At 41.9% G+C, this 72,089-nt stretch overlaps 1 protein-coding gene across 1 annotated transcript; it reads right to left on the bottom strand.

Moving 5' to 3' along the window:
- Nucleotides 1–26,568: 26,568 nt before the first annotated feature.
- LOC135702213 (uncharacterized) lies at nucleotides 26,569–42,715 on the bottom strand. Its single transcript, XM_065223234.1, has 6 exons — nucleotides 42,698–42,715; nucleotides 33,194–33,429; nucleotides 31,852–31,876; nucleotides 28,051–28,059; nucleotides 26,784–27,129; nucleotides 26,569–26,714 (listed from the first exon to the last, which is right to left on the bottom strand). The coding sequence occupies exons 1-6, from the start codon at nucleotides 42,713–42,715 to the stop codon at nucleotides 26,569–26,571; spliced, it is 780 nt and encodes a 259-aa protein (XP_065079306.1).
- Nucleotides 42,716–72,089: the final 29,374 nt, after the last annotated feature.

Below are 72,089 nucleotides of genomic sequence, written 5' to 3'. Positions count from 1 at the left end.
GATCCCCACCATATAAACATGACTGTTATTCGATTGTTCTGATCACACTCCGTTCAATTTTTGATTTGTGGCTACTTGCAGTCTGTTGATATTTATGTACTTCAAATGTGTGTGAATGTTAAGGAATATATTAAAGATATTCGTGAAACTTTTGTGGTATATCTAAGGAACATTGATGAAATTCTACATAATTTCAGAAGACAGTAGGTAGTATGTACAGTATGTGCTCGGGTAGCAATCAGGGTCTATTCTAGAGGTTTGTAGAAGCTTGTCGAAGATGATAGGGGGATCTTCCAGAAATTTGAAAGGTTTCGTTGTCTTCAATTTCTACTTCGGAAACTGGTACGGCAGTGTTTGAACATCTTTATTCAACTGTTGTCAACAAAACATGTTTCATACCTCTAAAGTTCTTCGCATGTCATATATGAATACAGCGTATCAGAATTCCAATTACTGATATCATTTTATTCAAACAATAGCTACCAACCTTTCTCTGTCTCCGTGTAGTAGTACCACGCTCTCATGCAGTCGAACTCCCCTTGAAATGAATATATGTCACGATCTAAATTAATATGTGTGCCTTTGTATTTTGTCATGCAAATGTGATTTAGACTGCTATTGCGGAGGTTTGGTTCCGTTCCATCTCATCTCTTCTTGCTGCTTGGAGCAACTTCGAATGCAAGAACTTTCGTAATTGGACCATACGGGAAACTACATACTGCACATGGAACCGATAGTTGCATTCGAGTCAGCTACAAACACGACGAAAGCAAACATCATAGCAGAGGTACCCGATGGGGGATCTTGACGACGACACCATCGGAGGAAATGCTATTCTGTGCTGACAGAGCCACCTAAGCCCAATAGCAATTTAGAGGGGGAATTTCAAGAAATGATGTCAACAGTAATGAATCTTATGCAACGATTTCGTGTAGAAATGTGTCACGTAATATATCATAAGTGTACGAATGTTCTCCATAGAATTGCATAACAGTAATGTTGCGATTTGTCAATTTAAAAGCTCGGCACGTTTAATCTTCTTCAAACAAATCATCATCGATTGGCAATCGGTTTGATGCCTGCGTTGTTCTCGCTAATGGGTTCTCATTTTTTCCCCCCAAAAACCACATAACCAAATCCAATTAATCAGTATAATTAGCTCAATTTTCCGGCCTCGGTTCCGTTAAATCATCGTCATCGTCAAATTGATCCATTTCATCGTCACCATTAGCACGGACTTCTGCTGTCTCAAAAGCAACAGCACTGAGAGCGAAGCGACGCCAAGTGAGGCATTTCAAAGCTGGATGAGTAGCCAAAAACTGTTGTTCGAAGATGATTGGCAATAAAGTGAGATTACTGTCCCTGGAGGCAGTAATTAGATGGAAAATCGATGCGATGCTAGAAAGTTGATATTGTTGATATTAATCCAGCCCGGAAGCTTCAATCTCGCGGGGCATCCCGCGAGAAAGCCTTGTAGTAATCTTTTGAATTAGTAATCAAATTAAACTCTACCAAACTGGCAGGACTAGTTCGGGTGATTTCAGCGGAACACAACGACAAAGTCGACGACCTGTGGTTGAAACTTTCCAAGCGACTAAAATTCGCATTCAGCCACTGACGACGACGACGGAAGATATGCGTTTCCTTTCCCGCAGTAAAATAAATTTTTATTATTAAATATGTATGCTAATATCTGAAGCATGAAAGCACGCCATCGCTGAGAAGATGAAGGAGGAGAAAGCGGGCAGGAGAACGATTTCGTTTCGTCCTTTTGTAACAAGATCGGCTTGGAGCTGGAGTGAAAAAACAAATTTTTGGTTCATTTCCGGCAGCACTTTTTCGGATACGTGTAGGTTGGTATGTGGTTAGGGATTGGTTTTAGTTGGAAAGGTGGATTAAGTGTAGAAAATTGAAATTGAAGTATATTTACGAAGTTTATAACGAATTGTTACATTATAATGTATACAATTAATATAAAGGGTGATACGGTCAAAATTTGGTCAATATCAACTTGACGTATTTCTTTCAATTTTGCATTTAAAAAACCTGAACACCCCTCATTTTGAAGGTGTGTGTGTGTAGAATGTTGCTCCTATTTTGATTTTGGAATTCCCTCTTCAGTTGTCAAAATGCCGTCCAAGCAAGAAGAGCAGCGTATCAAAATTTTGCTCGCGCATCGCGAAAATCCAAGCTACTCGCACGCAAAGTTGGCAAAATCGCTAAAAGTTGCCAAATCAACCGTTACAAATGTAATTAAAGTGTTTGGGGAACGTTTGTCGACAGCCAGGAAGTCTGGATCGGGGGGAAATCGAAAACCGGAAGCCGCTGAGACGACAAAGAGAGTTGCCGGTAGTTTCAAGCGAAACCCTAACCTCTCTCTCCGAGATGCCGCAAATAAGCTGGGTGTATCGTCTACAACCGTGCATCGAGCCAAAAAACGAGCCGGACTATCGACTTACAAGAAGGTAGTGACTCCAAATCGCGATGATAAACAAAATACGACGGCCAAAGCGCGATCCCGGAGGCTGTACACGACGATGCTGACGAAGTTTGACTGCGTGGTAATGGACGACGAAACCTACGTCAAAGCCGACTACAAGTAGCTTCCGGGACAGGAGTTTTATACGGCAAAAGGAAGGGGAAAGGTAGCAGATGTTTTCAAGCACATGAAACTGTCAAAGTTCGCAAAGAAATATCTGGTTTGGCAAGCCATCTGTACCTGTGGCTTGAAAAGCAGCATTTTCATAGCTTCCGGGACTGTCAATCAAGAAATTTACGTGAAAGAGTGTTTGAATAAACGTCTGCTGCCTTTCCTGAAGAAACACGGTTGTTCCGTACTGTTTTGGCCGGATTTGGCATCTTGCCATTACGGTAAAAAGGCCATGGAGTGGTACGCCGCCAACAACGTGCAGGTGGTTCCCAAGGACAAGAACCCTCCCAACACGCCAGAGCTCCGCCCAATTGAGAAATACTGGGCTATTGTCAAGCGGAACCTAAAGAAGACCAAAAAAACTGCTAAGGGCGAGCAGCAGTTCAAGGCAAACTGGCTTTCTGCGGCGAAGAAGGTGGACAAGGTGGCTGTACAAAATCTGATGGCAGGGGTCAAGCGTAAGGCCCGGCAATTCGGATTTGGAAAAGCGGAAGCCTAACTGAATATTTTTCCTGAATTTTATACTAATTGAACTTGAAAAAGAAATTTAATTTGATTTACGATATAACGATTTCACCGATTTACACGCGTTTTCCCTTGACCAAATTTTGACCGTATCACCCTTTAAGCTCGGAAGTCGTAAGAATTAATTTTATAACACCAATCCAGCTACTTTAGCGGAATGAATTAACCATGTAGTCAAGGTTCTGTAATCTACCGTCGCTAAAACCATCATTAATCGATTTGCCGAGATTTTTTACACAAGACTGCTAATTTTAAAAAACCTCGAAAAGCGGAAAACATATGTATCGTTTTAAGGAAGATTTTGCTCATTGTGCCTCGGAATTTGGAAATTTGGAATTGTAGACCATACGAAGAAGCAGCAAAATGCATACGAAGAGAAAGCCAAAAAACTGACGCTCTGGAAGAAACAAACGTTTGGAACAGGAAAGGGAGTTGTGTCGACGTTAGAAAGCAGAAGCAAAACTCAAGCATCTTCCCTGGAAAAATAAGGAGAACTCATGAATATTATTTTTATTATGTCATAATGTTGCTCCGTTCCGTGGAGTATTGTTTTTTGTGTATGAGCCTTATTAAATAATTTAATTGATGAAAACTGTAACAAACCCTTTTGTTATGCCCGCTTAGCCCACAATTGACTCTAACCACACCATGGGTTGGTTTCTTTTCGCCAAGGTTTGCGTTGCAAGAGGAAAAACCATACGACAATTTATTTGCCTACTAACGGCGATTTATTGAATTTTTGGCCCTAACGTTCCTTAACAGCCTTATCTCTTTCTCACGATTTCTGTTTGTGTGTGGTGTCAGTGTCAGGCCCGTCGATGAACGCTCGCTGGCTGGTTCCGCAGTGGATTGCACGATGTCTCCGTGCTTAGTTGAATCCTTTGTCTCCTTCCTAGCCGTTCGCGCCAATCGTGCCGATTGCCCCGATTGGGCCGATCTGGCCTCCCCAATATCTGGTGATGATCGTTCGCGCCAATTAATCTATCGACTAAAGACTCTAAACTTTGTAGACCTACTGCGGATTCGGTACAAGCTGTTGAGAGTTTGCGTTCCCCAGATTTTCAAGGTCCAAGAAGAGAATATCGACACAGAAATTTAATACCATGCTCTACCAGCCTGTACAACCATATCGCTCTATGAAAGAAGGATTCATGAAAACGCCAATGCAAATGTATACTCAACAGGCTCAAGAATTGTAACCGGATTCCCTTTCGCTTATTCAATATATAGGGGAAATGGATGTAATGTCAACCTAAATGCTAGTAATTTGGACCTCCATTCATAAATTCATAAATCCATTAAATAGTACCGTCCCAATGACGCGTTCATCTTGATAAAATTTATAAACAACAGATTTTGAGCGATGGGCCCAATCTTAGATCCATAGGCCAACATTAGAGCCATCTCCCCTACGAGGATGTTGCATCAGCAGCACACACATATGGTATTTGTTATATTTGGTTAAATGCTTAATATATATCGCATAGAGTTAAGGATTGGCTTACTCGTGCTCAACTGCTGTTGACACGAAATCCTCCTCCATTTCGGTCATCCAAGATTTCATTCGAATATTTGCTACTACCACCCAGATCTGTGCTAGTGGAGGCTCCATGTCGGCTTACGCCAGGCACTTCAACGCATACCACCAGACCCTCCTACTCGTTAGCGTCTCAAAGGGCAGTCGTGCAAACGCGCTGCCCCACTTGTACGCCAGCGGTAATAGGTAGGCAAACGACTTAAGCGGGATAATTGCTTCGGCAGGTGAGTTGTTACACACTCCTTAGCGGATGACGACTTCCATGGCCACCGTCCTGCTGTCTGTAGCAATCAACACCTTTCATGGTATCTATGATGCGTCGTTTATTTAGGCGCCATAACGTTACGTTTGGTTCATCCCTTAGCACCAGTTCTGCTTACCAAAACTTCCCACTAAGCACACATATATGTTCTACGCCGCTTCTGGAGGCACGACCGACATCATGCAAGAATATTATAGTACGTACCCATTTATAGTTTGAGAATAGGTTAAGATCATTGCGAACCTATGGTCTCTAATCATTCGCTCTACCAGATAAGAATAAAGTTCGAAACGTTGCGTGCTCCAGTTATCCTGAGGGAAACTTCGGAGGGAACCAGCTACTAGATGGTTCGATTGGTATTTCGCCCCTATGCCCAATTCTGACAATCGATTTACACGTCAGAACTGCTTCGGTCCTCCATCAGGGTTTCCCCTGACTTCAACCAGAACAGGCATTTTTTTAATCCTTGTCGGGTGTTTTCATCACTGCGACCATTTTTCTGGTGATATATTCCCCTTTTTTTTTAGCTATATCAAGATGCCGTATCACTATTATTAGGAGCGATTGCCATTGTTTGACTAATAGCACTATCCCAGCAAGGCATTACACTTCAAATAAAGTGCACTACCGTACTGGGAGTTGTCAAAGGGTTCTATCAGCCCCTTGTCGAAGAATTTACGCCATACATCATCTTGAAGTTTTTCAATCAGCTTCAAGTAATAACGGCTCGGACAATGACTTGTTATAAGACCTGTGTATATGCTAAGATCTTTCTTAGAAAGTTCTAGGATTTTGTGGGTCACAGAAATGTTTGAATTAATGAATCGCTTCGACTGCCTAGCAATGGAAGTGTTCTTCCAGTTTTCCTCCACTTTTGAAGATTCCCACGCTTTTAGCTTCATTATAAACCACAAAAGGCCCTATGAACTTATGAGAAGATCCGAGTCTTGCTAGTGCATCAGCTTTTTCCTTTTTGTCAATCCCGCAATGACCAAGAACCCAATATAAGTTGACTAAATTGTGACAAGGCACTTTTTAAGTGATTGAGCACACTCCTAAGGCTTGTACTCGAAAAAATGCACCATTTTTATCCGTGTGTAACGTTTTTATCCGTGGGTAAAAATTGATAAAAATCTGGATATAACTAGTTTGGAGTGAATTGTTTACATGTGCAAAATTTCATAACAATTGGTTTAGTAGTTATTGAGATGTCATCGAAACAAGAAGAAAATCGCCGGAGAATTTTGCGCGCCGTCATGGAAAATCCGACTGCGACCATGAGATGGATCGGAAGATAACTGGGAATCATACCACATACAACTGTGTCTCGGGTGGTAAAATCGTTTAAGAAGTCCCAGACGACCAAGTGGCGGGCTGAAAGTGGAAGAACACCGAAGACAGCTGACCCTGTGAAGGCCCGGAAGATGTTGGATTATTTCAAGCGTAATCCGAACCTTTCGATTCGCGACGCGGCTCTGAAGGCAAAGTGTTCCACCTGGTTCGTTCAGCAAACCATGAAACGAGCTGGGCTTCGTGTATTCAAGGTCCGGAAGGCACCGAACCAGCGTGATCAACAAAACACGACGGTCAAATCCCGCGCAAGGAAGCTGTATCGATAGTGGTTAACGAAACCGATGTGTGTGGTTATGGATGACGAAACCTACATCAAGGCAGACGCAAAGCAGATACCGGGGCTGGAGTTCTACGTTACTAAATCACGGTTTGATGTTCCGGAAGACATAAGGAAGAAGAAAGTGGACAAATTCGCCAAAAAATACTTGCTCTGGCAGACCATATGCCAATGCAGTAAACAGCGAAATTTACCGCACCGAGTGCCTCCAGATGCGTCTGTTGCCCTTCCTGCGGTCCCACGGAGGCTCAACATTATTTTGGCTGGACCTGGCATCATGCCATTACGCGCGATCGACGTTGGATTGGTACAGAGACAATAACGTTGTTTTTGTACCAAAAACCGCCAACCCCCCAAATTCACCATAGATTCATCCGGTGGAAAGATTTTGGGCCATAATGAAGGTCAAAGTTCGAAAATCGTCCAAGGTGTTTAAGAACGAGCTGGAATTGAAGAAAGAATGGATGAAAGTGACCAAAAAGGTCGGTTCCACCATTGCACAAAATGTAATGAGGGGTCTTAAGGGAAAGGTTCGGGCTTTCAGCGATGGAAAGGAAATGGAATAAAGTAATTATGCCGAAACATAATCCATATGTAAAGGGTGTCCACGATGAAATTGCCACACACAAAATTGATTCGCAAAATTCGAGTTTTCATCCGATTGCCATCAAATTTTCAGGGATTGAGAAATAACTATTAAACTTCATTTTACCATTTTACTCGTATTTTATTTACAGTCCATACGCAAATGCCCGCACCTTGGCCTTAACCCCGGCCATAAGATTCTGCACAACCTGTGAATCAACCGTTTTTTGCATGTAAACCCATACTTTCTTCAGTTCCTCGACTGTCTTCACTACCTTAGGTCCTTTAAGAAGGTGCTGCTTCATAATCGCCCAGTACTTCTCGATGGGGCGGAGCTCCGGAGTGTTGGGAGGGTTGAACATTTTCGATACGAAATTGACCTTATTGTCCGCATACCACTTCAGCACGTCCTTGGAGTAGTGGCATGAGGCCAAATCCGGCCAGAAGATTGTTGCGACGTTGTGGGCCTTCAGGAGAGGAAGCAGCCGCTTCTGGAGGCACTCTTTTATGTACACCTGTCCGTTCATCGTGTCCTGGGTCACGAAAGGTGCACTCCGCTTCCCGCACGTGCAGATGGCTTGCCTAACCAGGAATTTCTTCGCAAATTTGGACATCTTCTGAGTGCGGACATGCTCCGGAACGCTGAACTTATCCTTGGCCGGGAAAAACAGGTTGCCGGGGATCTGTTTGAAGTCGGCCTTCGTCGTCCATGATGCAGCATTCAACTTTCGTCAGCATGTTGAGGTACAACTTCCTGGCACGGGTTTTGGCGGACTTGTTCTGCTTCTCGTCGCGATTAGGGGCCTTTTGTACCTTGAACGTTCGAAGCCCAGCCTTAGTTTTGGCCTTCTGGACAAAACTTCGGCTTAGGTGCAGCTTCTTAGCCACATCCCTAACGGAGGCGTTTGGATTTCGGTTGAAGGCCCCAACTACGCGGTTGTGATTTTTGGTGTTGTACGGAATACTTTTTGCTTCACTTCTGGGCTTCCGATCGGTGGTCAACCGTTCCTCGAACCGCTTAATCACTCGCGACACCGTGGAATTCGCGATTCCCAACGTTTTAGCGATGGAACGATGCGAGAGATCCTTGTTCTCGTGATGAATGCGCAAGATTTTATCACGCACGAGCTGTTCTTTCGACTCCATTTCCGCGAGTTTTGATCACAGGACTTTAAAACTTGCAGGATGTAAATAATGCACTATGAACTAAATCCACCCAAATTTTCATTAAATTCTACCCAACGGTTAAAAAGTTAGAGCAATTTCATAGTGTGGCAATTTCATCGTGGACACCCTTTATTAGTTCATTCCCTGAAAGTTTCAAGAAAATCCGACTTAAAATAAATTTTTGGCGAACACTTTTGTCTGGTGCATTTTCGAGTACAGGCCTTAGACAAGACAAGACATGTCACCGATTTTCAAGCATTTAGAGCAGCTTGACTGTCGGTTACTATGCATATATTTGAGCTCTTATAGTTTCTACGCAAACATATAATAGAACACTCTAAAACTGCTTGGATTTCAGCTTGGAACACAGTTGGCCATCTACCGTATGCGTGATAATGTTTGCACCATTGAGCAATGTCAAAATTAAAACCCGAATTTATCCACCTATGGTGTGATCAGACCCTTCTTACTTATTCAAGTTTATTTATTTTATTGTCATTATTAGTGACCAAGCCCCCCCCCCCCGTGTCATCCAGTGACGCTACGCCACTGCCTGGGGGTACCCGGAATATATCCGGGTGTAGTCTATTTGGTGAGGCTACCAATCACCTTATCATCGTATTTTAATGTGATTTAATGGGTTTTTATTCAATTCATATTCAAGCAACTTCCCCGGGGTACCCGGAACATGTCCAAGTGTGTCCAATGTGGTCTGGAACACTTAACACGACTTGCATTGATCTTATTTTTGAATTCTGTAGTAATTTGATGTGTCGCATGATGGTTTTGATACGTTTTCCGTTAAATCCAGCGTGAAGGCCCATATTCACCGGATCTTATTCCGGCCATATCTCCGGAACCGGTTCACCGATTCCAAAACCGTTCAATAGCATTCAATGGGACCCCAAGACCTATCACTTGGCACCAAGTTTGTCCAAATCGGTACACACACACACATACATGTTCCGATCTCGTCGAGCTGAGTCGAATGGTATATGACACTCGGCCCTCCGGGCCTCGGATCGATAGTCGGTTTTTCAAGTGATATCTATACCCTTCTTTGTAAGAAGGGTAAAACATTCTCAAAAATTTCGTTTTCGATTTTTTTTATTTATTCATACGGGGGATGTTTCTCAGAGTCTTAAACTATGTTAATCATCGATCGAGTTTCCACTTGCTGCAGTTACGGTCTCCAAACGCTTTCGGAATGCACGGCAGGTTCTAATAATGTAGTCTGGATCCATTTCTCTCCAGGTACGGGTGAATGTTTGTCTGAGGCTTGCTGTATTCGGGTGGCGTTTAGAACAGGCCTTTGACTTCATGACGCGCCATATTGAGTAATCCAGCGGATTAAGATCGGAACTGGATGGCAGCCACATATCCTTCGCCCAGAACGGAAGATGTTCCTGCAACCAAATCTGAGTGCGGTTCGAGGTGTGGCACGGAGCCCCATCTTGTTGAAATACAACATTTGGATTCGGACCGTACTTTTCTTTGATCCACGGAAGAACATACTTACTTAAAATCCCGATGTAGACCTCCGTGTTGACCTTGTCGCCTTCTGGAATGAACACCGGGTCCATTTTTTGCCATCGGAAGCCACCCATAGGAACCGATATGTCTATCCCTGGGCCACTTACTCCTGCTCCCACTTGATTGTTCAATCTTGAACCATCTGTATAAGAAACAATCGATGCTGTACGAAGAATCGGACCACCAAATTGCCATGAATTACGCCCAGGGTCAAATACTTGATAAAGTTGATTGAAATTGTATCTTTTCTCCATCCAGTCTTCGTTGTTGCTTAGAGTTGATACTAACAGCTTTTAGAATCCTAAGATGTCCTCTATGATCTCCTTCAAAGAGTTTCACTTACCTTGGAATCCTTAGCGAACACTTTTTGGCTTCTAATTGTATAAATTGGTGCAATGGCAGCATATAAAGCAAAGCATCCAATGCCTTCGATAATGTACTTCTCCTTGCACCTGTTATTGAGAGAGTTGCTAACCATTGGAGTTTTTCTAACTTTCTCTGAGCAACACTCTCTTTTGTTTTTGGACACCTGACCAATGCCCTATAAGTAACCCTGGGTTTCACAATTTCCAAGTAAATCCAATGGGTCATTTTCGATTTCAGTTCCCAGTTTTTACCAATTTTTATTGCTTACCCATGGAGCATTAGTAGCTTTGTTTATTGCCTGCTCTAGATGCATGTTCCAATTAAATTTACTATCAAGGATTACTCCAAGATATTTGACAGCATTAGAAAGTTCTAAGAGTGTGCCTTGAAATTTTATGTTGTCTAATGAAAATTTATTCCTTCGCGGAAAATGGCACAATATTAATTTAAGAAGGATTTATGTTCAATCCGGGCATCATTTGGTTGCTCTAACACTGATGAGTGAGCTTCCAAGGTTTGCTGATGTTTCTCTTTTTGATTACATCTCATTGATCCAATTTGCAATGCTTTGATCGAAACCATGTTTCATCATAACTGTAGTCATTGACTCGTGAGATGAATTATCGAATGCAGCTTCAATGTCAAGGAATGCAGCAAGTGAAATTTCTAGTTTTGTAACAACCGTATGGAGTGATGTTTCTAATAACCACTTTTCCCCTCTGTAGTAGTACAGTAAAAATTCCATCCCATCGTCAATCGCCCATTCAACTTTTCTTTCAGTATATATTTTATTGGACAAAATGCCAGCATCAGCTATTGTTCTGTCTAACCCAGTCGTTTCATGCAATATTTCATGAATATTCGTCCTGGTTTCATCGATAACAATTGCTGTTGTCGTTGCGTTTTGGTCTTCGTTTGAATCGATAATAGAACAAGGGGAATGCGTTCTCATCATCAACTCTAACTTTTTATTTTTTTTCCGTCGATCTTGTTTTCCGTGCTGAGCACCAATGCTACCGACGTCAGGAAGGCAGCTCCCACACCTGGACCCTACCTATCGACCCATCAACTCATGAACCGGGGACCAACGGCTTTACTTCCCTTCCGAAGGAAGGCGTGATCAGTGAAGTTATGCCTCAGAACATCCCGGCGGCGCCGACTGGGATTGAACTCAGGCCTACTGGGGTGAGAGGTAATCACGCTTACCACTACACCACGGGCGCCGCTAACTTTTTATTTGTAGAAGTAGTAGAAGTACTATCCTCCTATTTTCTGCAACCTAGCAGTTGCTGGAGTATTTCCAATGTTCTCACACGTATGCCTCCAGTGTATCCCCTTTGATCTCCGTATTTCCTGATTATAAGCGGTGAGGGATTTTTTATATTTTTCCCACTGTTGTGTTCGTTTAGCTCTGTTGAAAAGCTTACGGATCTTTTTACGAAGTTTCTGTAGCCTGTTGTTCCACCAAGGTACATCCCTCTTAGTAAAGCATTCCTTTTCGATGCAACTCTCATAAAAGGCATCTTGGATCAATCTCGAAAGTTGATCAGGCATAGTTCACCATCTTTCGGGTCACATCCTGCACACTCACTGTATGTTGTGGCACGGTAGGGCCCCGCCAGGGGGCTTCCGGAGATGGAGGGACACTGCAGAGAGCCGCGCCTGTAATCCCGCACAACTCAAGTTATGTTTTTTGCGCCTTTGGTGTTCCGGAGCACGACCATTCCCAAGTAACCAAAAGTTCCGCATTCAACGATTAAAATCACTTTCAAGTTCCGTAAAGTTCAAATAAAGTTCCGACCGAACCTTCAAGTTCCATAAAGTTCAAATAAAGTTCCGACAGAACTTTCAAGTTCCATAAAGTTCAAATAAAGTTCCGACAGAACCTTCAAGTTCCATAAAGTTCAAATTAAGTTCCGACAGAACTTTCAAGTTACATAAAGTTCAAATAAAGTTCCGACAGAACTTTCAAGTTCCGTAAAGTTCAAATAAAGTTCCAACAGAATTTTCAAGTTCCATAAAGTTCAAATAAAGTTCCGACAGAACTTTCAAGTTCCGTAAAGTTCAAATAAAGTTCCGAACGAACCTTCAAGTTCCATAAAGTTCAAATAAAGTTCCAACAGATTTTTCAAGTTCCATAAAGTTCAAATAAAGTTCCGACAGAACTTTCAAGTTCCGTAAAGTTCAAATAAAGTTTCGAACGAACCTTCAAGTTCCATAAAGTTCAAATTAAGTTCCGACAGAACTTTCAAGTTCCATAAAGTTCAAATAAAGTTCCAACCAAACCTTCAAGTTCCATAAAGTTCAAATAAAGTTCCGACAGAACTTTCAAGCCACATGAAGCAATCCGCACAAGTCTTTATTAGTAACAAAATTGTACGTAAATATTAAATGATCAGTGGCCCGAAGAAATCATAATTCTTATACATAAACATAACATAAAAAACATAATTAAAAAGTAATTTCCTGGATTCGAACCCGTGTATTCGGCATGCGATCTACTAACGCTAACCACTGCGCCACAAATGTGTTGGAATACCATGCGGGCAAATACCAATCTAAAATTCATCAAGGTGTTGTGTTTCGTATGCAAGTCAGTCAGCTGGCACTGAAAACTCCAACAGTAGGCGGGACAACAGCTCACTTTAATATATTTCAGATGACGCAGCGGTTCGTGCTGGGGCTCTCACGCAGAAGGACTGGGTTTAATTCTTCAAACAGCTCCAATTCTACTACTAATGCTGATAAATCAATACACATTAATACCTGCCTTTAGAAATAACTTTCATAAAAGTGCGAACTAAACATAGAATTGGTGTAGAGGACAAACACCTTTTTTAATTTATTTACTAAAAGTTCCGTTCAAGTTCCGCCAGAAGCTGCTTAGAATGCTCTTCAATTATGATACCGGAACTTTCAAGTTCTAATAACGACTTAAAAATGAGGCTGCTTAGAATTCTAAAGACCATCACCAACTAAGCTGCTTAAGCCACAAATGGCCTTTTATCAGAACTTTTGGTTACTTGGGTTGGCTCGCGCGCAAGATAGACTTCTTGGTCCGTGTTTCAAGACGGGTCCCAAAGGTACCTCGATTTTATCATTGCCGATTGACAGTCCGCCGGTCCATTGCGGGAAGACCTTGCGGCACAGTCCTTCAGAACTGAGCGTCGCTACTGTGGGGCAAGCAACCAGCACCAAGGGGTAACTGTCGGGCGACCTTGCGTCCTTGCGGACGCCAAAGCTGTTTCGTAATGGATCGCAATGTCCTCTTGTGCCGCGGGAGACAAGTGCCCTGCGGTGAGTCGGCGGACCCGGCCAAATCACAGGTGAATGTTTCCGCTCGGATCATCTAGTTCAACGGGCTTGAGTCCAAGGCAGTTTCACGTACTTTTTGACTCTCTATTCAGAGTGCTTTTCAACTTTCCCTCACGGTACTTGTTCCCTATCGGTCTCGTGGTGATATTTAACTTTAGAAGGAGTTTACCTCGCACTTTGTGCTGCACTATCAAGCAACACGACTCCATGGAAAAATCTTCTACCATCAGCGCCGTTCTACGGGCCTATCACCCTCTCTGGGAGTAAAAGGCACATTCTAGTTGAACTTGAACTGGTAACCGCTGGTTACGGCAGGTGACGAAATCTCCAGTACACTGATCCAGGTAGATGCGCAAGTGCATCACCTCTGCGTGCTGAGTTCTTCCCGTTTCGCTCGCAGTTACTTAGGGAATCCTTGTTAGTTTGTTTTCCTCCGCTTATTAATATGCTTAAATTTAGGGGTAGTCAAACATTATTTGAGGCCTACTGGTTGGTTGGTTGGTGTGTGATGGAATACAACATAGCCTACATGGGTGAATCTTGTTGATTGTGCGGATCGCTTTGGTCTGGTTCACTGGGATTGTTCCACACCGACACCTGCTACAACGGAACGTTTTTTATGGCAGCGACGACTCTCGTGGTTTTGTAGAACATTTGCACGTTTTATGGAAAATTAAGTCCTTCGCTGAAACTTTTTTCGTGAGCTAAGGTGCGGGTCTTTCCTGGTGCTCAAGCAAGTGACCGAGCCTCCTTACTTTGCAATCCTTAAGAACCGGCGAATAAGCATTTTTTCGTGGTTGATGTAGGTAGCATTCACCCAGCAAGCAGTACTGCTACCAAAAGGACCAGCGTTTAGGGGGTTTATTGTTGGTGTGTCGTGTTGTTGAGGCTGCGTACAATACCTTCACAGTGTGTTGTGTGCTTTTTTTAATATAGTCGTTAGCCGTTTTTTGCCTTCTAGATTGATTTTGCATGATACTTAGTTTAAGAATTTATTTATTTGCATGAATTGTATTGTTTATATAGCTTTTATATTTATTATTTTAGTTTGAATTTAGTCCCTATCTAGCAAACTAAGGTTTTATTTATTGTTTTTCCTCTACAAACGTATATAAATCCCCATGTATGGAAAGAATACTCTGGATTGAGTGAGCGAACTGAGTGACTTATCAAAAAAACATAAGCGTGAAATTGTTCTGTTATATGCCAGCGAAGCATGATGTGAGCATCAGCAGAGAACATTGAAATGCTACAGGTCTTTCGGTTAACCGATGCAGGTGGTGCATATCTAATTCGTGTCTGGTGGCTTTACAACTGAATCTCGAACGTCGAGCTGCATCGTCAATATCACCAGAAGCCGATATCAATGGAACATGGAGGTCGTTCGGCCACACAATACGAAGTGGCAGAAACGAAATCTGCGAGCAAGCACTGGATTGGAACCCAGCAGAGCATCGCAATAGAGGCAGGGCATGGGGCCTCTGACCACAAAAGCAAGTAGCCGACCAGAATATAAGTCTTTCACGTTGGCCCTTTGCAGTACTGGAGTTACGTAGTTTTTTTAAGATTATCATAAAGAATGCAAAAGTCATGACGTATTTCATTTGATGATCAACACTGAGAGCTCACAGTTACGGCTTCGTATGCAACACAGTACCGAGCTCACGATTTTATAAAACAAAATGATGCAAAGTGTAATTACTGGATGAAAATTGCTAAAGTTATCACAATAAATTACCAACCATAAGTTTTATCTAGTGAATGAGCGTGAAGGAATACTTGAATGTCCTGAGTTTATTTTGGGTTAAATGCTCATTTCATGATCCATCTACATTCCGCCCAGCCAGTCTTCTCGGAAATGCCAATCGCGTTACCAAGAATTCTATTTCTCGGTCGCTGTTCGTTATTCAAAGTGTGGGCCAGACTTGTTCAGCTTCAGCCGATTTCAACAATTTTCGTATTTTGATCCAATCAGCGCGCGGTGGCGTGGGTGATGAGAACCCCCTCATGCTAACCTTTCTTGGTAACATGGAGGGGAAAGGGTACGCTGCGAGAAAACTCTTGGCTCTGATTACCGTTGGCGGTTTAGCTTTCCATGAGGTGGTCCACGCACAGGCTCGTCCCTGATGATGGTAGGTCTCGTTCAGGTGCGGCCACATCCCCACATCAGATTTTCCCATCCCACCGCCATCACATAAACAAATTGTTATTACATCTGAACCTCGCTCTGCCCGAGAGAATTTGAGAATTGAGATCTAATGGTTTGTTTTTCTCCAACGCTGAGGGTATGGCTAATCGAATTTCGAGAAAGGATCTCGTTAGCTGTTCAGTGGGATAAATTATACGAGAAGGCCTACCATTTCACAATGTTATCGAAAGTACCTAATGGGGCAAAATTAGCGTTTTGAAGAATTAGGACGAGCTTCGTCCGAAAGGTGAAGTCTGAAATAGCATTCTAAGAAACGGTTGGAGTTTTCATGCCAAATGCAGACATCCCGACATTCCACTGTTCAGGGTGATATTGGAGCAATGCCAAGCAAATAAATTCAGCTTCCAGTGGCAGCCATTCCTGGGATGAGAACCGATGCACGTTTGTTAGATTTGGAATGCTTGCAACTTGGATCCATTCATCATGAGGGTCTTACAGTTGTAGCTTCTTCAATACGACCAAGCTAATCTGTCCAAATGCTCAATGTACATGCAACCGGGTCAGTTACAGAAATAAGAAATCATACCAGCAGTGGTTGTAACGAGCAATAAAACTCGACCCTACTTGTTTATCAGCCCTACAAACACGCAAACCCTCGTGGTGGGACTGAGCAAAACTTCAAACGCCAATGCCTTCTGGGAGGACGCGGGGGAGGCGGTTGGTACTTGAGAGCAAACCACGACTGATGACGGAACCATGATACTGAATTCTAATAGCTTCATTTTCGTGGAAGGCTGTAATCGGATGACGCGTGGTTTCTTCTTTTTCGGGTGTCGTATTGACGGAGTCTGGGTCGGTTGCATAGTGGGCCCGTTCTGGATAAAAATTCGGTCAAAATATTGTTGTCACCTTTTTTAGGCGTTTTAGAGGTTTATGTGTCTTTTAAGAAATAGCTGAAAATGATAATCCGCATCTTTAGAAATAGTTACCAGAACTGTTACTGAGCTGATAATACATAGCAAAATTCTAAAATTCTTAATTTTTATGTCTTTGACAATGTTGTACGAGAGTTTACTCAAAACACACAATTTCTACATTTTAAAGAAATATCATTTTTCTTTCTTCTTGGACTACCTTAAACTAAGTTTTGGAGTTATATAATTTTATTAATATATGCTCAATCCAATTTCGTCGCATCAATATGAGCAATTTTTCTGATTTATAAGAAAACGACAGTTGCAATAAACTGAAAACTAACCTTCAATTAATGCCTCTGGTTGAGTACTTTTAACTTAAAATATAATTCTTTTTTTTTAAGTTTTTGAGGTTTTTTAAACTTATTGTTGAGTGTTTTTTTTTCTCGTACCATGTTTGTTAATCTATTACCCAAATTTGGGTTAACGATTCTTAGCGTGTAGAAAGTATTTTTCCTGTCAGTTGCCAATGTGGTATGTAAAGAGGGATGGCAGATATAATCTGCATTTTCTTTTATTTGTTTGTTTCACCTTTAAGCTAATAGTACATTGAAACTATAGCAGATATCACGTAATCTAGGCACTTATGATATCATATTTTATTACGTTATTACGTTATTAATATCAACTATAACCTGAACTAAGTACAATGTCATGACGTCAGGGTAGGCATGTCTTCTTTCCTTTATTTAACGTCGGTCTCTGTTCCGCAATCTAGTGCCAATCACCGACGGATATCGATTGCCATCCATTGACGGCAATCAAATGTGCAGAAAGGCAGCTTCCACTCCTGCGTAGGATATTGCACCCATTCAACACACACATGGGCCGGGACCAATGGCTTTACTTCCCTTCCGAAGGAAGACGTGACCAGAGATTTTTATGCCTCATTGGGGTGTTAGAAAGCAGTCACGCTTACCACTACACCACCGGCGCCAGCTAGGGTATGCATGTAACATTCATGAGAAAGTTAATACTGTTTGCCACACCTTTTATTTGACTAAACATATGAACTGATTACACGCTTAAATAATAAGGCACGAATGTTTTTAGTCACCTTTCTCACCGGGAGAGGGTATTACTTATGCGTCTTTTCAGAAACATATGGGAATTCTGGAAGTAAACCATGTTGTTAATTTATAATATTTGATTGAATGTTAGTTGCATTTTCGCAGCGAATACCGCAAGGAATGATATAGGATTACCTTGCAGATGATGCACTGATTTTTATCTTTTTCGGTCTCGAGTATTGAAACAAGCATTTGCCATGCGTTTTATTTATAACATTGTAGAACAAACTTGCCACGATTCTCTCCAATTCCCGTTCAACAGAAAAAAGCATACGAAACCGAGTTTGAGAGGAAACAAGCACTTCTTATTCGCTTTTAGCCTATCCATATTCTGAAGTATGAAAAGAGCATTGGAAAAAGCACAGGTCTGATAATCGTAACGTTTGTGGTTTGAATCCAGTCAGCAACCTATTTTCTATTTGTTTCGACATGATTAATTTCGCTCAGTAATACACTTCACATTTTTCTTAGTCCATTTTCTTACATTGAACCGCATCTCGGTATATCTCATCCTCCGTATGCGTATGCGGTCTCCACTAACATCCTGCGATGATGATTCTTTCATGCTATTCTTCTCACGATTCCCATAAACTCGCCCCAGAATCAGCTAGGTATTCAATTAAAATTTTCCTTGCATTTAATTTCAGAGTTCCTGAGACCTTTTCCTAGAATTTTGTAAGAATCCTTTCCAGCATTTCATTGAAATTAACACAAATTCTCTTGAAATTTTCCTCGAAATTCCATAGATATCCGCTTCAGAATTCCACTTCTATTATGTTTTTTAAATCCCACATTTTGATTATTTTTCCAGTCCAGAATTGATGTCCAATTCTGGTTTTTATTCGTCAGCCAGATTCTTAAAAAAATCGTGTTCTAATACTCTAAGCAAATGTCAAAGCCTCAGAATCTTGGAAATTTCCTAAATCTTAATATTTTTATGATTACTATTAGTTGGTACAGGCTACGGCGTGTTAAACTATGAGGATAATCAAATCAAATTATTATTTAAGGTAGATTATTGATCATGGCAATTTGTTGATTAAAGTGCTTAACTAATCATGGCAGTTTTACACTCATGATTAATAAGTTTAAAGTTACCATGGGTGGTTAGATTTGGTTGCATTGTTGGCGGGGCATCCCTCTCCAATCGGGGAGTTTAGTAAAGAGAGATGATGAACCCAATTTTTACCTTCCAAAAAGTTGTCCTTGCTCGCTGTGACTCAACGATGAGACGTGAGATGGGACGAATTATGGGACGAATTATGGGACGAATTATGGGACGAATGATGGGACGAATTATGGGACGAATGATGGGATGTATGATGGTACAAATGATGGGATGACTGATGAACGACACACTGGCCAGAAGACGCCTTTTGCTATTGCTGGGACCAGCGTTGTTCGGTATGATTCTAGCTATCGCGTTGATGGCCTTCGAAGTCTTCTCCCAGGCATATTCGATGTGGCTGTTGAAGTTTAGCCGGTCATCGATCATCACTGCTAGGTATTTCAACACACCCTTCGAGGCTATGGCGTGCTCCCCGACGGTGATTTCTGCCCGCTGTACCACTTTACAGTTACTGACCAATAGCACTTCCGTTTTGTGGTGGGCTATCTGCAGCTTCGCTCCTTGCATCCAGTTACCAATCATGTCAATCGCCTCGGTTGCCAACACTTCCACCTCTTCCAGCGTCTAGCCTGTTACCGTCAAGACGACGTCGTCCGCAAAGCCAACGATCTCAACTCCTTTGGGTAGTTTCAGCGTTAGCACGCCGTTGTACATCCCGATCCAGAGCGTTGGACCAAGAATGGAGCCTTGTGGAACTCCCGCTGTGATCCTAATCGATCTCTTTCCCATGTCTGTCTCGTAGACCAGAACCCTGTTCTGGAAATATCTCTTCAGGATCCTGCACAGGTAGACAGGGACCCTCATTCTATGCAGGGCTTTGGCGATAGCCTCCCAGCTGGTGCTGTTGAACGCATTCTTGACGTCGATCGTTATCACTGCGCAATATCGATCTCCTCTCCGCTTCTGTTTGGACGCCTTCTCGGCTCTCTCGACCACTGTCCGAACTGCCTTTCCGATAATCCGTGCTCACTTCCCGTGTATTTCGTCAGCCTGTTTAGGATGGTCCTCTCCAAGATTTTTTCGAGTGTATCAAGCAGGCATATAGGCCTATACGATGCTGGATCCCTCGGGGGTTTTCCTGGTTTCGGCAGCAACACTAGCTTCTGTATCTTCCACCTGTCAGGGAAGTGACCCTCGTCCAGGCATTTCTGCAGCACCATCCTGAACATGTCCGGGGACGCTTGGATCGCCACTTTAAACGTTACGTTGGGGATTCCATCCGGACCGGGCTTTCTTCACCTTCAATCCTTTCGCCACTGCTACGAGTTCCTCGTTGGTGACTTCGACGTTATCTCGCTCTCTTTCTCCTTATGGTGTAGATGGCCAGGTCGTTGGGTCATGCTTCGGGAAAAGTCCTTCCACGATGACTTTCAGCTTCTCTTGGCACATTTCAGCGGGCATAGTTGGACCTCTGATCTTCGCCATCCCAACTAGGTATGCGTTGCCCCAGAAGTTGGCCTCCTTTAAACTATTTGACTTGCTCTGCTTTATCTCTCGTTTAAGTGTGGCCCTGGCCACTCGAAACACTCCTCTTCGTTCCTCTCTGTCTGCTTCTGTGCTTGCTCTCTGAACACGTCTTCTGGCTCTGAGACAACTAGCGCGGAGGTTGCTAAGTGCCTCGTTCCACCAGTAAACTGGGCGCCATCTGTTAGTTGGCTCCAGTTTCCTCGGCATGTCACATGCTCTAACTAAAGTTTCTGTCAGCTCGTCCGCGTTCACAACCAAGGGGTTCCTGTCCACACGGAGTGTACCGCTCTTAGTGTGGATCGCTTTCTCACAGATTAGTTGGAAAAGAGTGCGCGAAATAAATGGGAGAACCACACACTCTTTGTCGAGTGCTGTAAGATGCATGTACCTAGTTACTTTGCTAACGCTCTGAAGAGCTTTCCAACCCTGCAACTAGGTCCTTAATTTGGCTGACGCACTCAATTTCAGTGCCTAACAAAACATACTTGAACATAATAGTCTCTTTCTTGCGCGAAAAAGAGATAACCGAGCATTTGGACGGGTTAACCTCCATACGATTCAGAATACACAAATCAGCAAAAGCATTCAGCTGATGTTGAAGGACGCAACAGTCTTCAGTTGAGTGAATTCGAAGGAAAAATATAAGGTAAGATAATCGTGGTCCCTCAATTACCAGATTCACGTCGTTGAAGTAAATCTGGAAAATCAGCGGTCCCAGGTGACTACTCTGGGATATGCCGGACGTGACAGCGAACATCAAAATGTGATGTTGGGTTTGTTTTAACTCAATTTATTTTTAAATAATCCAAAATCACGACTCTTGAAGAGCGTTAATCAAAATTTGTCAACCGATTTTTTTTTAAATCCACCCAGAGGTGAAGAAAAGCCATACATATATATCTTTGGGGTTAAGATGTAAATTTGGAGTCTAGAGCAAAATTTATTTCAATTTATAGTTCTACAACTTTGTCGAAGACATGAACTGGTAACTATTTCATTTTTTTTTTTTATGTTTGGAAAATACTAGCTGGTAACTATTTCAAAAGTTGCGGATTAATTTGTTAGGCATCTAGCCTCTAAAACATAAAAAAAAGTGAGGGTTTGACCTTTTTTTTCAGAACAACCCACTGTGCTTTGACCGCAGACCAATGCATTGGGTTGTTCCGGGAGGCTTGCCTTTGGTGTACTTTGTATGTATAGCAGTGTAAAATTTACTGGGAATTGGTTGCCGACGGCACAGGGTTCCGAAGCCAACCATGGTTCGGTTTTGTCGGTAGGGGAATAAATATTCATTGCAGGCAGCCATAAAACCAACTTTCACTCAGGTCGGGATGATTTAGCTGTGCTACGCGAGGCCCTAATGTACTGACGAACGAGAAAGTAGCTGTTTTGAATTATGAAATTTGATTATAAACTCCAAGGAACAGGCATTTCCATTAGCATTGCGAGGCAATGTCTATTTAAGAACGACAATATCATTGCAGACAGCATCCCGAGCACCAGTGCAAAATTCCGATGCGTTTGATTATAAATTTCCAATCACAACTATCGGTCTGTCGAAAGAGATGACAGATTACGACAGAATTGCAAGATTGGAATTAAAACCAAATCCATCAAAATGTCATTCGAACTGGCACAGAAAATTCAAAATACAACTCAACACGTAGCGAAAGTAATAAACTGAATGCAAGCAAACAAAGAAGCAAATTTGCGTGGTGTCTGTGAATATAAAATTGATTTATGACGCTTCTCTTCGAAATTGACACTGGTGCGTGTTGATTTATCATTATTATTTTTTATCAGCAGATTTTGGCTCGCTGTCGGTCAAAAATTTCCTTTGTTCAAACCAGGCCACAGGTGTTTCGGAGAGTTTACGAATTGACAGATCATGACAATGCTTTGGTCGTTAAGTGACACTTTTGGCTTCGAAAAGATAAAATCGAGCTCATGCTAGATCGTATCGTAGCATAAACTTTTTCCCCTCGGAAATGGCAGGCACTTCAAATCTAAGCATGATTAAATTTTGGGAAATTTGAATTTTAGCCCCAGTCCCAAACAAACACATTTGCAGCCTGAATTATGTAGGTAGCGATGAATTATTTAAAAAACTCGCAGTTACAGTTGCTACGTTTTGGTTAACCGTTTGAAATCTTACCGTACAGCAACAGCCGGTTATGCGACATTTGTTAAAACCGTCTCACCGATAGACTCGTGCGCCGTTTTATTTGGATTCTGCGGCACATCCCGGGCGATAGGACGGATAGAACGGCAGCTCCCATACACCTGGACCCTACCTATCGACCCATCAACTCATGAACCGGGGACCAACGGCTTTACTTCCCTTGCGAAGGAAGTTGTGATCAGAGATGTTATGCCTCAGAACATCCCGGCGGCGCCGACTGGGATTGAACCCAGGCCTGCTGGGGTGAGAGGTAATCACGCTTACCACTACACCACCGGCACCGCTCTCTATGTCCATTCCATTAGCTAACCATTCATACAATTTTTAAACTTTGTATTACTTTTAACGCAGACAACATATATTTTAGTCCCGAAAACCGTTTCCTACCCACAAATCACGCACATTTTGGAAAGGATTGCATTGCACCTGAGGCGATTCTTATGATCGGATTAAAGGTGGTTTGGAAAGAGTTGCAGCTCGAGTCCGAATTGCTCAACCCCATATACCAGCTTGGAAATGCAAGTGGTTTTAGTAATTCGCCATAAAGTTGATCTGTTAGCGGCCAAACTGTATGATGAAGGAGGTACTACACATACTCCACCTTCAAACCACGCTGTTTGGAAGATATTTCCACTTGATGTTAAATTTAATGGTTGTTCTTAATCGTGTTTGCAGAAAGGCTCGTCTTTCTAGGCTCGAGAAATGCTCGTTGTAGGGGTTCTGAATGTTGTCGTTGGTTGGTGAATTCTTGTTGCTTGATATGCTGCTATTTGCAGATAATTTCCCAATAAACAAATCAAAGCTATAAATAAACAAACATGCTTTATAAAAGCTGAATTACTACTTTCATAGCTTAATAAGAAATCTTGCTGAACTTTGAGCTGAATAATCTTATTATCAATTGACATTTTCACAATTATTCAAATTTTTCCATCTGTTTGAATTGCATGCTTAGTAAAAGTTTTTGTAACCTTTTTATTTGACTAACTGTAATTAGCTCAACAATAAATTGAACAACAGTTTATTAATGTATTGCGACACCGTTTATATAGCTTTGCTAACTAAACCTAATACTGAATTGAATAATAGCTATGCTTTACATTACTATTGAGCAAATAAAACCGTGAGCTAAAATTAAATAATTCAAATCCTGTATAAAGGTGTCCGCAGTGATTTTTATTCGACTAGATTTAACTAGCTCAACAATTAGCTGAAATACAGTTTATGATTCTAACGCGACACCGTTTATAAAGCTTTGCTAACTAAACCTGATGTTGAATTGAAGAATATAGTTATGCCTTATATCATTACTCATCGAAACAAATCTTGAGCTATACCGAATGTCATTCAAACACTGAATAAAGATCTCCCGAGTATACTAACTGTCTCAATAATGCTACTTCAACATAAATCAATGCTGGATAAATGTTACTGCTTGAATCGAATTAAGTGCATTCTAATGTTTTGCATTATTATAATCCATCATATGTAACGATGTGTTAAGTTTTCTGCCATATTTTCTTGCCGAAATGGATGAAGTATTTAAAAAATACAAGAAAATTGGATCGTTTCACCGCGCATCCAAAAAGAAACGCGAAAAATATGAGCAACTTTTCAAGGAACTCTCCTCAAGTGTAAAAAGAAAAGCTACATCTTCTGTGGTCCCATTAAACGAACAGGACATTGAATCAACAGATTCAGGTATGAATAATTCAATCAAAATTAAAATTATAGTTGTTTATTACAGGTATATGGAAGTATTCTATATTTTTATTTAAGATTCCGAGATGGAACCTCACAATGCTGGAAGCTCTGAAGGTTCAATATCTGCTGATGACGAAATGAGTTCCATCGAATTAAACACCCAGAATGTTACGTTTGCAACTGGGATTGATAATAGATTGGAAAATAATACAGAACTTGAACAACAGAACGACCATTTCCGAAATGCTCTCAAGACATGGGCAGTTCAGCACAATATTACCCATCAAGCTTTGAGAGGCTTGTTGAAATTACTAAAACTGGAATACAAAGATGTACATTTGCCATTAGATCCCAGGACCTTACTTGAAACTCCACAAGCTACTGGTAAGCTGTGTATTGACATGGCTGGAGGCAAATATTGGCATCATAGTCTTAAAGCCTGCTTAGATCAATGGTTTGCTAACGTGGATGAAAGTATATCAATAAGCTTAAACATCAATGTAGATGGATTGCCTATATACAAAAGTTCAAAATATCAGTTATGGCCAATACTATGCAACGTTCATGAAATGCCTCAATTGAAACCTTTGCCTGTCGGAATCTTCTTAGGTAAAAGTAAACCGTCGAGTGTGAATGAGTTCTTAACACCATTTGTAGACGAACTTTTACCAATTTTGGAAAAGGGATGCATAATTAATTATCGCACTGTTAATATTAGGGTGAGATGCCTGATATGTGACTCTCCTGCTCGTGCATTTGTAAAAGGTAAACTATTCATACGCCGTATTTTTGTAATGCGTCATATCTACCTATAGGTTTGTAACTAAATTAGTATATTTTCAGGAGTTGTGAATTTTAATCGGAAAAACGGATGTCTAAAGTGTACGATTCACGGAGAATATTCCTACGTTTCACGCACAGTGGTGTTTCCATCGCTGCGTTGCCCTCTCAGGATAGATGAAAAGTTTCGGCAAAAGAAATATGGTCAACATCACACTAACCAAATATCCCCTCTGTTGAGAATTCCTAAGCTAGACATGATTCAAGACTTTGTGGTTGCTGACTCTCTTCACCTGTTAGACCTTGGATTGATGAAGCGTCTTCTTATTGGTTGGAGAGATGGTAACTTTGGATTCATGGGGAAATTAAGTGCTCTTCAAGTACAACAATTATCTAATGTAATTGTAAAAGTAAAACTACCTAAGGAGTTTCATCGGAAGACTAGATCAATGGATTGTTTGGCATTTTGGAAAGTCACTGAGTGGCATACGTTCCTAAACTACATCAGCATTGTTGTACTCAAAGATTTTTTAAATGAAACATTGTATAATCATTTTCTTCTTCTGTTTACTGCCGTCACAATATGCTTGTCAGATAAGCATATTGATTTGAGGTCATTAGCACAAATTCTTTTCGAAAAGTTTATAGAAGAATTCAAAGAAATTTATGGTCAAGAGTATATAACCAGTAACATACATAATTTGGAACACATCGTTAATGATGTGCGTAGGTTTGGGTCCTTATATTCTATTTCAGCATATCCATTTGAGAATTATCTTTCTCAACTTAAAAGGTACGTCCGACAAGGAAATAACTGCTTGGAGCAAGTAGCTAACAGGCTTCTAGAAAGAAACACTGTCAAAATTAACAAAAACGAAACCACGAATGTAGTCCCAGCTATATCCAGACATGGTAAGAATGTCGAAGTTATAATTCATGATGGATTTATACTAAATAATTCATTTGAAAACTCATGGTTCTTGACCAAACAGAATGAAATTGTAAAGTTGGTTAATGCATCATTCAATGACAAAAATGACATTTTGATCCATGGTTGCGCAACAAAAAACAGGACTGACTTTTTTACATTACCCATCCGTTCTTCAAACCTATACATTTATAAAGTAAATATCTCTTTGCTGAAAAAACCAAAACTGTACTTTTCGACTGATATAGTTTGTAAGTATGTCGTATTTAGTTATAAAGACGGATATTTTGTTTTCGTACCATTGCTGCATACATTTAAGTAAACATCAACATGCATAGACGAGTGAATCATTTAAATAAAAAATATTGTAACCAGATAAGAAACATATGCATTCATTTATTGTACTAGAAAAAGTTGTACAGAGACTACAGACAGATCTTGACAGACCACTCAATTAAATCAATCGAAAGGATGTTTAAAACCTTAGTTATTAAAATCAGATTAACTCTTTGGTTAAACTCGAAAAGTAAAAAAAAAATAAGTACACGTGTTTAAAAAACCATAAACATTTAACAAACGATGCTGCGTACTAAAACGTCATGAAACCGAAAAGCTCTAAGGAAAGCCAAGAAATTTCTCACTTTCCTGCTGTTCCCCTAAGTAGCCTTCACCTATATCTTCACTTCCCTCACGTTCCGTTTCGGAGCTGCTGAAGGACTCCGATCGTTCTTCTCTGTTCTGGTGACCATTGTTTTCATCAGCTAGATAAAATATTGTAGAAGTATAAACTCTTATAAGTATTTTTATAAACTAAAAATATAGTGTTATACCTTGAACTTTACAAGCCACTTTCTTTCCTCTACGATGGACTGTTGGTTGTCGCAAACCTTTTGCCTTGCAACGACTTTTTGAATTGCGAGTAATTTGCTTGAAGAAATGCTCCATCAAGCTTCTAGAAAATGTAATATTAACACTATACACTATCTCGAAGAATGTGTTCAGAATATTGGAACAGGATTTCATGGCAAATTTGGGTGCTGGACCTCGACTTCCTCCACTCCACGAGCAATGAAGCATAAGGTCACGATCAAAAAAATTATCGATCAATGAATAGCACACATTCAGTCCATTGCAATTATCAGGAGTGTAGCCCACGATCTTCTTCATATGATGAGCCTAAAATAAAAGCATGACAATATAAGATTCAGTAAACAATTAACACTATTAAGAGTACTTACTCACATTCCACTGCGTCCTAGCAAGAAGTACGGTCGACTTAGTTCGCGCTCCGCTATTTTGGAAGTTTTCTCGCTATTCGCTTGATTTAAATTGTCAGTTTTTTCTCGCTTAGAGTTCCCAGCTAAATAATTAACTAAAAGTGAGTTTTTTTTCTGAGAAGAAAGTGTGTTTTCGGCATCATCGGAAGGAAAATTGTTTTTACGATTGCCAATTCGCCAACCATTTTGCGCACCATCGGTGCGTGGTAACGCATACCTGCACACGGATCATCGTCATCGAGTGTCAGCATCTGCTTCCGCATTTACACCGCTCATCTATCATCGTGTGTTCAGCTGAGTGCCGACCCTCACATAAGCACACACCAACGAAGACCGCCCGCACACGCTGATCGAAGATCATCCACGCTGCGCGTCGCTCCGCTGCTGCCGTTTAAACGCTCGGTGGTAGTAGTATAGGATTATCAGATAAGTTTTTGTTCTTGTTTCTCTCTTTCGCCCACAGTTAAATTTTAAGTTTGTGTTCTGTGTTTGTAGTTTTTTTTTTGTGTATTGTGTCCGAGTGATTATCGTTTCAGTGGTAGAGCGTTTTTCGCTCCCACTAGTACGGCAAAATGGACATTTTGTCGCAAGACGAAATGGACGTTTTGCCGGAAGATGACACCACTTTGCCACGCGATGGCAAGAAGGGTCGAAAACGTACGTCATCTCTCCCTGGTTCATCGTCTCAGTCTGGCAAAGGACAGGCTCAGATAAACCCCCGATCGCGAGCCTATCCAGATGACTCGACTGGCCCATGGGTTGTCTACTTTCAGCCCAGAAACAAGCCTTTGAATGTAATGCAAATTACTAATGATCTGACGAAGCGATACTCGGCCGTGACTGAAATCACGAAGGTTAGGCACAATAAACTTCGTGTCTCCGTCTCTAACCTGAAGCAGGCTAACGAGATTGCTGCCTCCCAGCTCTTCACGCTTGAGTACAGAGTTTACATCCCAGCTCGTGATGTGGAGATCGAAGGTGTGGTCACCGAAGCGAGTCTGACCCCCGAGATCTTGGAGAAGCAGGCGGTTGGCCGTTTCAAGAACCGTTTGCTTCCTCCGGTGAAGATACTGGATGTCCAAAAACTGGGCTCAGTATCTGTCAGCGAGGGTAAAAAGAGTTTTACCCCCACAGACTCGTTCCGTGTGACCTTTTCTGGTTCAGCCCTTCCTCACTACATCGAGCTGGGAAAACTTCGACTACCTGTGCGCTTGTTCGTTCCCCGGGTCATGAACTGCCAAAACTGTAAGCAGTTGGGACATACGGCCTCCCACTGTGGCAGCAAGGCACGCTGTTCCAAATGCGGAGAGAAGCATGGGGATGACACCTGTGCAGCTACCGCACCAAAATGCGTGTACTGTAAGGGAACTCCTCATGGTATCTCGTCATGCCCGGTGTACAAACAACGCGGGGAGAAATTACAACGCTCACTTAAGGAACGTTCCCGGCAGTCTTTTGCAGAAATGCTTAAGACGGCCACGCCATCGATCAACGACAAAAATCCCTTTTCTCTTTTGTCAGATGACGAGACTGACTCTGACTTGGCTGAGGAGGGAACTTCTTTCCGTTTTTCAGCACGGAAACGAAAACGCATCCGTTCGCGGAAAGTTGAGAATGAAGAACCCCAAATCAGCTTGCCCAAATCAAGGAGTGGTGGAAAAAAGGAAGTTTCTACTCCTCCTGGATTCAGAAGAACTGACTATACCCAGGATTTTCCACCTCTCCCGGGGACATCCAAAACCCCTGATGTCCCATTTTTAAGAACAGAAGCCCCTTCTTCATCTGGGTTGTTCTCATTTGATAAAATTGTGGACGATATTCTCAAGTACCTGAATATTTCTGATCCTCTCAAAAGCATTGTTCTGGCAATGCTTCCTACTGTGAAGACCCTCTTGAAGCAATTGACATTGAAGTGGCCCCTCATTGCAGCAATCATTTCCTTCGATGGATAATTTTCCAAACGAGGTCGGGGATTTGATCACTATTCTACAGTGGAATTGTCGAAGTCTTATTCCTAAATTAGACTCTTTTAAGTTTTTAGTTCACAATAATGATTGTGATGCATTTGCTCTTTGTGAAACTTGGCTCTCTTCAGATATAGATCTTCCTTTTTATGATTTTAACATTATTCGACTGGATCGTGAGGATTCGCGTGGAGGAGGGGTACTTTTGGGGATCAAAAAGTGCCATTCTTTCTATAGAGTGAATCTTCCACAATTTACAGGTATTGAAGTTGTCGCATGTCAGGCTATTATTAAAGGTAAGAGCCTTTGTATTGCTTCTGTTTATATTCCTCCTAGAGCCGTTGTTAATCGAAAACAACTTTCAGATATATGTTCAGTACTTCCTGCTCCACGGTTGATTATGGGAGATTTTAATTCCCACGGTACAGGCTGGGGGGAACTGTATGATGACAACCGTTCTACTTTTATATATGACCTCTGTGATAACTTCAATATGACAATTCTTAACAATGGAGAAGTAACACGTTTGGCTGGACCATCTTCGAATGGAAGTAAATTAGACCTCACACTTTGCTCTAACTCATTATCGTTGGATTGCACGTGGAATGTGATCCAGGATCCCCACGGTAGTGATCACTTGCCGATCAAAATTTCGATTGCCAGTGGGTTCAATCCGTCGGAATCCGTTAACGTCGCGTACGACCTCACCCGTAATATCGATTGGACAACGTTCAAGACCGCGATAGAGGAAGCCGTGTCGTCGGTAGAAGGGCTTCCACCGTTGGAGGAATATAACTTCCTCTCCAATCTGATCTTGGACAGCGCGCTTCGAGCTCAAACTCGGCCGGTTCCTGGAACGTCTTTTCGTAGGAAACCTCCTTCCCCTTGGTGGGACCACCAATGCACTGAGGTTTATCGTAAAAAGTCCGACGCGTTTAAGCTTTTCCGGAAACGTGGAACACCCGTGTATTTCGAAGCGTACTCGGCTCTTGAACGCGAACTCAAGAGCCTCATCAAAGCCAAGAAACGCGGATACTGGCGGCATTTCGTGGACGGATTATCGCGCGAAACGTCGATGAATACGCTTTGGAACGCGGCGCGAAGGATGCGTAACCGGTCTTCGAACAACGAGAGCGAGGAGTACTCAGATCGTTGGATTCTCAAGTTCGCGCGAAAAGTATGTCCTGATTCCGTGCCGGCACAGATGATTCCTCGCGAAACGATGAATTCTGTAGACGAGATCAGCCAGCCTTTTTCAATGCTGGAACTCTCACTCGCGCTCCTTTCGTGTGGCAATTCGGCTCCGGGGGCTGATAGAATCAAGTTCAACTTGTTGAAGAACCTCCCAGACGTCGCTAAGAGGCGCATGTTGAACTTGTTTTGTCAGTTCCTGGAGCTCAATATTGTTCCGGATGATTGGAGGCAAGTGAGAGTTATAGCCATTAAAAAGCCTGGAAAACCCGCTTCAGATCATAACTCGTATCGTCCCATCGCGATGTTATCGTGCATTCGAAAATTGTTGGAGAAAATGATCCTTTTTCGCTTGGACAAATGGGTTGAGACGAACCACCTACTCTCAGATACTCAATTTGGATTCCGTAGGGGCAAGGGAACGAACGACTGTCTCGCGTTGCTTTCCACAGAAATTCAGTTGGCTTTTGCTAAAAAAGAGCAAATGGCTTCTGTGTTCTTGGATATTAAGGGGGCTTTTGATTCAGTATCGGTTGAAGTCCTTTCAGACAAACTCCACGCTTGTGGCCTTTCTCCATTAATCAATAACTTTTTGTACAATTTGCTGTCAGAGAAACATATGAGCTTTTCTCATGGAAACTCTACAGCTTCTCGATTTAGTTACATGGGTCTCCCCCAGGGCTCATGCTTAAGCCCCCTTTTGTATAATTTCTACGTCAGAGAAATTGACAATTGTCTAAGTGACAACTGCACGTTGAGACAACTTGCAGATGACGGCGTAGTGTCTATGACAGGGCCCAAAGGGGTCGACCTGCAAGGACCCTTACAGGATACCTTAGACAATTTGTCTACTTGGGCTATTCAGCTAGGTATCGAATTCTCCACGGAGAAAACTGAGTTGGTCGTTTTTTCTAGGAAGCATAGCCCAGCACAACCAAAGCTTCAACTTTTGGGTAAACCGATCACTCATTCTATGTCCTTCAAATATCTTGGGGTCTGGTTCGATTCAAAATGCACCTGGAGATCCCACATTGAGTATCTGAGACGAAAATGCCAACAAAGGATCAATTTTCTCCGAACAATTACCGGAACGTGGTGGGGAGCCCATCCGCAAGATCTTCTAACGTTGTACCGGACAACGATTTTATCGGTTTTAGAATACGGTAGTTTTTGTTTCCAGTCGGCGGCTAAAACTCACATCATCAAACTGGAACGGATCCAGTATCGTTGTCTTCGTATCGCGTTAGGATGCATGCACTCGACTCATACGATGAGTCTAGAAGTGTTGGCGGGCATGTTGCCACTACCGGATCGGTTCTCGGAATTGTCCCTCAGGCTCCTCACCCGTTGCGAAGTTATGAACCCACTGGTAATCGAAAACTTTGAAAAGCTTCTTGAGCTGAACCCTCAAACTCGTTTTATGTCATTGTACTACGTGTACATAACACAGGATGTCAGTCCTTCACAGCATAATCCTCATCGTGTATGCTCCTCCGACTTCGGCAATTCAGTTAGTTTTGATTTATCTATGACGCGGGAGATTCGTGGGATCCCAGAACATCATCGTTCCATGATTGTTCCGTCAATTTACGCTGCAAAGTTTGGCCAAGTTGATTCCGCAAGATCGTTCTTCACAGATGGATCACTAATAGAGTCGTCCGCTGGTTTTGGTATTTTTAACGAATTTCATAGCGCCTCTCGAATGCTTCAAGCCCCTTGTTCCGTATATGTTGCTGAGCTGGCGGCAATACATTATACGCTAGAAACGATCGCCTCACTTGCACCAGATCATTATTTTATTTTTACGGATAGTCTCAGTTCTGTCGAGGCTATTCGCTCTATGAGGCCGGTAAAGCACTCCTCGTATTTTCTCATGAAAATACGAGAGTTTCTAAGTGCTTTATCTTTAAGATCTTTTGTCATCACCTTTGCATGGGTCCCATCCCATTGCTCGATTCCGGGCAATGAGATGGCTGACTCACTTGCTAAGGTGGGCGCTATGGAAGGCGATATTTACGATCGACAAATCGCCTACGATGAATTTTTCTTCATTTATCGTCAACAGTCACTCGTCAGCTGGCAGAATAAGTGGAGTGAAGGGAGTTTGGGACGATGGCTATATTCGATCATCCCTAAGGTGTCGAAGAGTTCTTGGTTCAAGGGGTTGGATGTGGGTCGAGACTTCATTCGTATGATGTCTCGCCTCATGTCCAATCACTATTCGTTAAACGCTCACTTGTTCCGTGTTGGGCTGAAGGACAGCAGTCTCTGTGAATGTGGACAAGGTTACCAGGACGCAGATCACATTATTTGGTCTTGTGCTGAGCATCGCGGAGTCAGATCTGAACTGTACGATTCCCTTCGGGCTCGAGGTAGACAACCTAATGTTCCAGTTCGGGATATTTTGGCTAGACGCGATCTAGAGTTTATGAAACTCATATATGTTTACTTTAAGAATATTAACATTAGATTGTAAGTTTTATTAACCTTGTGTTTAGTTTGTATTTTGTACGTGTGGGTTTTTTTTATGTTTGTTTTCAAGATGAATAGAAATTAGTTCATGTTTTAGGATTAATTAAATATTTGTATCGTAAACCACATTTCAAACCTCCCTCTCCCTTTTCCCATCAAAAAAAAATGTAAATCCCCACTAACCTCGAGACAACCGCGAGTATCCGGTCCAGCTCCTTTAACTTTAAATATAAGAAATCAATAATGTATAACAAAAATGATAACTCGGCTCTGTAAAGTTTATTCGATTGAGCCTGTACAAATAAAGCAATTAATTAAAAAAAAAAAAAAGAGTACTTACTAAGTGCTTGAATTCCCAGGATGGAGGATACAGGAGAAAATGTAAAGTCGTCTTCTACGTGCTGGTTTATAGTTTGCATCCGCAGCGCTGCAGCTAACTTCACGTCCATGTCACCTTTCAATCCTGCCAACATTGAACCGACCTTTGAGGTTACTGTCTCGATCACCTTTTCACATGCACTATCGATTATCTTCGAAATGTCTTCAACAATCTTGTTTCCATCAATAGCAGGCTGAAAAATAAACAAGAAAATCATTTATGAATAATTATTTCATAATAAACGATTTACTCATGAATAGTCAACAACAAAGAGTTCAAAAAAAATTAATATTTCATACAAATGTACATAACTGTTCTTTTAAAGCAAGAAAATATTCGTTAAAGCTTACCTCCTGAATAATTACGTAGTCTCTTGATGATGAATCTACGCCATCAGTAATCGGTGCAATATCCTGAAGAGATTTTGGAGGTGATTGAATAGTAAAATTCAAGTTGTCGACAGGAGAGGGATTGCCAACCGTTTGATATAACAATTGCGGAAGCTGCTGTGCATCATGAATTGCATGATTTTGCGATGTTGACATCACCAAGCTTAGATCCGGATGACAAAAGACCATTTCTTGGGATTGTCCTACGTCCACTGTACTTTGATTCGTCAGTACGTCTGCTGCAGGTTGTCGAGGAGAACGATTGATCGCATTACGAGACCCACCATTTCCTAAAATAAAACTGTAGAGTAAGTCACATGGAATAAATAAAATCCAAACAAATATTTACCTTCAACCAAATAATTGAAATCAAAGCGACTTCAACTGAGTAGTTTTCTTCTTTTTAGTTCTGGGTGCTGCATCTGAGGCTTCTGTTGATTGGCCTGAAAGATCGGCTGCTTCTAGTTCCGCTTCAGCAAACGTCGGTATATAACGCCTTTTCACAGTGCATGGAATCTTGGTTGACTAGTGACTTTCTTCCGGAGAACATTTGCATGTTTGCCCGGCCACATAAGGAACCCATCGCTCACCCACTGATGTGGAACCACGGTTAAGACAGGTTTTCCGGCTTCCTTCGTTTGGACGACAACAAAGTAGTCACGTAGAATAACTTATTACAGTGGGTATTTTGTTTATATTAAAACTATTTACCTTTGTTTTGGTTCATTTTATTAGCCAGCAGTTCTCTACACCACACAAAACAGTCAAATTTTTCACGCGATTTTAGGCGAACTCATCTTGTGCAAACCTGTAACTGAAATGATGCTGACAAGTCAAAATGTCAAATTAGAAAGCAGAGCAGTGCAACCAGATAGTACTGAAAACCATTGTTATAAATTTTATTCATCTTCTGTTCAACATGCCCTTGAATGTTGTCGTTGATGCACGTAGTAAAATCCAACAAATATCAGCACAGTTTTTGTTGGGCTTGATAATACATAAGCTCAATAACAATATCTAAAAGGTGTTATTAAGCTATAATGTTGCTTATTAATAAGCAATCCTATAAATAGAATAAAAAGTATTGCTGAATTCAAGGAGAAACCCTGCTATTATTCAACATGGAACATTTAGCTTATATAGGGGATTTGTTGGTGATATAATCAATTACAGGATAGCACGGATGGAAAGACACGCAGCTGAGGATTCAAAGGTGCTGGGTTCAAATTTTGTTACTTTATAAACATAAATGTATCTCACGTCTTTGTGTTAATGTTGATCTGTTACAGGCATGGAAAATCATTTGCATTCATTTCATACATTCATTTACATTCATTTGCCTCTAACTTTTTTCATCAACAGCATTCCGGAAAATGATGTATAGAGCTTTTTTAGATTTTATTATTAACTACAAGTTAAGCTCATAACTCAAATCTGTATATCTTATGCATCACGAACTAGAGCCGGCAGAACTTGTTACTGTTTTTCAGTGAATGTAAAATACATTCACTGAAAAACAGTAGTGGATTCTGTTTGCTCTGGTTCGTCATGCATAAGAGATACAGATTTGAAATGTTAGCAAAAGTTGTAGCTAATAACAAAACCTACAAAAGTTCGATACATTATTTTGCGGAATTCTGTTCATGAAAAAAGTTAGGAGCAAATGAATGTAAATGAATGTACGAAATGAATGCAAATGATTTTCCATGCCTGATCTGTAACAATAATTATATATACATATGCATCCAAATGGATAAGTTTGTGTTGTATAAAAATCATACAAGAGATAAAACAAATTATTTGATTTTTAATAATGTTGAATAAAAGTTCAACAAACGAAAGCACAACATTTGAAATATGTCTAATTGATGATGAAGAATGATTTCATCGTGAACATAAATCAACAAGGAAAAACTAAACTGTGCTACTAATGTGAATCGTAATGCTGAACACATATTGAACAAATGTTACGAAGGAGATGTCGGTGTTATATTAGATCTGGTTATTAGCTCTACTAAGGCTTATGAATTGTTTAGATTATCTAAGTGGGATGCTTAAAGATGAACAAATACTCCAAAATTGGGTGAATAAAAGATGAACAGAAGTTGTGCGCGAAAATTAAACAGCAGTTATTCAAGAAGTAGCTGAACTCTATTGCCACAGACATGTTACTTAAACATGCTATTGTTACTTGGGAAGCGTCTATAAAAATACACCTTTAAACCATCGCTGTCTAAGGAAGTAATGATGTCTAATAGACGCTGAATAATCAAAAATTTGATCGAATAAGCTCTGTTACAACTTTTGTAAGTCGAATAAAAGCTTCTCGACATACCTTATTGAACACCACATATTTCGATGTTGTGGTTGAACAAATTCTCCAGATTTGTGTGAACAAAGCCTGAACAGAAGTTATTATTAAAAATCGTACAAGCATTATTATTTAAGCATCAAGTGGAATAAAATCGCCAAGAAGTCGTTTCTTCAATAGGCAATTGTTTGTTGGGTTGCGTCTCCCTGTGATATGTTGAATTTCTGAAACGCGTGACAGGGGAGCAGGATGGATAGGACTGAAGGCTGAATTAGATGGTATGTTACTTGCCCGAGAGTTGTAGCGGTCCACGTCGACTGCCGCAAGAAGCTCATCGGATAAATCCGGAACATCCCTGATCAGGGTCGACGTGGAAGACCTTGCGCTTCGCGCATCAGAAGATGTTGAATATGTATTCCAAGTGGTTGATTATCCATTGGTGATATTCGGAAATCAGCATTCCGCAAGGGAGTTTGATGTTTCACGTAGTTTTTCAGTTTAACGTAGTTTTATTCGATTCAGCGGCGGCTGAGCTGTAAGTTTGATGATCAACAACTCGGGTTGTGATGTCTAGGATCGCCTCTCTTTCCAGACTGGAAACAGGGTGGGCTTTTAGCTGTTAAGCGGTTTATTGTTGTTTTACATCAACAGGCTGGATGAAGCCCCAATGATTTTAACCTTATCAACTATGGTAAAAAAAATACATTCAAGCATGGTCATGACATAAAAAAAAAACATAAAAAAACGTATATCTTATAGTCAATATCTTAACTCCTGCCGGCGAAAAACAGAAGAAAACTTTCGACGAAGCGCATCACGGGAGAGATGAAAGTCGAAAACAGATGCAACTCTGTTGAATGTTCTCTGCAGTCCGCAAATCGCACCGTACGCTCCATAATTTGTGCGACGTAGAGGCAGTCTTAGCATAAGGTTATTACGAAGCGGTCGGGGTTGAACATTCAGGTCAATTTGCCTCAGGATAGCCTCACAATCTGTCCTTCCTTGTACGATATCAGCCACGGTTAGGGCTCTGCTTGTGTCTCTTCTAGTCCGGAGAAGTTTTAGGTCGATAAGTGAACAACGGCTTTCGTAACTTGGTAATCGCAACGGATCATTCCAAGGCAATCTACTCAAGGCAAAACGAAGAAAGCGACGTTGAACAGATTCAATTCTCTCGGCACCGTTGTTGTAGTTTGGGTTCCAAACCGCTTAACAATACTCAAGCGTCGATCGAACAAGCGAACAATAGATTAGACAGTAGATATCAGTGAAGTTTTTAGCTATCCTAAAAATGAACCCTAAAGTTCTTGACGCCTTATCAACAACATATGCAATGTGTTGCTTGAATGAAAACTGCGAATCCAAGATCACACCCAAGTCTTTCACCTGATTCACGCGTTCGATTGTCGAGCCAAGCAGGTCAAAGCTAAATATTATCGGTTGTTGTTTTCGTGAGAACGTAATAGCGGAGCATTTGGCTGGGTTCACTACCATTCTGTTTAACCTGCACCAACTAGCGAATACATTCAGTTGACGTTGAAGAAAGTGACAGTCAGCAATGGAACAGATTCGTAAGAAGATTTTGAGGTCATCTGCATATGATAACCGAGGAGCTTCGATGACCAGATGCACGTCGTTGAAGTACAGTATAAAAATTAACGGTCCCATGTGGCTTCCCTGATGTGGCGAAGAAGCTAGCTGATCTGCAATCTCCTATGGCAACTTTTAGTTGCCGACCGGTAAGATATGATCGAAACCAACTCAGAAGATTACCGCATACACCGAGTCTGCCGAGTTTAGCAATCGCAATAGCATGGTTCAACTTGTCAAATGCTGCGGATAGGTCTGAATAAATAACGTCCGTTTGAACCCGATCCGACATGCTTTCGGTTATATACGATGTGAGACACAGCAGATTGGTAGTTGTAGAGCGGCCGACAGTAAACCCATGTTGATCAGCACTCAAATACTGCTTGCAATGGGACAGCAACGGTTCCATAATAACTAGCTCGAATAGCTTCGAAACGGCACTTAACGATGTAATTCCTCGATAGTTATCCACAGCTCGTTTCCTTCCTTTTTTGTGGACGGGAAACATGTGCGCAAATTTCCAGCAAGATGGAAAAATGCCACCTGAGAGAGACATTCGGAACAGGCGAAGAAGCGGAATTAACAAGCTAGCAATATGTCTCTTCAAAAATACAGATGGAACTCCATCAGGTCCAGGATTGAAGGATGACTTGAGCAGAGTCGCGGCCTTAGAAATCATCTCTGCATTAACATCAATTGCATCCAGCGTTTGATCATTTACTGAAACGTTACTGGCAGCCAGTTTAATATGGTCGTCAGTTAGTGTCTCATTAGTGAATACACTGGCAAACTTTTCGGAAAAAAGGTGGCATATATCCTGAACATTGGCAGCAACTTCTCCGTTGAATTCCATAGACGATGGTAGGCCGGATTCCCTGCGTTGCTCGTTCACGTAGTTCCAAAAGGATTTCGGGTGTAGCTTAAGTTTGCGCTGGATGCCTCGTTGGAAACTTGAAAAGCATTCACGACTGACTCGCTGGTACATGTGATTCAGCCTCACATAATGTAGTTTCAGAGGAAGCGTGCGATACTTCGTAAATCTTCTCAATGCTGCTCTCTTGATTGACTTCAACCTACGTAGCTCTCTCGTCTGCCAGGGAGGGTGAGACGCTTTGTGGTGAGTTCTTTTCGGGACGTGTCTGTCAATGACATATGCCAAGACATGTGAAAAGGTTTGCACTGCAGCCTCAACGTCATCTGGATCAAGGATGTTCTCCCATACCATGCTAGACAACACATCTATGATCCTACGGTGGTCAGCTTTACGGAATTCATAAGAAACCGTAGCAGTATAGTCGCCGAAATCACGCACGAGTTTATCCTCAACAGTGACAATTAGAGGAGGGTGATGTGGAACTAGCTTAGTTAGTGCACAAGGAGCCGAGGAAATTGATGGAGCCCTGTCCTGTGTGCTCACAAAGCAGAGGTCCAAACTACGACCATTTTCGTTAACTACATGGTTAATTTGAGAAAGCGTCGCTGCGCTGTGGTTGTCGAGAAGGCTAATAGCTCCTACGTGAAATGTAGAGCTATCAGGATCTGGATACAGGAATCCGCTATGAGATGGACTCCACGAAACGCCTGGCAGATTGAAGTCACCAAAAATGTATATCTCATCAACTGGAGTGGAACTTTCGACAACTGTGAAAACTGACCGACAGTGAGTATCGATGAATTCATTGTCACGGACTCGATCAGGTGAAATGTACAGAGCGCATAGACATAGTGTGCGATCACCCAGATTGATGGCTGTCCAAACCTGCTCCACTTAGTTCCATGAATCGTTCTCGATGGCCTTTGCCTCCAACCCGCCACGGACAGCTACAATGACACCTCCACCAGTAGATTTACGGCTGTTGTTAGAATTCCGATCGCAACGAAAGACCTCGTAGTCAGGACCGAAGACTTGACTGGAAAGCGTTCGATAATCGAGCGACGTTTCGCATAGGACAATAATATCGTAGCAACGATCCGATACAGCTAGGCGGTACTCTTCAACATCAGAATTCATTCCACCGGCGTTTTGGTAGAAGATCACGACGTTTTGCTTGCGGCAAGGAATCGAACGACTGCTCTCCCTGGAAATCGCAGATACATCAGGCAATAACTGACCATCATCAAGTCTCATTGGATACTCGCCATAGTCAGTGGGTTGGAAGACCCCCTCTCCGCATCCGACTGCAGGTCTGGAACGACTATGATGAACGAAGGCTGCTGATGGCAGGACTGAGACGGAGGGATTAGGGGCTTCCATGGGGCTTTCTACGGCGCGTTCCGGGTTTCCAGGATTAGGAGTTACAGAGGCATCATCACAATGACTAACATAGTTAGAATTGCTGAAAATTTGATCGGCATCAGGCAGTGAATAGTTAATATATTGATTGTACTTGCTTGTAGAGGCAAGGTGGAAGACTCCTGATTCATATCCAGCCACAGGTCCAGGACGACTATGTTGAACGCTGGCGGGAATCGGCACGACTGGGCTGGAGTAACCAGGAGCTTCCAAAGAGCGGTCTATTGTGCGTCCTGGAGATGAATTAGGATTGGTCGAACAGTAAAGCGGATGTTGTGAATGAGCCGTATCAGAAGTGCTTCTCAACTGGAAACAGCCGGCAGGTGCTTGAAGCGTTGCACTGGAACACGGAAACTGATCAGGCAAATGACTGTAACTAATGTATGCATACTTGCCTGAAGACGATGCTTGGGAGACCCTACCACCGAACTCGACCGCAGGGCCAGAACGACTCTGATGGCAGGAAATAGAACGACTTTGATGGCGGGAAACAGCTAGCGCGACTGGATCGAGTGGTTCAAGGTCTCAACAGTTGTCCTGAATAATGGTCCATGAGAGCGTTGCAATTGTCTAGATAGGCGTCAGCTGGTAGCTGCTGTTCAGTCGTTATCAGTTCCATGTTCGTTGCAGGGTTAGCAATAGAGTGTTTCGAAAAAAATAATCGTTGTTGAGTTCTAGGTTCGCGCAAAGGCTACGTGCCGCAAGCCGATATGGGCAACAACCTGTACGGTAACCTTCTCACGAACGAGATTGAGAGGTAGAAGCAGTACTATGACGAGCACCTCAACGGTGAAGCAGCAGAAAACGAAGGTGGCACGGCAACAGACCTTGGAGCACGCGCAGAAGACGACAGGCTACCGGTCCCTAGAGCACTGCACTGGGTAATTGCCAAGATTTGGAAGGAGGAGATACTACCGGAGAAGTGGATGGAAGGTGTCGTATTCCCAATATACAAAAAGGGCGACAAGTTGGATTGCTGTAACTACCGCGCGATCACACTGCTGAGGGCCGCCTACAAGGTACTCTCCCAAATTCTATGCCGCCACCTGTCTCCATTTGCAAGAGAGTTCGTGAGGCGGAATTCATGGATGCCCGCGCTACCACGGACCAAATTTTCGCGATGCGGCAGGTTCTGCAGAAATCATTTGTCCATCAATTTCAAATCGATCGAGATCAGCTATGGTAGATTATGCACGACTACGGACTTCCAGATAAACTGATACGATTGGTCAAGGTGACGATGGATCGAGTAATGTGCGTTGTTCGAGTATCGGGGACACTCTCGAGTCCCTTTGAATCTCGAAGGGGGCTACGGCAAGGTGATGAACTTTAGTGTCTGCTATTCAACATCGCGTTAGAAGGAGTGATCAGAAGAGCTGGGATAGACACGAGTGGCACGATCTTCAGGAAGTCCATCCAGCTTCTTGGCTTCGCCGATGACATCGACATCATGGCACGGAACTTTGAGACGATGGCGGAAACGTACATCAGACTGAAGGCTGAAGCTAGGTGGATTGGACCTGCCATCAACGTATCAAAGACAACATACATGAAAGGAAGAGGTTCTAGGGAAGACAATGTTAGCCTCCCACCCCGAGTTCAGATTGACGGTGATGAAATCGAGATGGTTGACGAGTTCGTGTATTTGGGCTCACGCATTATGGCAATCGTGTCTAATTTGGACTCCTGAGGACACTCCGGTCGGATAAAATTCGTCGCCGTACGAAGTTGACTATTATTGATTAGTCCGGTGGTTCTCTACGGCCACGGGACGTGGACAATGCTCGTGGTGTTTTAGAACGGAAGTTGTTGCATACCATCTACGGTGGAGTGCAGATGGATGACGAAACGTGGAGGAGGTGAATGAACCACGAATTGAACCAGCTGCTGGGTGAACCATCCATCGTCCTTATTGCAAAAATTGGACGCCTACGGTGGGCTGGGCACGTCGTAAGAATTCCACATGACGACCCAGTGAAAATGGTTCCAGAAAGCGATCCAACAAGAACAAGAAGAAGAAGCACCCAGCGGGCAAGGTGGATCGACCAAGTAGAAGGCGACCTGCGGACCCTTCGCAGACTACGAGGCTGGCGAAGTGTGGCCATGGATCGAGTAGAGTGGAGACGACTTCTTAGGACAGCAGAGGACAACAAGGCCTTAGCCTGATTGGTAAGGTAAGGTAAGGGTTCTTGGTCTATCATTCATCATTCGTCATACTCGATTGTTTCGCTACTTCCGGATGGTTGGGTTGTAAATCGCTTACCCCGAGTGTTGTCGTCTGTTGGGGATATCCCCATATGACGTTTCCCACTTTTGCTGCGATTTCGGAGGTCGTATTTTCTGGTTGATGCAGTATTTTTTTGGATGGTATTTCAATGCTGTTATCTCTTTCGTTAAAGCAGATACCTGGTTCTGCAGGAAGGCAATTAGTCGGTCATTAGTGAGGCGATATTGACCAACGTTGGCAAAAGTCCTCTTTCTCATTCCTCATTGTCGTGACCGGACCGAGGTTTCCAGCCTCGGTCACGGCTACACGAATCTCGGCTGCTATGCTTCACTGCAGCTGATGCTGTTCCTGCTGCTGCTGCTACTGCTGCTGCTACTGCTGCTGCTACTGCGGCTGCTGCTGCTGCTGCTCGTCCGTCGTCTTCAACGTTCGTCACAAGAATGACTTCTGCAAGCTTAGGTAGCCCATATTTATACCCAAAGAATGTTCCCCCTTTTACACAGCGCTGATAGCTGTCTCGGGATTTGCCCTCACAAAGCAATGATAATTAGATTTTATTTACATTCACGCTTATTTGGGTTTACTCAAATTAAGCGTTTCATTACTTGACTTAATTTTCATTTTTTTTAAGCATTATTATTTCACACCTACTATATCTACCACACTCATCATAGCACCTAGCTTTGGGGGAAAAAACTCCTTGGTCAACTTTGATACGAATTACGTTTACCTCAGATTTGTATTTTGGACAATCACGAAATGTTACTGCATATCCGTTCATGTAGTGGAAGCAATGGTTGTTGCACTTTTCTCCGTCATGCGCCACAGTAGTAGATACTGACAGGAATTCGCAATAGCACAAAGTACACGTACTCTGGCAAGACCGTGCCTTGAACGGATAATATCAACAACGGAGTGTTCTGTAAATGACCATTCAGATGTTTTCTTGTTCTCCGAATAGTGTGTACACATTTGGGGGTGCTAGTACTTAAGGATCTCGTTTTCTTCAACGTTTGTGGAGCCCGGATCGTACACTGTTCCTTGCCCAGTATTTAACGAATGATGAGGTAGATAACGTAACATTCATTAGCTTTTCGAAAACGTGTTTGGATGTGGTGTGATGTAGGTAACGCGAACCTTGTCCTTCACGGGACGCGACCACTGTTCCAGCCTAAATGGATTGCAAAGAGGTGGATCTGGTTTCCGATTGATGTTAGTATCCAACCCATCATTGTTACTTTTGCGTCGTAGTAGTAACACCATAGTACCCATTTAGTCTTCACTTCTCATCTAATCAGGTAGTCTGCCACCATAGTTCATGTCTGGGGCCCACAAAGGGCTCTGAGGATCTGCCAGTCATTCGCCCGGAGCTAAATAACACTTGTAGTTCGCCGTCTAATACAAGGTTTTATGGTAAACGATCGGAAAAAATGGTTTACGTTTGATACTCGTAACTCCTGCTAATTTCTTCGATTCTCAGTTAAATATGGTCGTGTTGTTTATCCAATTGAACTACTTCGTAATATTGTCACTTTATAATACTACAAAGATAAAAGGCGAAATGAATCGTATGAACACTGTTAGTGCAATTAAAGATCAACAATTCTGAGGGAATAAACGATTTAACTGAAGAGTAGATGGCGCGTGTTGTATGACAACAGTATCCCGATTACTCGAATGGTTTGACATAAAAGCTGACTAAAAGAAAATTGGTGCGCCCCTCGCGCACCGCTAGCACTAGCAGTTGGGAATCGAAAATCTTTGACAGTGGTTTGCTTACACTTCTCTGGAGAACAACTGGTGCAAGTTTGCTCAAAGTAGTCGATCGCGTTCAGAAAGAACGTCAAATGGAACTCGAAAGAAGCAGAAATATTGTGAACAAACTCTTGGAAAATCCGGAGTGGTCCGGTTCCAAGCTGGCTAAAGTGCTGAAGATGCCGAAAACAACAGTTTGTCGAGTGCTCAAAACCTACAAAGAAACCCTGAGTGTAGAAAGGAATCAGTGGACCTACGAAAAAACTAGAGCCAGGGATCGTCAGCTGCGTAGCAAGGTGTTTAGGTGCGTTAAATCCAACCCCGGTATTTCGATCCGAGATGTGGCCAGAAGATACAACGCCAACTTTCAAACGGTGCGGAACATCCTTGCCAGGGAAGGATACAAGTCGTACAAAGCCAGTAAACATCCGAACCGGCACATGAAGCCGAATTCCGTGGCCAAAAAAGCGTGCAAGGCTCTTGCACGACCGTGTTTTGACAAAACACAAGGGCTGCACTTTGATCTATGACGAAACATACGTCAAACTCGATGTTAAGCAGCTTCCCGGTCAAAGTTTTTACATCGCGACTGGACGTGGGCATGTGCCGGGAAGATTCAAGTTCGTGTTTGCCGACAAGTTCGCGAAGAAGGCCATGATTTGCAGGTGTGGCCTGAAAACGGAACCATTCATCACATCCTCGACGATGACATCCCAAGTTTACATCAAAGAATGTCTGAAAAAGCGTGTATTGCCAAGGGGTAGGTCACTCCGCACACCAATCTTAGGTCAACATTTTTCTCAGTGTGCCGCAAGTGTACCGCTGGTTTGCCGATTGTGCCGGAAGTGCTGGGCATAGAGCAAATTGTGATATTTCAAAAAAATAGTATGGTATATTTGGCAACCCAGTATTTCTGACAGCTTGAATGTTTAGGTTTGCAATCGCAACGGCTCCAAAAATGTCGAATATCGTTCTCGATAAGGATTTCATTTACCGACGAATAAAACACCTCTACACCAGCTGGAAGGAACCAGAGTTTTCCCATGATGATTCGCTGCAGAAGGTGGATTGCATTCTGACGGTGGTCGGCGTAGACGAGGAAACCATCTACAGCAAATCAACCTCGTTGAAGACCTGCGTGCTGGGATACGAGCTGGTCGATACGATTACGGTGCTGTGCGAAAAGTCAATCTTTTGCTGACCAGCAAGAAGAAGGTCAATTTCCTGAAGCAGATCGAGAAGGACGGTAAGGATGGCATTCCGCCGGTGAAACTGTTGGTTCGGGAAAAGAACGACAAAGGCAAGGCCAATTTTGAAAAGCTGCTGGACAAAGGGATCCAAGGATGGCAAAACGTTGGGCGTCTTCTCCAAGGAAAGCTTTCCGGGTGGCGAGCCTTCATCAAGAACAAGAGTTTCGACACGGTGGACATCAGCGAACCAATCGCGTATATCATGCCCTCCAAGGAGGACTCCGAGGTTATCACCATCAGACGGTAGATGTATTCAACAAGTACCTCAAGGATCACGTCATGGAGATTATGGATTCTGATCAGAAAGTAAAACATGTCAAACTGTCGGAGGGTGTCGAGGTATGTCTCCGGTGTGGATACCAACTAGTTCGACATGTGCTACCCGGCGCTTATCCAGTCGGGTGGCAATTACAGCTTGAAGTTCAGTGCATTCAGCGACAAGAACTATCTACACTTTGGATCTATCATCTGTGCTCTGGGTGAGCGTTACAAGTGCAACTACTCCAATGTCGTCTGAACGCTGGTCAATCCGACGGAAATGATTCAGAAGCACTACACCTTACTGCTCAATCTGGAAGAGGAACTGCTGAAGGTGATGATTCCGGGCAAGAAGTTCTCGAAGGTTTTCGACGTCAGAATGGTTTATGCCAAGAAGAAGGATCTCAAACTACGACGTTCGGATTTACCATCGGGTTGGAGTTCCGGAACAATTCGATCGTAGTACCTCAACAAGTGAAATTCAGTTTAAAATTGTAAGATTATTAGGTCGAGTTGCAGCAATATACATTCCGCGTGATTGTGCCGCGGAAATTAGTTGGGTAGTGTTCAAATGAGTTTGGTTTGGTAGCCAACCAATTGACCGACTTCTTTTCACGGCACAATCACACGGAATTTTTATTGCTTTCACTCAACCTAATTAACTTTTATTTTTATTACAAAAATCGAAAACCATTTATTTCATCTCGTATAAGATGACACGTATGCAAAAATAAAACTACTCAAATTTAAACCGAAATCTCACTTCAAATTTACATACGTCGCATCGGTGGCAAGGCCACAGCTGTTACTCTTCACCACCACCAAAGCATATCCATCGTTGCACCAGTAGTTGGACCAGGAGTTCTTGATTTGCCAGGAATCTTCTCCTTTGAGTTTTCCGTATCCAATTGCCACCATGATTCAATCCATCCAAATTGCTCTTGCATTCCGGTTCGTAGTACACTCCATTTGCGTAGTAGCTGAAAAACTTGTGACCGGCATCGATAGCAATCGACAGCGCTCGAAAGCATACATTTCAAATTCAAATGTGAACCGAGAAGTGAATTGCTGGTCTGAGTTCCTCTAGTATACTCAATTCGAGTATGTTTCTGAAATACACAGTCAAACAGCACGTAATGTTGTGAACAACTTCAATGACAGCTGTCCAGCAGTGCTGCCATTTTATTTAATGAACAATCAAATGCCTACGAGATTGTGCCGAAGGTGTGCCAATGGATGTGCCCAAGCTGTGCCGAATCTACTTTCGGCACACTGTGATGAGTGACTTACCCCTTGTCTATTGCCATTCATCCGCAAGCATAGGGGCAAAGTCATCTTTTGGCCCGATTTGGCCATCTGCCACTACTCCAAGGTGGTTTTGGAGTGTTATGCTGCCAATACGATCGCTTTTGTTCCCAAGCTAATGAATCCTCCGAATTGTCCGGAATTTCGATCAATCGAAAAATACTGAGCAATTTCAAAGACTTCGACGAAGCGGCAGGGCAGTCAAAGACATCCAGCAAATGCGGGTAAAATGGAGGAGGGCGACTCTATCTACGATGCAGGAAAAATTGTGTTTTGCTGCGGTTAGCTGCGCGCATGCTGAGTAGATAGAAAGAAGATTGATGACGATTCTGAAGATTTCTTGTAAAAAGATGATGCACGATGCAAGCAGATGGGAGAAATGAAAGAAGATTTTTCGAAGATTGATTCGCTAGTGTGAGATTCGTTAAGCATCTAGAATTGAGATTTAGATGCGTCGCCCCCTTCGGGTAAAATGGGAGAAATGCGCTGATTCCGTGTCCGTTTCCACTGTGCAGGCGCTGATGGGCTTCATCAAGAGGAAGGTTCGAGATTGCTTTCGAACTGGAGAAATGTAACCATCTAATGCTGTAACTTTGAAGTTTTAATAGAAGTACTGTAAAGCAACCATTAATGGATTTTTTAAGCTTATTGAATCACGAACTACTGGTCTTTTTGTGTGTACCAATTTACTTTTAGTCAGTCTTTATGTCTTTAGATTGTGTTAGCCGTTCACTGGGAGGAAAGTGAATAATATATCCAACACTTAACGTCAAATCTCGGCGCACGCATCTACCCGTCCAACAACAGCACAAATTCCTCCGAGAATGAAAGCCGGCTGCTGAAAAATAGCCCAAAGCCAAGTTGCTGAGATGCCGAAAAGATTTGATTTATTGTAATTAGTGGTTTAAATTTTAATAACTTGTGCGACGAGTTTTCAACGAGCCATGAGTCCCATCTGTCACCACACCGGCGTCCGACCATCGTCGGTAGTGTAGAACTGACTGCCCTCGCTCTGTGAGGGATGGAATGGGCTTATTTACAGTCCACAGTCACTGATAAGGACTTACGTTAGGCCGTAATAATTTCCAGGTTCATGGAGCCGGAGCAGACTTTTCACCGTAAATCAGCGATGAATGGGCCCAAACTTGGTTGATATCCTTCGGCTCTGGGAGCACTCGTTTTAAAGAATTACAAGCGCAGAGAGGGGATCACGTGCTTTTTATTGAATAAATAAATCATCTGGAAATTCGCAGCGGGCAATTAGGAAAGGTCAGATTTATAAATTTCGTTGGTAATTTGGTGACCGCAAAGTTTGATTCCCGGATGAATCATAAATTATGACTGTCGTACGCTGGACATTCGATACAAGGGCGAACGAGCCAAGCCTCTTCAAACAGTATCGAGTGACAGATATGAACAAACGTTTTCATTATGGCAATCCCTGCCCAAACAAATTGACTAAAGAGCAAACTGGGAACCTAAGATGTGTTAGGCAAAGAAAGGAAAAGAAAAACAACGGACCAGTCAGTGCTGTATAGAGCACATCGGCAAACACAATCTCCAGAGTAAACAAGCAAATTTTTCGTCTTGGCAAACAACAGTTTTCTTGACAGCTCTTTACCGCAACGAGCAACGACGACGTTGACGACGAGGACGGCAAGGACAACGATGGTGCGCTAAGGACACTACTATTCACTACCGGCCCACCCCCTCCTATCTCTCCATCCAAGTGGAGTGACTGAGAGGATAGGATTACTGTTTTTGTTCTACGCTAACTGGAAATTCCCCCGGTGGGAGGAATAATCATTGTCTACAACAGAGCGAGTCAGAGCTGCTGAGATGCCAAGGAGGGATGAAAATGGATGCGGTTTTCGGTTCGAAGACGACGGGCAAGGTCAACCGGCTTGATTTGAGCTGTTTTGTCCTCGTGGAAGACAATTTAAAGGCGACAGGAGGTAATAGTTTGTGCCAAAAAGCCACGATGGTGGGGGTGTTTGATCTGCCAGCTAATACAATGGCATTCTGCATTAATGTAGGGTAAGGGTGCCTATATTGGGCAACGTTATTTGGATAGTTCTGAGAAATCTGTCTCTGACTGAACTAGAGTTTCACCATCACCCTTTGGGAATTATGAGCACCATTGCTTGAGTTTTCAGTCGATTTGGTATCATGCACTCACTGAAAGCGATTTTTTCTCATGACGGATGTTTTGGAGAGTATATGTCGATTTTTTTCAGTGTTCCGGATTTGTTGGAAAATGATTTATAATTTCATGAATTATTCCATCTTTTTCATTGAGCAAATGCATTTCAAAAGCCTTTTAAAAAAATAAGTGCTTTGTAAATCAATTAGACTTGTTGTTTTGGGATCCAATTTGACGATAGAATAAAATCGGAATGGTTCTGCCCATGCACCTTCAATTACCTTGCGACATGCAAATAATTCAGCAACAACATTCTGGATGGGTGAATTCTACTTTTGCATGCAATGATTTCAATCACAGATTTCTCTCGAACCTGGGCGGCTCAGCTACGCAAACATACGACACCGACGGGTACATTATGACGTGGATTGGTTTGCGAGACGTGTCCAAGTCATAGTTTCACCTCTTTGAACAATTGCTGCTGGAGGTCTCGTCAACTGCATACGTGCCACAGCATCAAGTAATTACACTATCTTGATTGTAAACACGAATTCCGCAGGTTATAGAACCAACCAAGCTCACTAGCCCTGCAGTTGATGTGGGCAAAATGTGCAGCAAGCTTGTCCTAACGGTTGCATTCCATCTCTTGCTCAGCGTTCAATTTGGTTTAAGCCTCTACAAAATGATTCTCGAATTCGATCGCTACGAGATCGAGTACAGCGTTATCGGAGACTTCTCTAAAATTCGCGTCCGGAAGTACAACCGCACAACTCCCGTCATCAATGGATCGTACGATTTGGCGGTGGATCTCGACGATAACTATGAGGTTTGTTCGTGTGAGTAAGAAGTGCCACCAAAATTGCAATCAAAATTGAGTTTATTTCGCAGATTGGTATTTCATGTTCGCGAAGTGAACTGGGTAACAACCAGTACAACACGTTTCCAATGAAGCTGGCCGCCATGCCAGTGTGTAAATTTATCAAAACCTATGCTTTCGATTACCAGTGGATTTGGAAAAACAACTCCAACTTTCATCAGGTTGGACCGGAGGGGTTGTGTCCCTGGCCGAAGGGACTCTACTGGGTGAAGGATCTGGCACTGGATGGATCCTTACTTCCGTCAGTCATTCCGGACGGATACTACCGATGTTATTTGGATGTTCACCTCATTGCTACCAAAGAACTGTTGCACCATCAGGTTTACTATTCCAGAATCAGACGGGAATTCATGAAATCCTAAATAAACTTTGATCGCCCCCGAATAAAGGAAGTATTTTTTGAAGCGAGCACTAACTCTAGGACACATTCTAGCCACTGTACCCCAACATGGAAACCGTAAACAAAAAACACCCCAGGAAAGAAATCAACGATGCGAGTCTCTCGAAATATGAGCATCCCCACTGCGGTGAAGAGACTGCCAGAAGACGGCCAGGACCAAGGACCTACCGTCGGTAAACCACAACCGTACCTCCCACCATATCTTAAAGGGCAGCACTGGGGATAGCTGCCAGTTGGATACTGGACTAGAATCACATCTTTGCGCTGACTCTCGCCGGCCGGGACCAAAAGGGCAAAAGGGAAAAATAAGATAATGTCTCCAGTGTGATTGCTAAATGGAGTTCCATTTGCGCGTTGGTTACACTTCATTTGAGGGACGATAACTTCAGGACGACCGACGACGAAGCTTGACTTTGGAAGCGGGTGGAAGGAGAGGTAATGCAAATTTATGTTGCTTCTTTTTATCTATTCTGAGATGAGGGATTGTCTTGAATTTCACATAGCTGACAGACGATGGTTTTTGCTTTCGAGTAGAGGGACAGTTTAAGGGACGAAGTCTGCTTCGTGCAAGTGTTTGATAACTCTTAGCAAATCTGGCTAGTGGTGAAATTCTCTCTGTTTGCGAATGTCACTAGTATGTTTCGTACGTTTGATGGCCGAGAGGACTTTGTTTGATGTATATTTTGGAGAATTGCCTCTTGACTGATGCCAATAAAGAAACTATGGCTTCACAGAATCGAGTCCTAATTAGCCTTCGAATTAATTTGATTAGAAACTTACTTTTTACAACCCATTTATTATAAAAGTTTATGAAAATTATTAAAACTACAAATGTAGCTCATATCCGTCATGTCTTTTACTATAAATGTTCCAGGAAAAGCATGATAAAAGCTTTCTTCCAAAAAATAGCTCACCTACGAATGTACATTATTTACATTGTATCCATGTTAGTGTTACCCACAGTCAGTGCCGTTTTAACGTTAGGACGATGGTGGGTTAAAGCCAGGGCTCCCAATTTGGAGGGGCCCTCGGTTTAGAGTCATCAATCATATCCTTCTCAACAATATGTTTCAAAAAATTAATCGTTGCAGGAAGGCGAATTTTATGACAGGCAAACTCCACATGATGAATTTTACCATTTAGTGCGTCAGAGTACCCTTTCGAGTTGGCAAATCGATTGGGACACTGGAAATCTTGGACGGGGGTTACATTCAATTATTCCTAATGTTTCTTCGAGAGCGTGGTATAAAGGCATGGGCTTAAGTCGTGACTTCATTCGCGTGATAAGTAGACTTATGTCCAACTACTACTCGCTAGATGCGCATCTCAATAGAATAAACCTCGTGGACAGCAACATCTGCCGGTGTGGAAACGGTTACGATGACATCGATCACGCAGTTTGGCAATGTACGAATAATGACGCCGCCAGAGAGCGACTTTTGAATACCCTCGAGGCCCAAGGAAGGCAACCCTATATCCCTATAAGAGACGAGTTGGGTACTCGCGATCTCTACTATATGCAGTCGATTTATGTGTTTCTACAAATATCTAGTATAAGAATTTAATTCGTTTGTCTTTTGAATCTCTTCATTAGTTTTTGTTTGTCTTGTCCCCCGTCTCGATGAATCTCATCGTCACCCACTGGTTACCATAGCCGGTCGAACTCCAAACGAAACTAGAACCGCACTACCGTTCATACTGGCGACAACGCTCTGATGAGACAACAAAACCTTGCCCCCAAGCTCCTCCCCTTTTCCTATCCTTCGACAATGTACCCCTCTAAACTCGGGTAAGCCGCGAGTAAAGACTGGAACGCGCAAAAATTGGTCGACAAAAATCGTTTCTTTCAGTCAAAATTCATATCACAAAAATCTTATGATTTTTCTTTTGGTAGTTAAATTCATATATTTAAAGGAAAAAATGTTCGTTTATTATTTAATTTTGCACAGTGGTCTCATCGACCTTATTCGCCGCCGAACGCCAGTAAGATTTAAACTGCTGCTCGTTTTCCATGGATTTATTAGTTTTTTGTTGAGATTCCGTTTGACCAAGGCCCAATACCGTTCGATAGGGCGGAGTACTGGGCTGTTGGGAGGGTTGTGGTCTTTGGGTACCACAACCACGTTGTTCGCATCGTATCACTCGATTGCCTTTTTCCCATAGTGGCACCTCGCCAAGTCCGGCCAGAACAGCACAGGTCTATTATGTTGCTTTAGGAATGGTAGCAGCCGCTTTTCCAGGCACTACTGGACGTAGATCTCTTGATTCATGGTTCCCGTAGTAATGAAAATACCGGTTTTTAGACCACACGTGCATGTGGCCTGCCAGACGAGATATTTTGTTTCGGGAACTTCGATAGTTTGATGGTTTTGCAAATTTCAGCCACCTTCTCTTTTCCTGATGCGGTATAAAACTCCTGTCCCGGAAGCTGCTTGAAATCCGCCTTCACATAAGTTTCGTCGTCCATGACGACACAGTCGAACTTTGTGAGCAGATTTGTATACAGCATTCGGGACCGCTGCTTTGCCGACGTGTTTTGTTTGTAATCTCGGTTCGCCACCTTCATCTTCTTGAACGTCGACAACCCGACTCGTTTCTTGGCCCGCTGCACAGTAGTATGGGAGACATTGAGCTTGCCAGCGACGTCCCGGATGGAGAGGTTAGGATTCCGCTTATATTTCACCGCCACCTTTTTCGTCGTCGCTACCACATCCGGATTACGATTGCCGCCGCTTTCCGGCTTCCTGGTGATCGACAGACGCTTTCCGAACACTTTTAAAACGTTTATCACGGTCGATTTGGCCACATCCAGCAATTTTGCCAACTTGGCGTGTGAGAACGTCGGATTCTCTTGCTGGGCGAGCAAAATTTTGACACGCTGCTCCTCCTGCTTGGACGTCATTTTGAAAACTGGAGAGCAAACGGTGAAAACTCATCATAGCAACCATTGTATATACAGTAAACTTCCAAATGCAGCATTTCAGGTGTTTTCATGCATTTTTAACAGCCATACACCAATTTGAAGTAGGCCAATTTTTGCGCGTTCCAGACATTATTCGACCCAACTCATACTGGACATAAAATTAAATGAACTTTGTTACAAACAAAGCACAATGAATTATCGGCTCCGTAAAGCTAACGCGATTTAGTTGACGAACTAGATAAAAAAAATCGTAGGTTAGTCTTGAATTTGTGAAAATAAGATGAAAATACAAATTGAAACTCTCACATATACTGTCAGTTTATAGAAGAACAGACCAAAATCTCTAGAGCCTAGGGCATATTTTCTACAACTCTCCGGTCTTCAAACAAAATTAAAGGGTTGTGACCTAGACACGACCACAGTATGACGTAGAACTACTCAAAATTGATGTGTGTCATACATTTTTGACTATTATACTTTATATGAAATTTTTCATGTATTTCATTGTATCGTTTATTGTTCAATGTTGGTTCAAGTACTTTTCCTGGAATGTAAAAAATTATGAAAATTGAAATGTGGGGTTCTAAACAAGCCATTATATATTTTGAAGTAGCACCCCAGTATAGTTCACAAAGACGCCATGCATGTTGTGGGATAAAATAACTACCATAAAATACGTAATTTTTTTACAGTAGCTCCATCATTAATTTTAAATTTGGTCTCTGAAGCAGAGAAGAGAGTGAAGGTTGTATTTTATGAGCGCAACACGCAGTTGTTTTCCTTATCAGAAGACGGTACTTTCAATATTGAACAAAATGTTGGTTCAAATGTCAGCAAAGTAGGGGAGGAAGGGGTATAACGACCATACGGGGCTTAAGCACCTATTTTTTCTCCAATTTGGAGGGCAACCCTAACATACCCACAGTCAGTGCCGTTTTAACGAGAAGGCGATGGTGGGCAAAAGCTAGGGCTCCCAATTTGGAGGGGCCCACAACGTACACAGTTAGAAATACATAATCTTACACGTGACGGAATCCATCTTTGACATAAATGATGTACCCGAGTAGCACACTTTCATCACAATAAGTTACAGCAACTTGTTTATGACTGAAATAAGTCGTATATAAGTCTCTACAATTGATTTGTGACAAGCGTGCTACTAGGGTAACCCGCCAGCTTGTCGAGCTTTCCGTTCACAACATGGGTGGTTTAAGCGCCACTCCCAAAGGGAGACCACCCAGCAGATTGCAGGTTTGCCCGGCCTGAGACCTTCCTGAGGATTGGGTCGATGTTTCCCGAATACGGGGAGAATGCTGACTGGCTGCGGGAAAGATTCGCCCGAGAAGATTTCCCGCGAAGTCCCTAAAAATTACAGGTGCAAAAGAAAAGAGATGAACTAGCCTCAGGCTAAAAATCTCTAAAATAAAGATTTAAAAAAAAAAAAAAAAAAAGGTGCAAAAGAACAACAATTTGTCCAGAACAGAAGCCACGTGAGCGGGATTTTCATCACGGGCTTAACCAGAACGATCTATTGTACCAACTGTTAAGATTCGAGAGACGCCAGAGATCAGAATCGGGCTGATCATCCCAGTAAACTACCAAAGCGAACGGAACGACATGGAAACCTCCGAAAACGTTAAAACCTGAGAGCTTTTCCTAGAACGCTATCATAAGAAAACCGTGTAATTGGGTGTTCAACGGTATTTATTTAGGGGAACATCACAATTGTTGCCCTTTTCCTAAGCTCATCTCGACACCAAAGTTCCACTCGAATAAAACAAGCTTTTCAGATCGGTACATTCGTTTGTGTATTGTTTGCTCTCTACATGTCTGCTTGCCTAGGCCTTTATCTTCCCTTCCCTTTCCTCTCCTCTTTCCTATCCTTTAGTGTGTACCGTGCGGGACCGAAATCCGTACAGCACCGAAATCCGTACACCCTGTTGAATTTGTTTATTTATATGCATGATATCAATGTAAATATTATACATGAATACATATTCATGTTCATTCATGCATTAGCTTAATGTTTACGTCAACAATTAAGCAGAATGTAATGCAATTAAAATAAGAAAAATAAAAACCTTAACACGTGTCGGGCATTTCTGTCAATCGGTTGCGTTCTTAACGATTTTCTAAGAAAATGTCTCGGATTTACTTCAGTTTGTTAAGCGTATTTCAGTGATGTTTGCAAGTAGTTTCCTGAAGGTCGATCGAAAAGGTTAGTGTTTATCGTTTTATATCTCAATTCTAAGCAATGGATCGTTCATATGGTATTTATTTATCAAAATTAGTACTGTACGGATTTCGATCCATATATAACAGCTGATTCTAAATCCGTACACTTGTGCATCACTAATGACGATTCTACTTTATCCAATGTTTTTCAGCAGATCATGGAAACTAAATACACGCCGGAGGATTTGGAGAAGACTGTGGCAATGATGCGTGCGGAAAAATCTTACCGAGAAGCATCCAGGGATTTTGCCGTTCAATTCACCACCATAACAGATGCCGTATTGAATCGCTACTCTCTTATTTTATTCGTATTGTAAACGTTATATTATTAATAACTTATAATGAAGAGCGTCAAGAACCAGCCGAAAAGTAAAACAACGCAGCTCCCCTACAGGATATCACCAACACGCATATACAAATTAGGGACCATGCATAAATGACGTAGCATTTGAGGGGGGAGGTGAAGGTTTCAGAATTTGTGACCGGCCATGTATTGGATATAGCCAAATACGCTACGAGGGGGGGGGGAGGAGTATAAAATTGATCAAAAATATGCTACGTCATTTTTGGATGCTCCCTTAGAGAGAGCAGACAGAAATGGGCCAGAGAGCATTCCCAGCAGTAGCTACCAGCGAGGAATGACCGGAAATACACATGAAAGTAGTGCGGGCGAAAATTGATAAAGAGAACGCAAAGAAACAAAGGATTGAGGAACGACAAAAGAAAAAGGTTGAGCGAGAGAGGAAGAGGAGGAAGAAAAGGAAGAAGAGCAAAGAAAGTTCCCTAATAAACAAATACCATGAACGAACTTTATCCCGGATGGGTAAACTTTCCCACAAATGGTTTGGATGATACCCCGAACAAGTCGTTAAGCTCTCTATTATGGTTATTTTTATTAGGGTTGAAAGCAAGAAAGCATTATAACTTGAAAAGGCAATGGTAACAATGGAGAAGAAGCAGAAGAAAGCTGTGGAAAAGAAGCAATGATCTGTATTTTTATGATTATTACTCTCTTGACGTATTAAATTAAATTAAGTTATAGTCGTTATTTTACCAATTTTAATTTTCATGCACAAAACGAAAAACTAATCCTTGATGTCAGTTCATTGTCTTTTTTTGTTGGTTTCTAAGATGGTTGTATTTTTCTTTTACTTATCCGCCATTATAGGGCTACCATCTTAGAAACCGGTTAATTTATCGCTTGATACCAGTGGGTTGGTGGAGTTCCAAAGTATGGCGCATCTTGCACGTTATCACATGTCAAATTTCAAAAACCTCGAAGTTGTGATCGGAGGAAAACTCCAGTAAGAATATTTAATCCAAAGCACTGGTATAGAATAAAATTTGGAAGAAATTAATCCTTAAACATGATATTAGTTAGCATAAAAATCCAGAACAGTTACCTTCTTAAATAAAAAGAATTCAGTTACCTCTCCTTTGAATCGATTGGAGCATCAATTAATCTAACGCTGATATCATTAGTTAAAAAAGTAAAAGTAAAAAAAAATGAACTTGAACCTTTGACGAATGATTCTTATGTAAAATCGTGCACTGAATTCAACAATGTAGTCGAAAAAAATGTCAGTAGGATAGTTTTTGGGATACAGCTAAAAATGAAAATTCCCCTCCCCATGGACATGGAGGTTGACGGTACTGAAGCAAAGGGTTATGTTTAATTTCTTTATACATATTTGCAACGATGATGATTTCCTATAGTGACACATATCACCTTCTTAATGCTTCAGTATACCTCAAACGATTAATTCTTGGTTGTTAATAGAACTTCCTTGATGCAATCGGCTGCATTATGCAGACTGAGCAATTCTGATTATAGTATCAGATTTGTTCTGTATACAGAGGAACTGGGAGGGCTTATTAAAAACTTCTCACCAATAAAGTAATGATCTTCTTGTAAATTTTGCATATAATTTTATTAATATTTTATTTTATTTAAGCATATTATTTTTGTTACAGTCAATTTGCATTAGCATATGATACAAGAGATTTAATATTACTTGCTCGTTTTCGCGTAAAATAATCAATATTTATCTTACTTGTAATTACCTTTGAAAGTTTTTTTTTCAAGTTTTTTTTTTGTGATCTGAAAATTTACCCAGTTTGGTTAGAAGTTTCGAAGCTAACGCATGTCCAAAGGCCTAATAGAAAGATAGGCAGAACAAGTGTATCATTAAGAATGGTTGCATGCAGGGTTGCTTCCACTCACTTGCTATAGATGAGTGATTTTCGGAGTTTTGAATTCGTTAGATGTTGTAATGGAGATTTGTGCTGTTGGATGCGGGTGGAGATTGGAGGGCGGGTGTTTGACGCATAGAGCCTGTCAATTTCGCTTTCAGAGTGTCGCAGTCAGCGGTTTTATGATTCGTGAGCGCTCGCGATTCGTAGAATCGTTGATTGTGACTGCAAGTGGATTTGACGGGTTTTGTGTGTCGGACGCTTGCTTTTTGGCCTCTTCTTGTGTCTAATATGTGCAGAGTATCATTATAACGTCTAATGGTTTTGAGATTCCTGGTGGCGTGAAATATATTTGTGAGAATATCTTTTTGAGATTTTAGCAGTCACGTTTTGTTTGTAGTTTATATTTTATTTATTTCATGTAATTATCGTAATTAATAGTTATTCAAAGCGCTGTGGATTATAAGATGCTCGATGACCCTCGAGGGATCGATTTTGCTTACTGAGCAGAAAATCATGGATTTAACCCCAAGCTCTTCCACAGCACAATAAATCGCCACCATCATTTGTATATTTGATATTGAACATTAACCTCGGAAACTATTTGCATATCAAGCGAAAACGTAGTCCTGTATTGTCGCGAAGCGTTATGGTTCTGAGATGCTCGATGACCCTGGAGGGATCGTTTTTGTTTACTGAGCAGAAAATCATGGGTTTAATCCCAAGCTCTCCATCATGACTCTTAAAATTCATTATCACTAAACAAAATTAATATGTTCTTTCGATAGCCGGCTATCGAGAGATTAAATAAACAACAAATAAACAATACATACTTTTGGTTGCATCGCCAACTTGAGGTGAATCCTAACCGAATACCCTACCCAACCCTCCAACTCCGTAGCACTTATGAGGGTGTCGCTAAGTCGGTGGCCTCTCGTTAAGTAAGTACTACATCAACATTTCCTTTCCTATCCCTAGTTATGGTAAAGATGGGCGTGGCCGGGAATAGCGACAGTCATGCTTCTGTTACTCTTGTTTAGATTGGAACCAATGTTTACTCCTCAGCATTATTCCTGAAAGTAGTCTAACTGAGAATTTCAGAAGAGACGTGAGTGTCGCTAGTATCCAATCTACGAAGTATATCATAACAACGCTAACGCTAACGCTAACGCTAACAGCTAAAAATGAAAATTCACTTTAAACAAGTTTGATTACTATAATACAAATATCTCCGGTTGTAATGAGATTATATTAATTATTTTAACGCTAAATTAGAGGTAAGAAATTTTTTCGTTCGATCAATTGAACATCAATTGTCAGTGAGATTGATGGTATTGTTGTTAGTTAATAGTTTGTTTTTTAAGTTTTCCTAAGAAAAATTGAATTTCTGCTAAGTTTTTAAACAATGTAAATTTAAATGTTTATGGTGGTTCTACCATTACTCTCACGGAAAAATAGTGTTTTAACGATCGAAATAAAATTTTATCACTTTAAATTTGGCGTTAAAATAATTAATATCACTTCATTGCAGCCAGAGATATTTGTGTTTTAGTTTTTTTAACGTGAGATTTCATTTTTTAGCTAGGGGAAGGAGGGGCATAGTGAACAGGCGGGGCATAGTGAGCATCCCGTACTTTGGCTCTGGATCTGCAACTGCATGAAACAAATCAACTGGTAGTAGGATCAATATCATTAAGATCATTAAGCCAACAAATTTGTTCTGAACGGCCGGAAGTCCAAGCTGGAGCACGCGCGATGCTCACTATGCCCCACCTGTTCACTATGCCTCTCTTACTCCTATATCTCCAAAACTATCCTACCGAGATTTTTTCGGACTACATTTTTGGATTCAGCGCACGATTTTACATGGGAAATGACCATCAGCGTACAAAGTTCAAATATGCTGTAAACTAGTGTATTTAAACGAATATAGCTGTTTTGGACTCTTAGCCAAGTAACTACAAAAAAAATTCTTTATTCAAGATAGCAACACGTTTTTTTTTCATTGATTTGGATCGATTTACATTCATGTACGGATTTTGATTCATCCTCAACACAGTGTACGGATTTCGATTCAAAACTGTACGGATTTTGATTCAATCGTAAAACGCTGTACGGATTTTGATTCAAGATATGTGCAATTTAAATCCTTTTTTCTAATAATTAAAGGTAATTTTAAGACCTGGTGTTTGCAAATATTGGAAAAATAAAGATAAATGTAAAGGAAAAAGATGTGATACAGAGCTTAATGTGATAGCATTATTTAGTATTGACCGTCAATGATTCTCTCTTGCTTAGGTGTACGGATTTCGGTCCCGCACGGTACTACCAATGCTATATCCCAGACGTGTGTTCAGCGCGTGTCCTCCTAACCATTCATGTTCTTCGGGTGCTTCAGATTTTCACTGGTTAACCATTCAGTGAGACTCTCACGGACTTTCGTTCGGTCTCATGTGCATGGACGACACAACGAGAAATGGGTTACATGCATGTACTCACGATTGACTACCTAGGGTTTATGTCGCTACAGCTTGATGAGGAGACGGCGGCGCACGGTACCGAAGCTGCGTACGCACTACTTCGGCCCAGAAACTATCGCGGATGCGATCATACGATGCTGATTGGTCTCACTCACCGGAAGCGCGGGCTTACGCGGGAACGCGGCACGTGCGTTTGTTCGTCCGTACCCACGACCACGTGTTGCGTTGGTTGTTCGGTCTTCCGACAGATACCGATGACGGTTTCGTTTGGCCTGCCTGTCCAGGTCGCGTAGATTAACGGACGCGACCTCTTCCGACCACGTGTACCTCGGGGATACTCCGAAGAGGTCAAAAGCGGTTTCTCACGAAAGGTGGTGTGTCGGCAAATGGCTTTCGCTGCCACGAACCTATGGGGATAACACACGCGCACGCCAGTAAGTTGACCTATTTTGTAGTCTAAGAATTACTACCTTTACCTCATGAACTTCTTAATCCACACACTTTGCCGCCCACTGCACTGCACTAGCTAGAGTTTGCTTAACTTGTCTCTAAAGGAAAGGGAAATGTTTTAACAATCCTACTAGGGATTCTCCTGTCGTTAACTACCTGATTAAACACACCACGATACGATAAGAAAACTGACCACTCTTGCCTCTTCCACAAGTCGATTCGAATTGAACGATTCCAGCTTGGACATTCCTCAGTTAGCCGCTAGTACATAACTTTGCCCCGGAATCGTGGAATTGAACGAAGTCCAATTTCACGAACGCCAAAATTCTCGCAATTGTGCACCTGATTGTTAGGGCTTTGCAGTATCTCTTTCCAACGAGCTGTTCAAGCATACAGACAATTTCTCTCCGAAATTCAGGGGAAAGCCGAACGGAAAAAAGGTCAACGCATTTTAAATGGAACTTTGGCGGGTCGATGTCCGCTTCTCGACGTGGTCGCGTCGGTACGCTCAACAGGCAGTTACATTTTATTTTGCGCTTGCATCTGAACGCAGGGAACTCATTTTGTATGACAAGTGTAACTCAACATGAGTGGGTATTCTTTGGCGGTGAACACATTTATAAATTTAATTGAAAAAACGAAACTTCATGCAATTTGATTAAATGAGTATATTGTATAAATTTGAATTCTGAGCTAACTAATTAAATAACTAAATAAATAACTATCTATATGGAAAGCGTACTTGTTACAAGGATGAGACGTAAACAAACATGTCATGTAAAATAAAGTGCTCCGAGACTGAAAAGTTCGAAATTACGTTTGATTGAGCTGAATTTCGCATCTATTATGTCTTAATTTTATGTCAAAATTGACGCTCGTATATTTCAGTCTCAGAGCACCTAAATTTACATTAATATTTCTTAGTGTGTAGGTTAGTATTGTATTGGTGAAAATAAAATGAAAATACAAATTAAAACTCTCACATGTACTGTCAGATTAAAGAAGAACAATATGGCTGTTAAGCCAGTAGTGTGATCAAAATCTCTAGAGCCTAGGGCATATCTTCTACGACTCTCCGGTCTTCAAAAAAAGTTGCTCGGTTAACAAAGCATGAACTTTTAAAGGTTTCCATTAAATTCTTGTTCCCAACGCCTACAACAGTGGTGCTCATTCAATAGGCCACAGAATGCTTTCAGTTTGTGGAATATATCAGATTTTTATCAAATTAATATTCCCTATGATTTCCTATCATCGTTCTTTTTGAGCTCTTTTTGGAACTTCCTTTTTTCATCGTCAGAATTATTTTCAGGATTCCTTCAAATATTTTTCAAAATTTCTATGGCATTTCTCATTGAATTCCCGCTGTAATTTGTACCACAATTTCTTTTAAATTTTACAAAAATTCCATAGCATTTTTTTATCCTGTGGAAAATTTAGTCTCCCCAAAATGTATATGCACCAGATGTTGTGAGTTTAAACTTCCTTGGCATTTCACTCAAAACTACTGTTTTGTAACCGTTCTTTGACGCAGTCGAAAATATTAAGTTCTCCTTAAGAATCATTTGGAACCGAATCAACTTCGAAATACAAATTCCTTTCGAATTCTTATCACAGTTGTTTTGAAATTAATGTCAGAGTTGCTAAGAAGTTCTTGTCAGCATTGCTTTGGAACACTTTTTTTTATTTTTATGGTTCATCTGACTTGGTAGTCTCAATGGAACACTGAAATCTAAACGTAGCCACTCATTAAAAATAAAAAAAATGGCCGACAGCAAACGATGACGAAATCTGGAGGCATTGATGTCAAAGTCAAATAGGTCAGAGGCTTCGTACAATTTATGAATCATGGCGACAAAGGAACTGTTTGCAGCATAGTTGGTTGAATGTACTTCTTTATGTAGCAAGGCTCTCGGACGGATCTTAATTTTATCATATTCTGCGAGTAAGATTTTAGCATTGAAGACGACCTGGGATACGTTTCGTCGCTCAGCAAGAGTATCTAAACCCAGCAAACGACAGCGATCATCATACGGTGGTAAATTCAGCAAGGCAGATAGCGCTGTGCGCATCTGACGAATTTGCGTTGAATAGCTTCGAATCGTGCACTCCATACTGCTTGGTAGGGATTCCAGACAACACACGCGAATTCCAGTAGTGAGCGTACCAATGGACAGTAAAGGGCTTTAAAACACAGAGGATCACGAAATTCCTTAGATATCTTGAACATGAATCCAAGCTGACGATTTGCTTTGTCGATCTTGGTTGAGAAGTGGCGAGTGTATGTGAGCTTTTCATCCAACATGACACCGAGGTCTTTAACGTGATCGACACTCTGAAGTTTTTTTTAGTTTAGTTTTTTTTTCTTTTATATAGATATTTTTAGCCATATCGCTAGTTCATCTCGTACACTCTGAAGTGCAGTCCCAGCAACGTTATAATCAAGCAAAACGACTGTCCTAGTTTGACGGAAACTAACTATACGCAGCACTTTGAGACGCGCAGGACCATACAATTACGTTCACACCAATCATTAAAGATTTAAAGAAGGTTTTGTAGTTCTAAACAGCCTCGAACGACTAGGTAAATTTTCAAGTCATCGGCAAAACACAATTTACCTCCACGTAGTAGAATAAACGTTACATCGTTCACAAATAAAGAGAAGAGCAGTGATTCCAAAGTTCCCTGCGGAACGCCTGATCTGTTCGAGAAACAGTACGATGGTTTCCAATGCATACAGTAACTTTACGTTGCACGAGGTACGATCTAAGCCAGCTGCAGAATGTATTTGCAGTTGTGGATTTTTGGATATATTTTGAAACTATCCTCCGAATTCTCGTAGAGTTTTTCTCAGAGATTCCTTGAAATTCTCCTAGATTTTTCCTCACAATGCCATAGGAATTCCCTTCAGAAGTGCCATGTTGTTTTACTTATAACTAGCTTTAAATTGCACAAGTATTTTCCAGAAGCTTTTCTCACAAAGCATTTCAATTTCTTTTCAGAATTACTTTCTTGTCTCCTTGGAATTCCTGAAGAATACTTTTCAGAATTCCGAAGGAGTTCTCTTCGGAATAACTTTTAGATTATGCCAATTCTCATCGAAATTCCATTTTAATATTTTCCTGCAAATTCATCCAAGTTCAAGGTAAAACCCAAGTTTTTTTTCAACCTCAAGATATCTAAAAGAATTTCTTACTACAATGTTTCTCTTTCCGAAATTTACCCGTGTTAACCGTTGCGTTCAGAATAGCAGCCTTCGGATGATTTGCATGACTTTGTAGCTCAGAAAACTTCTTAAGTCTTAATGAGGCATTGGAAATCTTTCTTGGCATCCACCTTCAAAATATTAACTTAATTTTAGAACTCATAACATCTGTTACAGAGCTCGTCCGAAATTCTATACTAATACAGCCACTCCATAGCAAAACGATATACTGGTTCTCAAAATTTCGTAAAAATGTGTAGTTTTGTTCCTCATCGCAAAATATTAGACCCATTTTTATTTTATTTTGTCATTGGGGTGTTTATTTTTTAATTTTAAAAATGATTTTATTTTAAAGTTTTATAACTTTGAACTAGTTAAGTAATTAATTAATCTTTATTAGGGAGGCTTTCAGCCTGGGGCTGGTTCGCCTCCAATACTTTGGTAACTCCAAAACTTTTGAGTAATAATTCAAGCTGAACAGTAAGAACAAAAGCTGATTATGGGTTTATTTAAGATGTATAAAGCTGATTAACAACAGGCTGAATATATAGTTGAGTAGTAGTGCCTGAAGCTAATTGTATCCCCATAACTACCCAGGTAACAATTTGATGCTTAATAAGTGTTGTTCAATCCATTTTAATTCAGCCTTAGTTTGAATAATTGTTGTACATAGACCACGTTAACCTTTGTTCAGCTTTAAACATTCAAATCAGGAGATTTTAGTCAGCCAAAAGCTTAACAGTTATTTAAATTATAAGCTTATTAAGGCATTAAAAAACAGACTCCTCCAACCCATGTTCAGCCTTCTAGTTTTATTTGGAAAAAAAAAAAAATAAATAAATAATGGAAGACCGCCTTCTTATATATTTTAAATTTTAATGAGACTGCTTTATTTTGTTGCTGACAAATTGGATTTTCATATTTCTATTGATATTATAAGTCTCAAAAGTACCTTTACATTTCTGGATCCGAACCAGCAGTCGCTGATTCACATCAGCAAGTGCAGGTAACACAATGTGGACACAAGTGCGCGATTTATTTTGAAGGTCATTGGGAGGCTCTAATTGAGTTATATTTTTGGAATGCGGTCTGAAAGTTCAGTGCAATATAAAGGGGCGAACAGTAAAACTCAGGAATACAAATATTAATACTTCCGACGTCATCGCAGTCCACTTCCACCTGGAGCCATTTCTAAAAAAAAAGTCTGCTTCATTGTCTCTAGTGCTGGCGCTGCTTGGTATTTGTAAGGTAGGCAGTGAATTTAGAAGAACTAAAATGCCGGAAATGCAACGAGTGACACCGACGACAGCTTTGTACACCTTAAATCAACAAATAAACAGCTTCTGTTCCTACAGTTCAGCTTGAATTGTTACTTGGGATGTTATTCATAAAGACAAGCATAGATAAATATGGCCACCGTAGAACCAGTTCCAGATATCAATGATTATGGTTCCATATGATTAAATTTGACATCTCTGATAACCATATCAAGTGACATATCAAATCACATCAATTCGACGAAACAACAGCTATGTACCAATGCTACCGACGCCAGGGAGGCAGCTCCCACACCTGGACCCTACCTATCGACCCAGCAACTCATGAACCGGGGACCAACGGCTTCATTTCCCTTCCCAAGGAAGGCGTGATCAGAGATGTTATGCCTCAGAACATCCCGACGGCGCTGACTGGGATTAAGCCCAGGCCTGCTGGGATGACAAGTAATCACGCTAACCACTACACCTCCAGCGCCTCTAATGATTGATCATGTCATAAGACAGCCAATCCATAAAATAGTTAATAACTGTTTTATTTGCCACTGGATCAAAGTTTGATTTTCAGCAAAGAATATCGATCGAACTTTCTCTCAGAGCATAAGAAGCCAATGATCAAAACAGGTTTGATTTCCCATAGTAATTACCATACAAACTACAAATAGATTGTGGAAGGCTTATCAGGGCCTGGTTCGGAACCACAATCCACAATTTCAAATTACAGTACTTTAGACACGTTCAGTAAAATGCTTTCAGGCCAAATAGCATAACAAATGTGGGCCTCCTTTAGCTCAGTCGGAAAAGGCGCAGCTACAGAGCAAGACCATTCTGAAAGGTGACTGGGTTAGTTTCCCGGTCCGGTATAGGATGGCTGGCCGTCGAAACTTGAAGAAGTTGTTCGAAGAGCTCAAACCAGCGTTTCAGCTGGTCAGTGGGGTCGGTAAGCAATTGTCCAGTCGTGTCCTTCACTGGCATCCTCAGGTTCATCCTTGATCCACTCAGGCGTCGTGAGATATCGTAGAGGAGGCGTATATCGCCAGTGTTTGCGGCTTTCTCCCATTCGTCGGCCAGGGAGTTCACCCACGCTCGCGTGTCCCGTCTGCAAGAGCGCTTGACTTCCTTCTCTAGAGCCGAGTACCGTTGATGGGCTTCGTTCTTGGCTCCTCTGGATCTCGCCCGCTCTATCGCGGCTTTTGCTTCTCTACGCTCCTCAATCTTCCGCCAGGTTTCATCTGTGATCCACTCTTTCCTCTGGGTGCGCAGCTCACCCAAGTTGTTCTCGCTTGTTTCTATAAAGGCATTCTTGATGGCCGTCCATTGTTCTTCTACGCTGCCACCTTCTGGAACGTCCGCAGCTCGAGTCTCAAGTTCTTCAACAAAAGACCTGTTTACCGCTGGATCTTCAAGTCGGCGTGTGTTGAACCGCCGCCCGAGTCTCTCCTCCCGTCGCTGGATCCGCGCCATGCGTAGGCGGATTTCGCCGATTAGAAGGTGATGGTCAGACGCGATGTCGGCGCTGCGTTTATTCCGGACATCAAGAAGGCTCCGTCTCCATTTTCGGCTGATGCAGAAGTGGTCGATCTGATTTTCGGTATGTCCATCACGGGAAACCCACGTGACTTTGTGCACTGGCCGATGGGGAAGAGCGAGCCCCCGATCACCATGTCGTTATTTCCACAAAATTCTGCAAACAGCTCACCGTTCTCGCTCATTTCACCGAGACCATGGCGTCCCATGACACGCTCATAGTCCGTGTTGTCGGAGCCGATCTTCGCATTGAAATCGCCAGGGTAGATCTTGATGTCACCCTTTGGAACCTTATCCACGACGGCATTCAGTTGACTGTAAAAATTCTCCTTGTCCTGTAGCTCGGCAGCATCGGTTGGCGCATAACATTGGATTATGGTAAGGTTACGAACCCGTGTTCTAAATCTGGCAACGATTATTCTCTCATTAACAGGCTCCCACTTGATGAGCGCAGCACTTGCCTGGACGCTAAGTAGGAGACCAACTCCACGATGGTGGGGAGCGTTTTCACCTCGAATACCAGACGGCAGTTTGTGTTCTCCAAAGTTTGGCCAACGAACTTCACTCAGTCCCAGGATTTCTAGCTTCATGCGTCGCGCCTCGTTGGCGAGTTGTGCCAGTTTACCCTGCTGGGCTAACGTCAATACATTCCATGATCCAATTCGTTGTTTTGCGCTAAAAGTCGTTGCCGTTAAATCAGTTCGATGTCTTTCTCTGTTGGTTTCTGTAACAATTGTAAAGATTTCAGAGACAGTAGGTGGTTGGCCTAAGGTCTCCTATCCACCGTGATGGGGCTGCCATCTTAGGTGTAGCTTCCGGGGAAGAGCATTTCTTATTCACAGCAAAAAAATAATTTTAATATCACATCAAAGTGGATGCACTACAATCATGTCGAAAATTTCATGTAATTTTTATGACCACATAAATAAACAAATGCTGTAAAAGCAGCGTAATGTCAGTTCATGCATTGTATTAATGATAATTTTGTCCTTTTTAGCAAGTAATATTACACCATATTTTCGACATGATTGTAGTGCATCCACTTTGACGTGATATCAAAATTATTTTTTTGCTGTGTTCAGACGCTGTTTGAGCCGCACCTCCATGGTGAACAGACGCTCGGGTTGGCGAAGCATTTCCTCTATCACCGTGCTATGGTTATCGCGCCAGTGTTCGCGACGCACCTCCTTACTCTGCTATTGTCGGATTGACAACATTGCCCAGGCTACGCCAACCAGCTCTGTCCATGTTTCAGCTGGCAGTCTTTTGTGATCCTATGACTCGTGGAGGCGTGAGGTAGGAACTTGTGAGGACCGGAGCTAGGTACATCGCTCCTTCCAGATTGTCACTCACCATTTTGTAGCCCATTTAGTCTGATTTTCTTAGAACTTTCTTAAAGTTCCTGCTATTTCTTGAAGTAAATTAAATTGCCTTGAAGATTTTTGATCTTCTCCAATGTTCCCGGGGACTTCGGATGAATTTTCTGTGCAGAAAAAAGTTAAAAAAGATGGACTTCGGATGTAAATCTAAATGCATAAATAGATACTATACATGTTATGACCACACCGCCCTCTGTAAATAATTAACTGAAGTGTTTGAGGAACTTCTGATAGATGTCACCATTAAGAACAGCAGTGATATCTGGGGGAAAATTAACGTAGGGTAGAGAACTACTTCGGCCTAATCGCCCATTTTGGGCCTATCGAGCAGACAACTTCAAATAAATCCATGATTTCAGAGTTAACAAGTCAACTATGCGTTTGGTACGATACTTTAGCTAATAAGCTACCGAACGAAGTCAATGAGAACGCGTGATATGAAGGTTTGCACCCATTATTCCCAAAAACAAAAGAAGCGCTCCGACCGAATCAATTTTTATCTTCATCCGATAGGCCGAAGTGAATTCATTGGCGTTTCAATGGCGTTGCAATGCGTTAGGCCGAGTTTAGAATCCGTAGGCCGAGTTTGGCGTCAAGCAGCAGTGTTAGACTTTTGACAATATCTCAACGATTGGTTTCTCTTTATCAAATCTTACGGTAAGTACGGAAAGGTAAATAAATTTAGAAGGCATTAGTGATAATAACATTCCGTTTGGTGCTAAACTGCGCTAGATTAAGAAAGACTAAGTGCGGGTTGTGCTTAATAGGCCGGAAATGGGGTAGTTAACCCTACAAGCATTTCAAAATCTCAAAATGGACGAAAATCCATCTGGAACTGATATGCGATTATAAGTAGTGAAGTTCTCTAATCTTTCCTGAAATTGTACTGAAATTCTCAGAATTTCCCAGAAGTTGGCGTAACGTCCCTCAAAATATTTAAACTACCGTGAAGTGATGGCCACTTCTGTATAGGTATTGCAATTTTCCTAAAGTCAATGTTAGTGTCCTGAAGGTCTTTCATAGTCACAAATGATCTAGAAATTTTCCAGAAGTCTGTGGAAATACCCTGAAGTTCTTAGAACTACTCTTCCCAAGTAACATGGCAGGTTTTATCACGGTTTTATAGAATTCTACAAGTCTAAATCATGGTCCACAGAACCCTCATAAAAAAATTGTTACTTGGGTTATGTTTCCGAAACTTCCTTGAAGGTCTTGGAATTTTTATAATTTTTTTAATATTTTGTGAAGGTTTCCAATAATTTTCCTGAAGTTAATTGGCATACAGTGATACTTTTGTGATCCATTGCCACCCACATTTTGAAATGAAAACTATTGAAATGATGTTGGTTTCAAGATTATCCGATGGAACAGAACATGTTTTCTTTAACTGCGTCGTAATTCAAAACTTATTTGTAGTTCTTCAGTGTCAAGTGTTGCACGTGTCCTTGAAATTCTTTGGATTGATCCCTGAACTTTCATACTGGTTGGTCCGCTGTAACTATGCTTTCATTAACATGTCCCGGAAGTAGATCACATTAAAAATGTAATGTTTTCCGCCACCTAGCATTGAATTACAGTGATTTAATCATCTGACTTCAGCATCTGACCAATATCAGAGCTTAGCAACCTATCAATATGCGAAATTAATCAATTCTCGCAACAACGATCCGCATCAACTAACAGTTTCAATGACAAATGAATCTCCTAAGCTCCCTCTCCCGTGAAATACCATCATAACAACTGACCCTCCATCCACTACTGGCATCCGGCACGGTTATGTCCTTGATGCAATCGGAACTCAGTCGGTCAAAATACCCGCTGGACAAATATGAACCGAATAAATTATTCAGAATCGAAATTGAAATTGAAATATGCAAGCATAGTGAAACACAAAGCCATCACCCGCCAGCATCCAATCAATCCCCGATTGAACCCTCTCTCGCCTCACGGTCGAGCATATGCAATTATGAATATAATTGCCAGACTTAATTATAACTTAGCAGCATGAATGCGGATGGTGGCGGCGGCGGCACATCAGTTTCGATTCAAATATGCCCTCGCCTAAGCCTGGTCTGGTGATGACCCCTGCTTTATGGTCAAAAATACCAACTGTAGCCGAACTAGAATTTGAAAAGTGCCAAGTCCCCGATTGGGTTGAAAACATATTTGTTTTGCCTACTCGGCTCCTGTGTCCCGGTCCAGACCGAAATAACTCTTCCCATTGGACGTTAATTTAGAATTTGGTTCCGTCTCACACCGGTCGGTCGTCGGTGCATGCTTCCACTGCAATGCATCTTCATTATAAATTTAGACCATTTCCAGCGCGATGGCAGCAGCAGCAGCAGCAACTCGTTGAAAAGTTTCGAGCGATCAAAGTGAAATATTTGCGCCATGTGGCCATTACCACCTTTTCAGTGGTGCAGTCCACCTCACACCCCCGGAGATCGTTCAGGGCTTTTGAATGATTGCTGCATATGAATATGGGAGGGTATTTGAACTGTCACATGCTGTGTGTAGGTTAGGGTTGCGAAGGGTATGAACATTTCACTTGTTTGGCTGTTTAAAAAGCCACGCTTAGATTTCAAGGTAGTTAAAAGTCTTTGAATAAGTCACTTTTAACTACTGTTCTTAGCCCATGTTTGTACGGAGATTCTCCAAACGCCTATGCTCTCTGCTCTAACCCACAGTATAATGCACACTCATTCATTCAAAAGCCAGTCGAAAAATCGCTTAAAGCTACGTAGACACATTTCATTTATAGCATAGATATATGGCAACTAGTTCTATTGTATCGTGTCATTTGGGTCTAATTAGACATTTATTATGAAACACATAGTCACACGCACCCTCAGAACCGCCAGTCACACTGAATGAGTAATGATTTTGTCAAATTTTCCGAACCAATAGGCTAAACTAGTTGTTTCGTAAAGACCCCTCTCTCACCCGGTTGGGCTTCATAAAACATCCCCGCAAGCATAATGCTTTCCACCCTGCCACAGTGTTCAAGCTTCCACTTTGACCTTTTGCAAATCCTTGAAAACGGCAAAAACGTGAGATGGGACAATCCTACCCTTGAAAGGGACAACGACACGATGAAGATGACGAAAAGGTGCATGAATACAAAGCAACTTTTTTTGTCTCCTGGTCCTCTTACCAACCCAGCCAACAAAGCAACAAAATGACGTTGGTCTTAGCCCGGAGAAATAGATTGCCTGCAAAATGGGCTAAACGATGATAATGGCATTACAATGGTTCCGAGGGTCGGTACGGACAAACGATGAACTGTCACATAAATTTTGACACTTCATAACAACGGACCAGGAGGAAGGGGGTAAGTGAAGTGGTGGGTGTCTTGTGAATGGTCAGGCTGCCAGCGATAGAGTCCTCACTCCACACCAATCAGATCTTACCTTCGGGCGGTGGGTAAATTGTGAGAGTTTCACAAATTTACTAAACATTTCCCAAATCAATTGCCACTGTGAAGCAACGGCATGGAACTCCGTTGAGGGATCTGATACCGAAACGAGTTACCTGCTTAACATTTCACCCATCGTGGAAAGAAAAATGCGAGAAAACCACACCGTGATTACAATCGACTAAGTAGGACGGTGCTACGGTGCTGTCAGATGGTTTGTATTGTTCCATCCCCGGATCCATCGTGCTTGGAGGCAAGCAGCACCGTTGGAACAAAAAGGGCAACCTCCTGAAAGGATTTGTGCTTTCTTCTAAAGAAAACCAAAATTGGGCTGTTCAGTAGGACACAACCGTTGATTGAATGGAGATTTTCTCTATCAACAACTTGGTGCTACTTGTTCACATTAATCGTTTGGTGATAATCAGTGTTCATTGTGCATACAATAGGAGGAGCAAATAGGGTTAACTACCCCATTTCCGGCCTATTAAGCATAACCCGCACTTAGTCTTTCTTAATCTAGTTCAGTTAAGAACCAAACGGAATGTTATTATTACTGATGGCTTCCAAATTTATTTACCTTTCCGTACGTACCGTAAGATTTGAAAACGAGAAACCAGTCGTTGAGATATTGTCAAAAGTCCAACACTGCTTCTTGACGCCAAACTTGGCCTACGGATTTTAAACTCGGCCTAACGCATTGAAACGCAATTGAAACGCCAAAGAATTCACTTCGGCCTATCGGATGAAGATAAAAATTGATTCGGTTGGAGCGCTTTTTTTGTTTTTGAGAATAATGGGTGCAAACCTTCATACCACGCGTTCTCATTGACTTCGTTCGGTAGCTTATTAGCTAAATTATCGTACCAAACGCATAATTGACTTGTTAACTCTGAAATCATGGATTTATTTGAAGTGTTCTGCACGATAGGCCCAAAATAGGCGATTAGGCCGAAGTAGTTCTCTACCCTAATGGTTAA

The sequence above is a fragment of the Ochlerotatus camptorhynchus genome, unplaced genomic scaffold (assembly GCF_037179485.1).
Source record: "Ochlerotatus camptorhynchus isolate MF236.1 unplaced genomic scaffold, CSIRO-AGI_Acam_v1.1 ptg000188l, whole genome shotgun sequence".
Taxonomy (NCBI): domain Eukaryota; kingdom Metazoa; phylum Arthropoda; class Insecta; order Diptera; family Culicidae; genus Ochlerotatus; species Ochlerotatus camptorhynchus.
The sequence above is the reverse complement of the archived record's forward strand: the minus strand, read 5'-3'. Positions and strand labels throughout refer to the sequence as shown.

Bases quoted from the DNA above. Each gene is read 5' to 3' on its own strand.
- LOC135702213 (XM_065223234.1), bottom strand. The intron at 31,877-33,193 runs GTACTCTTTTTT...CCGAAGTCGGAG, and splicing joins GGAATTCAAGCACTTAGTAA to GAGCATACACGATGAGGATT. The intron at 26,715-26,783 runs GTATAACACTAT...TATTTTATCTAG, and splicing joins AGTGGCTTGTAAAGTTCAAG to CTGATGAAAACAATGGTCAC.